Raw genomic sequence first — 72,089 nt, 5'->3', positions numbered from 1 at the left:
CTAAGGTGCCACAAGTACTCCTTTTCTTTTTGCGAATACAGACTAACACGGCTGTTACTCTGAAACCTGTCATGAAACATGAGTGTGCAGTCAAGAATGACACAGAGATATGTTGGCTTTGGGTCATAATGCACAGTTTCACCATAAAACTTGACATTTAGAGTGTTTTGTTTGATTCTATTGTCAAGGTGGAAAGTAGAAACTACTGATTTTGCTCGGATTTTGTCTCCACTGATACTTTTGGAAGTACTCCTCCACAATCTTAAGGTCAGATGTAAGGGTCACTTCAAGTTCTTTAAAGCCTAAGTTGTGAGTGGCAAGTTATCAGCATGTGCAAACTTGTATGCTATTGTTTCAGGCATATTGCTTGTGTACACACTGAAGATTGTCAGAGCGAGTACAGAGCCTTGTGGTAGCCCATTAGGGCTACCACATTATTCAAAGTAAATAGCTTGCTGGTTTGACCTCCCGAGGTGTACACAAATCCTCCAGCCGCTAAGTATGTGTTCAGCAGCTGGAAAATCTATACACAGTATGTTCAGCAGCTGGAAAATCTATGCACAGGGGATCGCTTTGGCCAGTTTCAGCAGCAGACCATCTTTCCAGACTGAGTCATATGCTGCTGACAGACCTATGAAAAGAGTACCGGTCTTGAGCCATAACCCCGCTACTCTCCACATCTCGACCCCAGAAGCATGTTTCTGAAGGTGAGTAAGCTAGAACACCTGAGGGGTGGTGGTAAGTACATGCCTTGGGTTGTGGCATGGCCCTGCACCCAAGCCAGCGTGCAGTATGGATGGGGGTAAGGAGTGTGTACCAGTCTTGAATTTCAATAGTCCTCCACCTCCATTCCAACAATGCATGGAATGCATCAGAAAATTCTGCCCAAATCCGTCCAGCATCTTCCCAATCACCTGTTCCACTGCATAAATATTTGTTGCACAATAAGGAGCAGGCACAAAACTGTCTTCCACCCAGTTTGGCAGGAGGGAGACTGCCATTGGCAAATATGTAAAACACACAGCAAAGTGGTCTCCCTGTAACAAACAGACCCCTGGGATACCGCCTCTGAAATGGTAGTGCTAACATCACATAACAGTGATGATATGGACACAGGTGCACGCTAGTAAACAGTGTTATACCATGTCCAGCACAACCTATGTGGACAACAGCATGGGTATAGGGAACATGTGCAAACGTATCTCGTCAAGTAATTGAGTATGTACGCCAGTGTAGACATAGCCTGAGTGTCATTCTCTAATAGTCTTTGAGCTTGTATTTGGATATTAGCTGCTTTTTGCTATTTTTGTGAATTATTGACATTTTCAAGTACTAGCTTCAGCATGCTTTGCCCCCAATGAAGAGTTTTTTACATTTTGACTGTTTCAGGACCTATATTATATATTTTCTCTTTCTTTTGGCCTATGCAGTTCCTATGCTCTTTGTGCATGTTGCTTTTATTTGAAAGTTATTCTTCCGGTATCACATTATAACCTATTTCTTGTGGGTTTGGGATTTTCTGGTAATGCACACAGATAGGCTTTATTGATAAAAGCAAATATCAAGAAAGAAAGCTACACTTTAAACTTGAACTTTTATTTGTCAACTCGAATTTCAAGTTTATTAAAGTGATCTGTTAGAGTTCCAGCTAAATGTACTTTGGACACACCAGGTCTCATGCAGAATTTGCTATCAGAAACATAAATGACATGTACTCATTTCCACCTATTTACCCTGCTAGATGCCAATAGTACAAGCCACATCTCTTTTCACTGATGGGAGTATTAAAAAAAAAAAAAAAAAAAAGCAGAGGAGTGTGTCTTCAACACCTCCCCTAGTATCTGCCAAGAAGGGTAACTTTATTTTTCAACTGGGATGCAATAAGAGCCCCATGCTGGCAAAGGCTGCCAGGAAATGTGATAAAATCAGTGCAACTCTTCACATGCCTAGACTTAAGCACACGCTTAATTTCCTTGCTGCAGTTGAACCTTGTAGGATAAAGCTCTACTGTTGTAAGCTCTTTGGGGCAAAGATTGTCCTTTTGTTAGGAGTATAGCACTATGGTGCCCTGACTTCTCATACAAATTATAATCCTTTCCAGTTTCTGTGTGCAAACAAGAGAATACTTAGCTGTTCATTCTGACTGGCTGTTGATCAGTTCTCTTTCAAGTCCTCATTTTAGTTCCTGCTCTGTCTTTCACAGACAATGCTCTGTAGTTCATTTATGTATAAGTTTTTTGCAAACTTTTAAATAAAGAAATGAAGAATAAAAACCTCAGATTACTTTAGGTTAACATAATTGTAACAACTCCTCTCACAGATACAGAAACCATAAAACTACTTACAAAGTATAACTAAAATGGTTAATACACCAGCAGTGTATCACAAACATAGGGAGGACTTTAAAAAAAATGTATGTGCAGACAGCCATCTACCTTCCTGTTTTGTGTAGGTAGGTAGAGGAATTGGTAATGTGTTGTCTGCTCCAGCAAGTTTAGAAAAGTTGTTATTTAGCTAATGTGACATTGTCATTTCCTTGGCAAGAGGTCCTAGTATACTCATTGTCGAAGCAGGACCACAAGATTGTAATCATAAAATTGGAACAAGACTAGATTAAGTTTGTGCAATGGTGACATGCTGTAAATTCTGAATCTACAGTACCAAACACTTCCAAAGAAATTTTACAATCACTTCATTTTTCTTCATTAAGGAAAATTAAGCTGTCATAAGATACAATGTTATGCAGTCTTTTACATTTAGTCATAACTCGCCATTTATCACATGTCACTGCTATGCTATTTCCCATCCTCATTATCCTTTTCTGTTCATGTCCACAGTTTAATTAGGGAGAGCTAGCTGAACACTGATTAATATGATCCCCAGCCACTGCCAAATGACAAACCCAACAGTTCCGTTCCTCTCCCTCTTCCTAACTGTGGGCTTCTCTTGCTCCTGTGGAAGTCAATGGGACCAGGATCAGACCATATGTGCACATGGAGAGTGGGGGAGATGGCCCTTTTGTTTCTTGCAGTGCTTTGTGATCCAAAGGCAGCAGCTTCACCAGAATAAATATCCCTGACTATCGCTTGGCCTTTCTTGTAAAGATCGCTCTAGCATATATCACAAGTGGCTATCCACCTTTTATCAAGTGGTGCCTCAGTTTTTAAAATGATAGAATAGCAATGAGTGATCAATTACACTGTAAAAAATGAAAAGATCAAAACGTGATACAGTTGTCTTGGGAGATATGGAATTCATTGGACACTGCAAAAGAGTACAGAACATGAAAGACTATGAATCTATGATTAGCACCAAAACTGTGAGGAAACTAGGTAATGGTACAAAGTAACCTACACATGTATGACTTGGAAAGCAGCAAAATAATATAATCTAAGTAGAGACCAAAGCTAACTTTGCAGTTACATGTTGATAAACCATAAAATACAGTATTCTGATGAACTGTATCACTCTATGAATCCATTGTGCTTGGTGGCCGATATTCTTAAGGACACTGAGGGGAGATGGACATACAGTTTCCCATGGCAGCTTTGCAAATCTCAGCCAGCATATATAATGTATGTGATGTGTTTGACATCTTGACTTCAGTGTCACCCAAGAGGGGCAGAAGACTTAGTAGTTAAGATATTTATTTGGACTTACAGTTGGGCCTTTTGTTACACTGAAAGGGCATTGAACTTTTGAGTGGTCTAGCTAGAGACCTAAGCTATGGAAGCTAGACCATCACTGAACCATGGATGTGGCCACCAGGGTGGCGCTAGAAGCAACATAGCACCCTGATAGCAGGAGGAGCTAGAGCAGCAAGAGCATCTGCTTATGCACCACCAACACCACCCAGCCAACCACCCACTAAACCCAACAGCTGAAAATAGACAAAGGGGATACATCTCTCATAAGACTTAAGCTATTGTGTGCCACAGGAAGAGAATAGGAGGGACCAGGACTTCACCCCCAGACAGAAAAGATTAGATGATTTTGTAACCAGCTCAGGGGCACAGTAGTGGTGGAGGGAACACTGTGCTACTGTGTAAGAAATCAGAACTCCATAATGAGTTCAGCAATTGAAAACCCAGCCACTTTCAGACCTATTTACAAACACATCTCATTGCTGTCTCCCTTGTCCATGGGGAAATGAAGGGGTAACTACAAAATGCAGAAGCAGTGTCAGTTAAGGAGGCATCCTGATAATCATTTTGTTGAGGTCAGTGCTTGATCTAAATAAGGGACTGAACTGCAGTGAAAGGGTAAATGAAGTGGAGTTTATTTTTATAAACTTCATAATCAAATAATTTAATAGCTGTTTTAGCAATATTATGAATTAATATTCATGGAGGATAGGTTCAACAATGACTATTGTCTAAGATGGTCAGACGCAATCCCATGCTCCAGCTGTCCCTAAATCTCTGACTGCCAGAAGCTGGGACTGGACAACAGAGGATGGATTACTCAATAATTACCCTATTTTGTTCATTCCTTCTGAAGCATCTGGCACCAGCCACTTTTGGAAGACAGGATAGTAGGTTAGCCGGACCATTAGTCTGACCAGTATGCCCATTCTTATGTTCTAATGAAAATACGTTTTACTTAGAGCCTTCTTACCTATAGAAACCTTTCCTTTCCCTTCAGACTGTAATTCCAAATGCATTTCAGTCAGTAAAACCAAATTTAATCCACATTCAAAGCACATGTACAAATATAATTCATATATTCTCTCTCATGATTTACTCTATCTACAGTAGTACAAAACATTTTTAATGGTTCCCCTAAAAAATAAACAGGAAGGCAGTTTTAAAGAGCAATTTGAAAGTTTTCATAGCCTTCTTTTTACAGATTGGATGTTTAAAAATCAATCAAATTTTAGCCTCCAGTGATTCATATGCATACTGGTTACTTCTTCAAAACACATCTATCTCCATTCACCATAAAGTGAAAAAAATTACACTTTAAACCACGTCTTCCAGCAAGCCTGCTCTATCATTTATGACATCTGATTCCGCATCCTGGAAAATTAGAGTGTAATGTCAGAAAGCATTTTGTTGATAGTTGAAGAAAAGATTAAGTGTGGCTGGCACTCACATAAAAATGTCAGTCCTAAATAGTACAGCTGTACTCTTCTATTGGGATAATATTGTGTATTACTCTGCAGAAAAAAGAAAATATAATGCCTTGGAGGAATGAATTCCTGCCTACATTAAAGCCACAATTACTAGAATAGGCATCAAAAACTTTTGATTTCATGCACAGATTGTTCTTTAGTTTAAGAGGACTTGCAATGACCAGTAGAATAAAGCACTGTTCTGTTATGTAGAGACCTGTCTCAGTGTCGATATACCTTACACTATATGTGCACTAAATATTGTGTGATCTTGTGTTGAAGACTATATGCTGGGTTGACATCTTGCTGAAATAAAGGTGGATGACAATGTGGCAGGATAGCATTTTGACTTTTAAGCATGTTATGGAAAATTATTGAAAGAGAGGACAAATAAGGAGTCAAAGAAACGATGTAAAATTTATTTTGAACCAAAGGATCAGTTGACTGAGATTTTCACAGCTTCAGGTAAGGTTTTTAGAAACAGACCAGGATAGTGCTAGGATTAGAGGAAGTGTGTCTTATACAGACGATCACGTATCATTTTGGAAGTCAGTTGTGAGAGGCAAAGTTGCCAGCCCTTTCTGGTATTGTGTTTCTATGCAACACTTGAACTTCCATAAGCAAGCTTGTGGGATGCTTACAAAGGAGAAGCAAGCTTATAAGAGTACAAAGACCATTAACCAGTGTCACCACCCCAACAAACATTACTATCTTCTACTGGGATACTATTTTCCAATAAGACTGCAATATGATCTGAAAACTTTATAGGGATAGTAGTATGACTTACATATAATGGTCAAACTTTGCCTCCTTTCAGCCTTGCATTCTGAGTGAGTTGTGGATTTGGGATTCCCCAATATCAGGCACACATTTCAAAGTCTAGTTTTAATCACGATTTTATCAGCTGCCAGTAGGTTGCTATCATGCTCCCTTTGAACTCAGTAAAATCAAGAGATTATCCCATCATGGACTCCATACCAGTTCTGAAACAGGTTAATGCCTCTTGAAAACCTTCAACAGAACACAGACAAAAAGAGAAAAATAAGCAAGTTGATTTGCCTACAGATTTTTTTTGTGTGCCTACACATTTATTTTATTATGGAGGTGTGGTACCAGTGCCAGGGTTAAAGCTTTTGTTATATGAAGTGCGACTTGATCCTACTAAACTCAGCAATAGTGGGAGGCTCAGGATATGAAAAACCAATAAAACAAAATTAACCTTCCTTCTGTTCTGATTGTTAAGCATTTATCAGCTGTAAGCACACATTCTCAGCCATCTTTCCCTGCTTTTATGCACCCTCATTAGTCATGTCAATTTGGCAAATCTCTCCTTTTCACATGCAGAGATGAAAGATAACTGAAATGCTATACAGGTACTCAAGGGTGACCTTCCCTTGTACCAGTCAAACAGTGTACCTTGTACCTTGCAAACAGTGAAGGCACTTCTCCCTCTGCAACCTGCTTCTCCTTTCAGAACACTGGTTAGACACAAAAAGAGAAAAGGAGGACCTGTGGCACCTTAGAGACTAACAAATTTATTTGAGCATAAGCTTTCCTGAGCTACAGCTCACTGCCTCCGATGAAGTGAGCTGTAGCGCACGAAAGCTTATGCTCAAATAAATTTATTAGTCTCTAAGGTGCTACAAGTCCTCCTTTTCTTTTTGCGGATACAGACTAACACAGCTGCTACTCTGAAACCTGGTTAGACACAGTTACTGAAAATACTCTCCACCCAGTTTTCTTAGCTCAGTTTAACTCCTGCTTTTTTTTCTTTTCTTTTCCAAGTTACAACTAGAAAAACAAACAAATAAATAAAATCAATAGCAGCCAGTCCTGCTGTCTTCCCACATCAGCATTACTTAATGCCAATTATTTCCCATATTCCTTCCACAAGCAACAGCTTTGTACAGCTGACTAATTCACAAATTCTAGTGATACCTCCCCCCCCCCCCCCCGCTGTCTACCTACTACCTTTGAAGCAGAAGATGAATAAAAAACCCCACCTACAACACAACAACCAAACAATCCACAGATTTTGTACCCATTTTCATTGCTGCCTTTGGATACAGTTAATTTAGTACACTAACCTTGACTATAGTTCACAGAATTTGTAGTAAACAATTCTACCTATCTTTTCCTAATGCTATTGAAAGCAATATAGTGTGCCTCAGCAATGATAGTACCTTGATTGAAGTAAACACTTTTATATGAGTTACTACTGTATTGATTCAGCCAATCTGGGCCGGGGGCGGGGGGAGGGGTGAGAGCCCTATCCCCATCCCCATCCCCTTTCTTTTCTATACAGGACAGAGTCTGTGGGGAATCTAAAAATTTGGCCTGGAAATAAAAGACATTAGTTCTTCAGGCTTTTTATATTTTTGCATAGGACCTGTTCATTCTAGCATTGTATTAACATATTGAATAAATGGTCATTTATAAAGAAACAGTTCCAGTGCAGAAAACATATTTTTCTTCTCATTTCTTTATTGAAGATGCAGTCTACAAAGGACGAAAAGTCATATTTACCTATATGTTCATACATTAGATCTTGGTATGAACTAGAGAACAGAATTTACCCCAAATGTCTAACCCTTATATTTGATTTTTTTAAAATGAATTGTATTTTCAATGTATTTTTATTTCAGTCACTATTGGAAAAAACCCTGCCAGCTAACTTTAAAACTGCAATCATTCATTAATCCCTGTAAAAAGGGAAGTCTCCTTTTTTAACAATTAGATCTTGTTAATTTGACCAAACTGATTCTTTGCTGACATGGCTATTTATAGTTACCACATCACTATAGGACAAAACTGGAGCTTTATTTTAAATATGGTAAACTTTAAGAATCAGTGTTTTTGGTCCACCACTTTTCCCCTTAGCTGCTTGAAACTATGTCCATAGGTTAATGAAGGTAGACTGTAGAACACAGAGCCAGCTGATAACATGTAGGTGTTTTTTCCAACCCTATTTCTTCAAAAGATGTTGAAGTTGGAAGTGTGCTCAAAAAATTTAATTACAAAAATTCTTTGATTTTTGATTTTCAGGTAAGATTTTGGCTGCACTAAATATCCATAATTGTAGATATGAAACTTTTTACTTCAAAAAACTGGACCACAAGACTTACAATTTGTAGCTACTCTATTTAAAGAGATCCTATTTTTTCATATGCCATAACATTGGGGTTGCTGGCAAGTACCATGCAAAAGTGGGAAGTTAAAAGGCCAGAGTAATACTCAGTTGTATCCTTCCTTTTTAAGACTCTTAATTTCATGGCTCTGTGTATAATTTAAAGGTCTTTGAAGAATGAAATTGCTGCCACAGTATATTAAAGAAATATGTTGTGTTCACACACCAGAATGTATAATTTAAACAAATGTTACTTGATACGTTACCTATGTTAGAGATTTAGGATCAATTCTAATATTTCCCCCTACAAAGAACAATCTTTACCCCTTTTTTTCAATGGCACAACCAATTCCAGCATAATATTTTCACAAGAACAATTAGTCTGTGAAAACTTTTTGGTTTCATTAGGATTAGGGTGCTAACAATAGCTGACTTCAGGGGACACATTTTTAGAACATAGACCTTCCCTTGCATCTACAAAAGCACATGTGGAAATCCTACACGTATGGACAGAAACTAGGTAAGTGTTTGGGCAAGTGCTGGTTTGTATATGGATTTATCTGATTTCTTTTATTTTGAAATGTGATGCTTGCATATGCAAGTGTGTCTGCTCACAGAAATAAATCCTGCCATGGACTCTGTTGAGAGTCCCCTGGAAGGAAAACTGTTCTACAGAACAAGGAGGTTGGGAACAGGAATTATTGGCCTCAAGAAGGACAATTCTCTCCTGCATTAATTATAGGGCATGGAAATCAGCTCTGCAGGGCTCCTTGCATTTCAGCACATAGAAGACAGGTAAGGGTGGAGGAGAGATGGAAAATATGCTGCTTTGCATGTTATTTATATGTAGTGTCTAGAAGTCCCTAATCAAGCATCAGACATAACAGAAAATGGTCCTGTACCAAATTGCTTATTAGTAAGATTGTAGCATGGATCTTAGTTTGCCACTCCACTCACAGGCTGGGGCCTCATTAGTTCTGCTATGGCTTCTGCAGCCTCATTGCTGAAATGGTGGCTGCAGAACGGTTCCACAGCCATGCTGCAGCTTGGAATCGAGAAGATTCCTTCCCATTTCTCCCTATTTCAGCAATGGGATGGTCAAACTGCAACATTCCTCCACATAACATAAATCAGGAAGCAAAGCAAAGAAAGAACAGGCTTAGACAGTTGTTTTAATCAATGCATTTTTTTAAGTTTACATGAGCAGTGCACAGGGACTGTATCTGAAGTGCCTCAGTCCACAAGAAATCAGAATTTCAATCAGATTCACACAGCTTTTGAGAACAAAGGACATGAAAAGGGAAAGGAAATTTGGACTACATTAGACACAACACTTCCCTCCTCACATTTGAAATAGAATGTACTGATAGATGCACAAAATGTGAAATTCAATTCATTATTTTTGATTTTGAGTCTTTGTAAAATACCATTTTCTGATAACACACTTCACAGAAAGTGGATGACAATAGCAACAATCAAGGTAAACCAAACATGAATATGTAATTTGGTTATATTTATTGGAGTTACTGACTTTCCTTTAAACTTTACTTTAAGGCCAATGTTGTTTATTTTATATTATTCTGAAAAATAACTGGCGATTGATGTAAAGCAGTGGTTCTCAAACTTTTGTACTGGTGACCCCTTTCACAATGCAAGCCTTTGAGTGTGACCCTCCCTTATAAATTAAAAGGCACTTTTTATATATATTTAACACCATTATAAATGCTGGAGGCAAAGTGGGGTTTGGGGTGGAGGCCGACAGCTCATGACCCCCCATGTAATAGCCTCGTGACTCCTTCTGGGACCCTGACCCCCAGTTTGAGAACCCCTGAAAAGATCATCAGAACCCCTAAACTGCCACAGTGCATGCTGGAAAAGTTTGTTGTAGAACCAAGCAATTTAAATAGGTACTCAGATACTAAAGTAAGGCAGCGTGGGGGCTAAGGGTATTGAAGTGGAATAGACAGACATCCTTAAGTAACAAAGATAAACCACCCTTTTATTTTGTTCATTTTTCTCATCCATTTCATAATAATCACAGGAAACAATGAATCTTTCTTTTTCTTATGTCAGAAAATTCAGAAAGAAATCCTTATCCTTTCCCCATTACCAGTGAGCTGATTTTTTTATCTCAAAGATCAGGATTCTTTCTGTGATTGACCAAGAAAACGCACAGTAATTCTTAATTTCCATAGGAGCTGAATGCAATGAGCTTTTCATCTTTTCCTTAAACTCAGGTTATTGCCCTCACTCATTTCCACATATGAGACTCAGGAAACTGTTTTTTAGGACTTGATCTTGCAGAACACTGAGTGGTATATGAAGAATGTAATGTTTTATTTGCTTGCATGGATATAACCTAAAGAAATCATTCAGAGAAGTAATTTATGGTAGAACAGAGTTTGCTAGATGTTATAAGAGAGCTGTTTGTGTACAACCTGGTAGCCTTACACTCTGACTCTAATCAACAAGGTGTTCAGGAATATGCAGTATGTTTTCTGGGGTTTATAGGACCAATAAAACATACTGCTTGTTGTACACTGCAAATGGCTTCTTTTGTGCAGATCTTTGTATCAGATCTTAACCCTGGTTTTAAGATTATCACCTAAAATGAACTGCGCTCCACCCTGCAACAAGCACATCTCTGGATCAAAGTCCTGTACACTCTGGTAAACAACTAGCAAATAGAGCAAGTTGAATTTTTTTGTTGGTTTAAAACATTTCAATGAAAAATGGCTTTTCATCAAAATGGAAATGTTCACCGGAAATGGCTGCTTTGTTACATAGTTTTCAATGTTTTTGTTTAAAAAATGAAAATCCCCAAAATGGAAAAAAAAATTAGTTGGTCAGGTGAAAATATTTATTGAAAGAAAAGCAACAGCCCCAACAAGTCCCAACTGACTGAAATGTTTTGCCATTTGATTCCTGAAAATGATGACAAAATTAATTTGAAAGTTTTCAATTTTTTGCCAAAAGATGTCACTGGTAAAAATCAGTGTTTCCTGACCAGCTCTACCAGCAAAACCAACTCCAACAGTGTCTTCTGGTGACTCAATATCATTAGAGTAGTTTGGAGGTACTGAGCATCGTTGTTACTACTCATCTGAGAATACTTTTAGTTGCAGCATGCCAAATCAGGTTTACTTTGTCTTACTTCTGTACAAAAATCCACCATAGTGCTGAATGGCCAAAATGGATGAATTGGGACAGAGTCAGAAGAAAAAGGTATTCAAGAGAAATCCCATACATTTAAACTAGTTTCTCATAAGCCATAGTAGTTCCATAAAAGTTACAGTAAGTCTTATGCCACAGGAGAGTGCCCAGCAAGATTTAGGCATTCTGCAATCTCTAGCCACTTCCACAACTTTGCAGGCCCTAATTTATCTACATGAATAATAACTCTCTGGTTTAACTTTTTAAGAAACCCCCATCTCAATTTGCTCTCGTATTTTAACAGAGGCTTCTTAGTTTTCTCCTTTCATTTCAGTTTCTTTTTCAGGACTCTAACAGAAACAGTTAAAGGCTCCCTCTCACCTTTCTTGTAGTTCTTAGTTATAGATGTATTTTGAGGCTATTTACTTTATAGTCCTATAAAACAAGTCAAACAATATTGTTAGTCATAAAGCACCAGTTTCAGGAATTATAAAAACCATGTCTTCTTCCTGAGTAGCATTCAAGATGTTCCAGAGAAAGGAAGAATTTTATTTAACCTTTAGGATCTGTTTTCTTCAGATGTTCACAAGCAAGATGGAACTACTATTTCCCCTCCTTGTACATAATTATTACCCAATACTTTAAAATACTCAGAACAACAGGGAATTTCTAGAAGACTGTCACAAAAGTTTTTCTCCAATCTTTAAAAAGGGTAACATGGATAATTACAGACCTCTCATTCTGATAATCGATCCCAGGCAAGATAATGGAACCTCTGATATGGGATTCAATTAATAAAGAATTTTAAAAAGGTAGTATAATTAAAGCCAGTCAGGGTTTACAGAAAATAGATCCTGTCAAGCTCACTTGACATCTTTTTTTCATGAGATTACAAGTTTGGTTGATAATGGTAAGTGTTGATGTAAAGTATTAGACTTGGCATTTTGATTAAAAAATTAGGAAGATAAAAATAATGTGGCACGCATTAAAAGGATTAAAAACTAGCTAACTGATAGGTTTCAAAATGTAATTGTAAACAGGGAATCATCATCAAACAAGTGTGTTTCTAATAACGTCCCACAGGAATCAGTTCTTGCCATATGCTATTTAACATTTTTATTAATGACCAGGAAGAAAACATAAAATCACCACTGATAAAATTTGCAGGTGACACAAACTGGGGGAGTGGCAAATAATGAAGCGGACAGATCACTGATACAGAGTTATCTGGATCGCTCAGTAAGCTGGGCTCAAGCAAACAATATGTATTTGAATAGGGCTAAATATAATTGTATACATCTAAGAACAAAGAATGTAGGCCATACCTGAAGGATGGTGGTCTCTGTCCTGGGAAACAGTGACTCTGAAGAAGATATGGTGTTGTGGATAATCAACTGAACAGGAGCAATTAGGGTGATGCTGTGGGTACCAGGGCTAATGCAATCCTTGGATGCGTTAACAGAGTTGAGTAGGTGTAAGAGATTTTACCTGTATATTGGCACTGAGGCAACAGCTGCTGGAATACTGTGCCCAGTTCTGGTGTTCATAATTTGAGAAGAATGTTGATAAATTGAAGAAGATTCCAGAAAAGAGCCATGAGAATGATTAAAGGATTAGAAAACATGCCTAATACTGATAGACTCCAAGACCTCAATCTGTTTAGCTTAACAAAGAGAAGGTTAAGGAGTGACTTGCTTAAAATCTATACCTATATGGGGAACAAATATTTAATAATAGGTTTTTAAGTCTAGCAGAGAAAGATATAACATGATCCAATGGCTGAAAGTTGAAGCTAGACCAATCCAGATTAGAAATAAAATGTAAATTTTTAACAGTGAGAGTAATTAACCTGTGACCAGAGTCCTATGGGGAGCCAGCTGAGGTCACTCAACTAGGATGAACTGCAAAGAATGGGGCAGACAATTCCCAAAGTTGGTGGATATAAATAGTTAGATTTACCAAGCCAGCATAAAACAGCTTTGTAATTACATCACTGGTTATTTAGAAGTCAATAACACAGTTCCCTTAAAATAACCCAGCCTCAGGCCTCCACCTAGACACCCAAGTCAAATACAATGAGGATTAATGAAAATCTTAATCATATAAAAAAGTTCTAGCAATCCCAAAGGATCGGACACGTTACCTTCCAGGTTAATGAATATTCCAGATTTTACACAAATACACGCTTACAGCCAATTCTTTTTAACTAAAATTTATTTAAAAGAAAAGAGAGAGAATATGGTTAAAAGATAAGTGTACATACAAACATGAATTCAATTCTTGAGGTTCAGATTCATAGCATCACATAATCATTGGAACAAAGGTTGGGGTGGATTCTCCATCAGTGACAATTTTAAATTCAAGATTTGACGTTTTTCTAAAAGGAAATATTTTGGAGATAATCCAATCCAATATATATAACACAGGTCATAGACTATCACAATGGTCCCTTCTGGCCTTAGAATCTGACAAAATAAATAAATGTAACCCTATAAACTGTGTGTGATGCACTAAGATAGAATGACTATTCTCCCCATATGCATTACTTTTCTGGGACTACATATCTTATCTTTTATTGCTACCATATAGATTTGAAACAGTTTCTGAAATGCTTCTGGTTACTTCCAGAAACCTTTCCTCAGGAGTAGAAAAAGCATCAGTACACGGTGTACAGTAGGACTTACCACAACTCTCTTATAATGGGGCATGCTCGGGAACCAATAGCCATGGAAAATTATGACTAACCTGTAGGCTTTTCAGAATTGTCTTTATTCGTTCTTTAAACTCCCATGCACACCTTATTTATAATAAAATAATAATGGTAGTTTGTGGGAGTGCTTGGTAATGAATAAGGCCTGGACCCCAAAATGCATTCCTGAAATGGAGGGTTGGAGTGTCAGAGGGAAAAGCCACTCCCCCACAGTCACAAGACCTGTGACATCAAGTGTTTCAGGTGGACTGGGTCTAACTGTCAAACAATGCAACAACCATCGCAAATGTATTCTCTTATATGGTCTGGCAGGTCTACTGGGAAAAACCAATCTGAGACAAAAAAAAGATTTCACCCCTTGCCCCTTTAACAAAAAGGCACTGACCAATAGGGTAATTGACACAAAGAGGGAGGGTGGGGCTTTGAGAAAGTGATGTTTTCCTGAGATAGACAAACAGACTGGGGCACACTCTTTCTGGAAGGAAAATGGAGACCAGGCTAGATTCTAAGAGCTCCTGAGCTTCTTGAAACAATGTAAATTGGGTCTGTTTCTGTAACTCAAGCCAGGAAACTTAGCTTGAAGTGAAGCATAAGATTACAGTAGTCTAGATATGCCTGTTGGCTGTTTGTTTTCAAATAATTTTCCCTCATGTTTTGTTCCATTTGTTAAATAAGCCTACTTGCTTTAAGAAGGTTATTGATCACTGTATCACTAATCAAGCACTCCAAAGGGAAGAGACACCCATATCCTGTCAAACCTGCACAGTAATAAGCAGCTGTCATAGATGGGGTATTGCATCCAAATCGCAGTGTAAGAGTGTGAGAACTGTGAAATTCCAGCCCAGACAGGTGAGAACATGAGACCACCTGAGGGCATGCATTCAAAGACCAGAAAGGGGAATGAGGTGCAAGCAACTCCATAACCATGATATACTTAATTTTTAAAAAGCTGGATAGCCAAATAAAGATGGGGCTGTTTGTGTATAGAATCTCCAATGCTTAGAAACTTAAATATGTAATCATGGGTGAAAGTAACATAAAATACTTACTGGCTCTGGGGCCCCGGAAGGGGACGGGGCATCAGGCAGAAGGGGCAGGGCTGGGGTCAGCCTCCCTCAGCCAGCCCTTCCGTGCTGCCCGGCCTGCGCCGCCCAGGGCTCTGGCAGCAATTTAAAGGGCCCAGGACTCCACCCACTGCTGCGGTAGCAGCAGTGGACGAGAGCCCCAGGCCCTTTTTAAATCTCCTGGCCCCGGGGCATCTACCCCTTTGCCCCCTCTGCCTCATCAGCAGCCCTGCCAGTAGGGTGCCTATCAGCAGGGCCGCCAACAGTGGGGGCAAAAGGGGCAGAGATGTTAGGGTCCTTAACGTGCTGCCGCGGCAGCGCTTTAACATGGGCTGTGTATGGGCCGGTACTGGCAGCCACTTCTTACCGGTACACCGTGCTGGCCCGTACCAGCCCACTTTCACCTCTGTATGTAATAATGTGGCACAAAGCAACCATGTTGTCATTGTGATGACATGGGACAAAAGCAGAAGATCAGAGGTTCAGCCAGAGACATAGGAAGCTGCAGTTAGGAAATGAAAATAATTTACATTATGATCAAAGCTCCTTGTGATTGGAAAACCACCACCAGAAAAAATATGGAACTTACCCCCAAAGATCAATGGAAATCTGCTGTTCCAGTGTCTCAGACTTCAGCTCTGATCTTCCTGTCTTGTTTAATGCCATCAGGCTGTTTCCTATTGCGAATATCACTGAAACAGGAGCTGCCAGTGATTACACAGCTGCCCCAGCAATATTGGAAGAAATATTGAAATATATAGTCAGGAATTTTTAAATTCAGCTTTGTGCTTCGTAATTTCCGTGCTTAGGGTAACAATAAAAATAAAAAAATCTAACTCTCAGCGCTCCCATATGTAAGTTTCTAAACACTAATGTCTCCCTACCCTTTAACAGGATTTCTATGAGGTGTGACAGAGTGGGGTATATAGAAGAACCTCTTTTTCCACCTGAAGGGGAAAATGCCTTTGACTGGACTAGCTTCCCTAGAAGAGTTCTCCAAAGAGTCTCTGAATTCTACACTAGATTACTAATTCAAGGAAGTCCAGTAGCTATATAGCACATTCCCCAGCTGACATTATGTTTCCTATTTACTTTCACTGAAAAACTGAGGGAAAAGGACAGTGTCACTACTTTAAAACATTTGCAGAACTGGCTCTATGTACATTGATAGCATTCAGAGGGAGTTTCTGCCTTCTGTAGGGATAATTCTAATTTTTGTATTTTTATGTTGACAGGATGGGAGGGGAGACTTAGCCCTGGTCTACACTAGGACTTTAGGTCGAATTTAGCAGCATTAAATCGATGTAAACCTGCACCTGTCCACACAATGAAGCTCTTTATTTCGACTTAAAGGGCTCTTAAAATCGATTTCTTTACTCCACCCCTGACAAGTGGATTAGCGCTTAAATCGGCCCTGCCGGCTCGAATTTGGGGTACCGTGGACACAATTCGATGGCATTGGCCTCCGGGAGCTATCCCAGAGTGCTCCATTGTGACGGCTCTGGACAGCACTCTCAACTCAGATGCACCTGGCCAGGTAGACAGGAAAAGAACCACGAACTTTTGAATCTCATTTCCTGTTTGGCCAGCGTGGCAAGCTGCAGGTGATCATGCAGAGCTCATCAGCAGAGGTGACCATGATGGAGTCCCAGAATCGCAAAAGAGCTCCAGCATGGACCAAATGGGAGGTACGGGATCTGATCGCTGTTTGGGGAGAGGAATCCGTGCTATCAGAACTCCGTTCCAGTTTTCGAAATGCCAAAACCTTTGTCAAAATCTCCCAGGGCATGAAGGACAGAGGCCATAACAGGGACCCGAAGCAGTGCCGCATGAAACTGAAGGAGCTGAGGCAAGCCTACCAGAAAACCAGAGAGGCACGCGGCCGCTCCGGGTCAGAGCCCCAAACATGCCGCTTCTATGATGAGCTGCATGCCATTTTAGGGGGTTCAGCCACCACTACCCCAGCCGTGTTGTTTGACTCCTTCAATGGAGATGGAGGCAATACGGAAGCAGGTTTTGGGGACGAAGAAGAAGATGATGAGGAGGAGGTTGTAGATAGCTCACAGCAAGCAAGCGGAGAAACCGGTTTTCCCGACAGCCAGGAACTGTTTCTCACCCTGGACCTGGAGCCAGTTCCCCCCGAACCCACCCAAGGCTGCCTCCTGGACCCAGGCGGAGAAGGGACCTCCGGTGAGTGTACCTTTTAAAATACTATACATGGTTTAAAAGCAAGCATGTGAAAGGATTACTTTGCCCTGGCATTCGCGGCTCTCCTGGATGTACTCCCAAAGCCTTTGCAAAAGGTTTCTGGGCAGGGCAGCCTTATTGCGTCCTTCATGGTAGGACACTTTACCACTCCAGGCCAGTAACACGTACTCGGGAATCATTGTACAACAAAGCATTGCAGTGTATGTTTGCTGTCGTTCAAACAACATCCGTTCTTTATCTCTCTGTGTTATCCTCAGGAGAGTGAGATATAATTCATGGTCACCTGTGGTTGAAATAGAGTGCTTTTCTTCAGGGGACACTCAGAGGAGCCCATTCCTGCTGGGCTGTTTGCCTGTGGCTAAACAGAAATGTTCCCCGCTGTTAGCCACAGGGAGGGTTGAGGGGGTAGCCACGCGGTGGGGGGAGGCAAAATGCAACCTTGTAACGAAAGCACATGTGCTATGTATGTAATGTTAACAGCAAGGTTTACCCTGAAAGAGCGTAGCCACTGTTTTATAAAATGTGTCTTTTTAAATACCGCTGTCCCTTTTTTTTTCTCCACCAGCTGCATGTGTTTCAATGATCACAGGATCTTCTCCTTCCCAGAGGCTAGTGAAGCTTAGAAAGAAAAAAAAAACGCACTCGAGATGCTGTCCTCCCGCACTGACAGAGCACAGACGAATGCGTGGAGGCAAATAATGTCAGAGTGCAGGAAAGCACAAAATGACCGGGAGGAGAGGTGGCGGGCTGAAGAGAGTAAGTGGCGGGCTGAAGACAGGGCTGACGCTCAAATGTGGCGGTAGCGTGATGAGAGGAGGCAGGATTCAAAGCTGAGGCTGCTGGAGGACCAAACCAGTATGCTCCAGTGTATGGTTGAGCTGCAGCAAAGGCAGCTGGAGCACAGACTGCCACTATAGCCCCTCTGTAACCAACCGCCCTCCTCCCCAAGTTCCATAGCCTCCACACCCAGAAGCCCAAGAACGCGGTGGGGGGGCCACCGGCCAACCAGCCACTCCGCCACAGAGGATTGCCCAAAAAAAAAAGAAGGCTGGCATTCAATAAATTTTAAAGTTGTAAACTTTTAAAGTGCTGTGTGGCATTTTCCTTTCCTCCTCCACCACCCCTCCTGGGCTACCTTGGTAGTCATCCCCCTATTTGTGTGATGAATGAATAAAGAATGCATGAATGTGAAGCAACAATGACTTTATTGCCTCTGCAAGCGGTGATCGAAGGGAGGAGGGGAGGGTGGTTAGCTTACAGGGAAGCAGAGTGAACCAAGGGGTTTCATCAAGGAGAAACAAACAGAACTTTCACACCATAGCCTGGCCAGTCATGAAACTGGTTTTCAAAGCTTCTCTGATGTGTACCGCACCCTCCTGTGCTCTTCTAACTGCCCTGGTGTCTGGCTGTGCGTAACCACCAGCCAGACGATTTGCCTCAACCTCCCACCCCACCATAAACGTCTCCCCCTTACTCTCACAGATATTGTGGAGCACACAGCAAGCAGTAATAACAGTGGGAATATTGGTTTCGCTGAGGTCTAAGCGAGTCAGTAAACTGCGCCAGCGTGCCTTTAAACATCCAAATGCACATTCTACCACCATTCTGCACTTGCTCAGCCTGTAGTTGAACAGCTCCTGACTACTGTCCAGGCTGCCTGTGTATGGCTTCATAAGCCATGGCATTAAGGGGTAGGCTGGGTCCCCAAGGATACATATAGGCATTTCAACATCCCCAACAGTTATTTTCTGGTCTGGGAATAAAGTCCCTTCCTGCAGCTTTTGAAACAGACCAGAGTTCCTGAAGATGCGAGCGTCATGTACCTTTCCCGGCCATCCCATGTTGATGTTGGTGAAACGTCCCTTGTGATCCACCAGAGCTTGCAGCACTATTGAAAAGTCCCCCTTGCAGTTTATGTACTCGGCGGCTTGGTGCTCCGGTGCCAAGATAGGGATATGGGTTCTGTCTATGGCCCCACCACAGTTAGGGAATCCCATTGCAGCAAAGCCATCCACTATGACCTGCACATTTCCCAGGGTCACTACCCTTGATATCAGCGGATCTTTGATTGCGTGGGCTACTTGCATCACAGCAACCCCAACAGTAGATTTGCCCACTCCAAATTGATTCCCAACTGACCGGTAGCTGTCTGGCGTTGCAAGCTTCCACAGGGCTATCGCCACTCGCTTCTCAACTGTGAGGGCTGCCCTCATCTTGGTATTCATGCGCCTCAGGGCAGGGGAAAAAAAGTCACAAAGTTCCATGAAAGTGCCCTTACACATGCGAAAGTTTCGCAGCCACTGGGAATTGTCCCAGACCTGCAACACTATGCAGTCCCACCAGTCTGTGCTTGTTTCCCGATCCCAGAATCGGCGTTCCACAGCATGAACCTGCCCAATTAGCACCATGATGCATGCATTGGCAGGGCTCATGCTTTCAGAGAAATCTGTGTCCATGTCCTGATCACTCACGTGACCGCGCTGACGTCGCCTCCTCGCCCGGTATCGCTCTGCAAGGTTCTGGTGCTGCATATACTGCTGGATAATGCGTGTGGTGTTTAATGTGCTCCTAATTGCCAACGTGAGCTGAGCGGCCTCCATGCTTGCCTTGGTATGGCGTCCGCACAGAAAAAAGGCGCGGAACGATTGTCTGCCGTTGCTGTGATGGAGGGAGGGGCGATTGACGACACGGCTTACAGGGTTGGCTTCAGGGAGCTAAAATCAACAAAGGGGGTGGCTTTACATCAAGGAATATTTCAGGCAGGACTTCACGGAGGGTTCCAATAAGAAATGGTGCACTTAAGTTATTGTTCTTATCGGAACAAGGAGGTTAGCCTGGCCTCTGATTGATACATGGCTAGATTTACCTCACTGCACCTTCTCTGTGACTGACTGCAGTGTGACCTAGAGGAATGAGTCCCCTAGACAGGGGAGGGGGGGAAGCAAATGAGTACAAAACAAATCTGGTCAAACGATTGTCTGTCCTTGCTTTCACGGAGGGAGGGAGGGAAGGGGGGCCTGACGATATGTACCCAGAACCACCCGCGACAATGTTTTAGCCCCATCAGGCATTGGGATCTCAACCCAGAATTCCAATGGGCAGCGGAGACTGTGGGAACTGTGGGATAGCTATCCACAGTGCAACGCTCCGGAAGTCTACTCTAGCCTCAGTACTGTGGAAGCACTCCGCCGAGTTAATGCACTTAATGCACTTAGAGCATTTTCTGTGGGGACACACACACTTGAATATATAAAACCGATTTCTAAAAAAACGACTTCTATAAATTCGACCTAATTTCGTAGTGTAGACATACCCTTAGACATCTAATCCTAGAATTTATTTGACTGCATATCTGCTCTACACTCTCAAGCCTTTAAAAACAACTTCATATACTCTAAGCTTTTGAGAAAGAAATAGCTTGGGGGGCGGAAGGGGGGGAGAAAGATAAAAGCAGTGTTTGCCCCACCGTCATTATTCATGAAAAGTCAGTTGACACTGCTGCAGAGTGAGGTCATAAGTCCAAGTGCACCTTAGACCACCCCTGTACTTATTATTACTATTTATTATTTTATATTACTGTAGTACCTAGAGGCCCCAAACCTGATTGCCCACACTGTACAAACTAAGAGACAGGCCATGACCTGAAGGGCTTAGTATGTAAATAGGCAAAACAGATACAAGGTAAGAGTGGAAAGAGGGCAGTGAGAGATGTGCCAAGTCACACAGCAGGCAGAACTAGATGTAGAACCTAAGTCTCCTGACTTCCAGGGCAGTGCCCAAGGCACTAGACCACACTGCATCTCATATACCTGTATAAACATGCAATAATCTCAAATGAATTAAAATAAAGCAAAAATAAAGACTATAGAATAATCAGACCATTTTTGTTTCGGACAATTTTTCCACATATCTGTAGTTAGAAGAGAGCAGTTGTATTTTCCAGTGGATTATGTAGCACTGCGGTTGCACAATTTTCACATCTTCATTGTAGGCCAAACACCGATATAAATATGCATACAGCAATTTGTGTAAGAGACTTTAAAAGGGATTATTCCATGGTAAATATGTTACATTCGTTACTTAAGCATTTTGATGTATCATTTCTCTAGCTGAGTTTTATTTTATTAGATAAAGATGACAATATGATACATATCAGTGTAGAAAAGTATGCACATATCAAATGCTATTTACTCTTGCGAACACAAGCATGGCCATACCAGGTCAAGCCAATAATCCAGTATCCTGTCTCGGACAGTTGCTAGAGCCAGAGGGAATGAACAGAACAGGGCAATTTCAAGTGATCTGTGCCCTATAATCCAGTTCCAACTTCTGCCAGTTAGAGAAGCATGGGGCTGAATCCCTGACCATCTTGGATAATAGCCATTAATGGACCTATTCTTCATTAATTTATCTAATTCTTGTTTGACCCCAGTTATACTTTTGGCCTTCACAATAACCTATCACACCAAGTTCCACAAGTTGACTCTACATTTTGTGAAGAAGTACTTTCTTTCTTTTGTTTTAAATCTGCTGACTATTAATTTCATCAGGTGACCGTAAATAACATTTCCTTATTCACTTTATCCATACCATACATGATTTTTATAGACCTCTGTCATATCCCTGCCTTAATTATCTCTTTTCTAAATTGACCAATCCCAGTTTTTAAATCTCTCTTCGTATAAAAGCTGTTTCATATCCCTAGTCATATTCATTGCCCTTCTCTACACATTTTCAAATTCTAATATATCTTTTTTGAGTGACCAGAACTGCACACAGTATTTATATAGTGGTACTATGATATTTTCTGTATTATATTCTATCACTTTACTAATGGTTCCTAACATTGTTAGCTTTTTTTGACTGCCCTGCACATTGAGAAGATGTTTTCAGAGAAGTAACCACAGTGACTACAAGATCTTTCTTGAGTTCTAATAGCTAATTTAGACCCTATCATTTGTATGTATTGCTGTAATTAATTTCTCCCGTGTGTAGTACTTTGAACTATCAATATTGAATTTAATCTGCCATTTTGTCATCTGGACACCCAATTTAATAAGTTTCCTTTTTAACTCTTCACCATCCGCTTTGGACTTAACTATCTTGAGTAATTTTATATCATCTGCAAATGTTGCCACTTCACCATTCATTCCCTTTTCCAGATCATTTATGAACATGTTGAACAGCACCAGGCACAGGACAGATTCTTGGGGGGATCCCACTATTTCTCTCTCTCCATTGTGAAAACTGACCATTTTGTTCCTACTGTTCAAACTCCCTGTTCTGACCTACAGTATGAATGGTGTTTTTTAAAAGATAGCCAATTTTAGTTCAATTTACTAGTACAATACCCAACATGCTCAGCACTGAAGGTTTCCTTCAAGTGCATTCAATATCACAGTTTCAAAACTGGTAGTGACTGAACTGCTAACTAATGAATGGTATAGACTGGGTGGGGAGGAAATAGAAAGATTCTTATCTAAAGAAACATTTACGTCATAGTACAGCTACACACTAAGGATAACATTCCTGAAACTACAACTATTATCCTAGTTACCAATTTAGATAAAGGCTATCAACCCAAAAGGTGAGATAGAAATGGGTTATTGTTCAGAAATGAAAAGGTGAAAAACAAGACTTTTTTTTAAACCTGTCAGGCCTTCTGTAGTCATGAAAAACAGGCAGAAAAGGGCACAAACTCATTTTTCTTTCCCTTCACATGTCACTTCCCCTTTAAACACTAATAAAGTCAAATATAAAATTTCAGCTGATCCACTCTGTTTTGCAGAAGATAATACCTTCAATATTTATGAGAAATAAAAGTGAATGTATTATCCACTGTAAATGTTGCAAAGTAAAATGAACAAGTTTAATGTATAAATAGTTAGGAATGCTAAGTTAAAAATCTATATACTATGGGTAAAATCCTGGCTCCATTGGGAGTTTTGTCATTGACATCAAAGGAGCCAGGTTTTCATCCTATTGCCTAAAAATAGTGCTGGACAATTGTTCACAGCTATGTGCCCAAATGTTTACAGTTTGCTGGTAATATTTGTAACAGTTTATACAAGAGATATTGAATGTCTACATGAATGTTTATGTGTTTTGGGGTTTCATGACCAGAGATCAATGCAATAAATCCAATTTACAGGGCAATGAAATTCCATTCTTTTTACTGTGGGTAATTTAGCACGTCATGCATACTCTTGGCCTTTTTCACAGACAATTTCTAAACACAGAATTTAACTTTTATCTAGGAGCAAATAGAGGAACAGATGGATACTTAGATATCAAAGGGATAGGCATCTTATAAATACAACAAAATAGATAAATTTAACAGAGATAAATAGATATAAATAAAGAGTACTAGCAGCATGACCAAGGCATGAAAAAGTAAGACCTTATTCCTGATGCCATTTATTCTTTATGGGCCACTTCAAATGCACAAACTATCTGTCCAAACTTTCAAAATCAATGTTGCTGCATTTTAGATCTCAGTGTACCAAATGTGTGAAATCCTTACCAGACACAGAGGAATAATGTCTACAATTTGGTTTGTTGCTTAGTAACAAAGTAAGTATGCCACACAGGAATTCAGAGCTCATTGCACAGAAGAGGGATAGGACTCAGATCTGTTTAGCAAAGGTATTAATTAGAGGGACTGACAAAAGAGAGCAACTGTAATAGTGACAATTATAGAAGCAGGAGTCAGATTGGATCTGACTGTTCTATGTTATGCCACCAAGCATAAGAAGGAAAAAGAAGCAAGGTAGTAATTGCTATTTATATTTATGGGACAAATGTCATTCTTCCTTACTCTCAGATGCATGCGAAGCAAAACCAACAATGGCAAACTGTCAAGATTTGCAATAGAAATTTAGATTGTGTACCAGTGACACAAGGGACAGTGTCTACCATGCAGATAAAGATGCTAAACATGTGCACTACTGGTAAACTAGTCTATCAATGAGTACTATACAATTTTGCATATAAGGAGAAACACACACACATTAAGGCTGAAAGGGCAATGGACTACTAACAAATTAGTGTGCTAAAAGTTCTTTACAAATTCTGGTTGAAGAACGTTACTACACAGAAGCAGCTGTTTTTATAATTTAAAAAGAAAACTGGTTTTTTTTTCCACCACTGTAATTTCCATTTTCCATAAACCTCTAAACAGGAACAGGCTCAAAGTAAAAGAAACCACAGAATAGAAATATTCTGTTAATTATTTACCTTTCAATTTACAAAATGCAGCTATCAAAATCTCTAGGCATATACTTTCATTTTAAAACCACACAAGATAAAACATAGCTAAATTTACTTAAAAGTTAAGTCAAAGGCAAGTCAAAGAAGCTTCTTCAGACAGAACAAATACAACCCTGGATTTACCATACCCAACAAGCAAAAAGTTGGACTCAGTGGTCCTGATTCAGCAAAGTACTACAGCACAGTTAAGCATGTGCTTAAGTCCATCCTTATTCAGCAAAGTACTTAAGCATGTAATTAGCCTTCATGTTCTTCTTATTAAATGTTTTTCCTGAATAGGCAATGGGTTACTCACATACTTAATGGAAACCTTATGGCCTGTGCTGTACAGAGGTCAGACTAGATGTTCCCAGTGATTTCTGGCCTTGGAATCAATGAGTCTATGAACATATGTGCTTAAGTTCTTTGTCTATCATAGAGCTTAGTGCTAAGTATCCCACTTAGAATTAAAATCACCTCCAGAAGATTATTATCTCAAAACCCAGATTCCAACCTCAGAACACTGACAAGATACCCAAAGGAGCTATGTTTATTTTTTCCTCGTGAACAAATGATTTGTAGACAAACCTGTGCAGAACCAAGTTTTCATAGCAATATCTGAAGTTTCTTATGGATTTTCCCTACTATTTCTTACAAGTATATAGTGACAAATTTATACTGTCACTCTTGTAATGAAAACAATTTATGCCTGTGAAAATTACCTTTCAATTTTTTGAAAAGAGTGGAAAAAAATGGAGGAAAAATATCCTGTATAGTTTTGTATTTTTTCCAATCGAAGTTTCAAACAAGTAGCTATTTCCATGTACAAAGCCACTTACTGCCTAGGAAACTAATCTTGCAACAGTTAATACACATGGAGATACTTATCAACTTCTCCTTTTTAAAGAATGCCTAAATTACATCTGCAAAGTGTTTGTACACCTGTCCTTACACATGCAAACCCCCCTTTGAGCATGACAGTGGTGACTAGCATGCACAATAACTGTTTTGCATATGAAAATATCTAATCTATGTACTTATATGGCAATTTTCTCCGTAGAATCTGAGCACCTTCCTATCATTGTATTTGTTCAGATCTTCCTCCATCACTAGGCCATCCTTCCAAACCTATGGTTGAAACAGGAGTTTGAGGCCTGCACAGAGGTGCACACATAACTTTTGTTGGCAGTAGTTAAGCAGCCAGTTTTGAAAACTTGTCCCTAAATCCTGTTGTGCTGAGGTTTGTGCTCTAAGTTGTCCAAGGTAACAAAAGTACAGCTCAGTCTGTTACACAAAGTTGTCAGAACATCAGCCAAAGTTGAAGACAAATAGACTGGGACACAAGGAATTGTTTAAGTTAAAAAAAAAAACTGTGATAAGGGCTCTTTAAAGGTAAAGTTGCAAGTCAATGTGACAAGGGGAAGGTCACTCAATGGGAACAGGAAGACCCATGGACTGAAAGGAGCAAATTTTACCATCGTGTCACCCCTAAGGTCTTCTGGGACCTCAGAATCCACCATGAGACTGTTAGGCTTTGTTATCCTGATCCTGACCACACTAGGCCAAATACCGGGAATTAGTAATATCTCTACTGCCACTGGCTCCAACTAAACTGAACACCTCCTCCTCCTGGTGTTTCCTTTTCCTTTCCAATCTTTTTTTTTCCCCTCTATCCTCTTGTTCTGCCTCTGTCTAATAAGAGTCTGGCTTAGCCAGCCAATACAACTCCATCTTCTGTAAGCATGTGACTAGTGAAGCAGCAAGAAGTGTACCAGAGTCGGGCTACTTAGAACAAGTTTGCCAGGTCTCGGAGTTGCTTATGAGAAAGTGTTCTGTGCCTGTGTTCCCCAGCAGCAAGGTCGCAAGTAAGAGTCAGCACCAGAGACAGAAGCTGCATTTTCTAACTTTACCATTCTTTTCTTTCCCCTTTTGTGTGTGTTTTTCTTGTTTCATCATAAAGGAAAAGAGATCAGATTTTAACAGCAACCACAATAGCTCTAGATCATTTCAACTGACTTCGTTTCTTTACCACCTAAAAGACTGTCAAACAGGGAAATGTTCCTTTTAAAAACTTTCTGTGGCTAAAGGGAAAGAGAATAAGGAATATTGTTAAAATGAAAAAAACTTAATACAGTATATTTCAAATGCCATAAATGAATGAGGCTGGGGTCTCAGAGAAAAATAGTATGTGACCCTATAATTAAAAAGACTTTCTTAATTTATGCACATAAGGAGGCAGAATTAAGGTTGCATAGGAAACCTTAATTCTGGCATTTCTTAACTTTTAAGTGCTTGACTTTGCAATCTTAAAATATTCTTTTAATGTATATGTCATTTCCTAGATTTTTAAAAAAGCAAACTGAAAAACAGAAAGTGCATCCCATGGCACCATATTGACACCCACATGGCTCATCATCAGAGTTGGAACCTTTAGATCCACAGCAAAGACCTCTGCCACTTTAGCTAATGGAGTAATAGATAAAGGATGATAACCTTCCTCTGTTATGTGGACCAGCCACTGGAGGGGGATGAGACACACGTTTTGCCAGTGGATTTAATGGCTATTTGCTGACAGTAGAGGAATGTTGAGATTCAGGTATCTTGGGTTCCATTCCAGGTTATGGAGGGGAGCACCCCCTCGTGGTCATATACCCTTCTGTCCTGCCCCACCCGCCCCCAACCCTGATCCCATCTGTTCATGTACTTGCTAGCCTGTCTCTGTTCCAGTTCTGTCTTTCCCCACACTTGGCTTCTCAACACAGTCTCACCCCCAGCTAGTCCCATTCTCCACCCACTACTCCTGGGCTTTTCATCCCAGCCCCCCTGTCTTTATCAAGACAAGACAAGCCCAGTCTCCCCCTTGGGGCCCCAAATCTAAGACCAAATCTTCTCTCTACCCCAAGTCTCAGTCCTAATTTCCTTCTTTGGGTCCCTCATCCCAGTTCCTGCCCTAGAGTCCTGTCCATGTCTCCTTGCTCAGCCAAATCAAGTTTTTCCCCTTGTCCTCCCAAATTTCTCATCAAATCTCACTCTTCACCCCACACCCAATGACTCCAGGAACCAGTCTCCTTGCCCAGTCAGTCCCAGTATCCATACTACCATCAGCCACAATTCTGTGTCCAATCACCCCCAACTGCTCCCAGTCTCTAGCTCATAGTCTCACCTTTCAGGCTCCTTGTCCCAATCTATTTTCTCTGCCACCTGCATCCCAGTCTGGTTCTGGTTCCCTGTGCATTTGAGTCAGGCTGTTTTCTCAACTATGATGCCTGGGCACTATGAAGGGAGCGCTGAGAGCACAGGAAAGACAACCTCTGTGCTCCCAGTTCCTGTGTTCAGTCCTATAGTGGCCCACAATGCCAGGAGCACCAAGTGGAGGGAAAGTCCTACTTAGCCCATACTCAGTGTTCAGTATCTTCAGATAATTTAGCTGTCAAACTACAAGTATCTGCTGAGTATGTGCACACTAAGATTCTTCAATGGGTTTTAACTCTGCCAAATGTTGGCAGTTTTTCATGAGAACAGCAAAAAGTTTATCTAGGACACCAGGATGACCCACCTATCAAATTTCGAGTCCCTATTCCAAAGCACAGGGGCACAGAAGTTTCTCAATGAAATAGTTGTAATAAAATTTTTAACGTAGTCAGAACAATGTATTTTCCCCTCAATCTTGTTCTCAAAAATTGCTGATCTATCTATGCTGACACTTTCCAAAAAAAAAAAAAAAAAAAAATTCAGCCCGAGACAGACCCAGCATGGATAATTTCAACCCAGCTGCTTAAAGTTTCACAAAAGTAATAATTAACTGAAAACAGGTCTCATAATGAGACATACTGGGCAACCTCAACTGTAGGTGGTACTACCAGCTCCGCCTTTTAACATGTCCAACCCTGAAGCATGAAGAGTTTATGAAATACTTACCATTTGAAAATAACTGGGTTATCATTCATTCATATTCTGCAGGGAAGGTTGAGTGAACAAACTGACAGGCTCTGCTCTGTTAGGAGTCTGTGCCTGTCAAGGACGTATTGGCACAATTATTTTAAAAAATTGCCTTGGGAAGAGAGTTTTAGATACATGTCCTCAGGAGTTTTAAAAATCTAGAGAAATTCCTTCCTTGTTCCCTCAACTCCACGTGAGCTCCAGTACTTCCAGGCTCACAGAATTCTGCCTAAAGCAAGGAGCAATCAAAGGTCAGCCACCCTTGAGTTCTGAGGATATGCCATGTCAAGGTTAAATTTTTTAAACTATCTTTCTATGGTATATAATAAGTACTCTAACTCATGTATACTATGTAATTTTGTAATCTTGGCAATTAAGAGGTAGTTCTCTTAAGTCCATGTTATTGTAAAAACATGGCTGTATACGAGTACTTGAATTGTCCTGATCAGCATTTTTTTTCAACAAATTTTAATATCAAGTGACAACAAGCGTTTTTTAGCTTTTAAAAATGAGATTTTATGTGAAAGAAATACTGTATGCCAACTTTGTTTCTCATTCGATTATTTCATTGCAGATTCCCCTAACGTATACTGTGTGAAGTACTGCAGTTTGGAATTCCTCCCGCCCACTCTTGCACAGCGGTTTTTCCCCCACAGTTTAAAATAAGAGAGATGGTATTTTTGCCACTTTTGTTAAAGTAAATTAAACCTTACCAGAACTAAATTGCACACATTTATTTATTATATTCTGATCAGACCAAGAGAATGACAATAATCTGGCATATTGATATATTCAGCAGTAAAGTTAAACTGAGACATTCTTCAAAGTGACAGATTTAGCTGAAGACAGTTTTATTTTGAATATTTTGTTCCGAATTTCTGACATCTATGTTTATGAGTAAACAGCTCCATTAGTGAGAGAAAACGTATCGTTTAATCAAACTGGAGTACAATTTAATAGGTACCCAGAAGGCACCCAGACAAAAAATAGGGATGATGTGCAAGTCTACACTGCATAAAGGTAGGCCCACACTCTGGAAAGTTTCTGTGGGCACTGTAGTTTGTTATAGTTTAAGAATTTGAATTTATCCACCCTTTAGGTACTATCAGGTAAGTTTTATATGAGCAAAATTCCCTTTGAATTCAACTGTATTTTTTCAGTGATAAAAATACAATTGCACCCTCATTTAAAAAAAAAATCAGATCCCAAAATCCAAAGATGTGCATTCAATGGCACACTTAATTTGCACTAACAGTTTCTGTGATCATATTCCCCAAAAGATGCAATTTTGCACTCACATATGGCCAGTTCTGTATGTAATTGCCCCAGTTCAAGTGTAAATATATCATTAGTTTATACATTTGTACTAACTACATGTGAAAATTAGGAATACAATTGCATGACCATATATTACTCTCTGGTTTTTATTCCAGACAATCCCCACTACAAGATGCTTTTCTGACCAATACCCATGACATCTGATATGCAGGAAATACCATTCTGCAAAGTTATTGCCTGGGAATTGTATTGTTAATTGTAGAAATAAATACTGATTTCATAAGCCTGTTTAATTAATTTATGGAGGGGGGTCTAGTTTCACTGGGAGCTTTCCTGATGCATGATTTAATTGCCATAACATGAAACAATTAAGCTGTGGCTATTTTATTGTTTTACAATACCCTTTAAAGTGGATGATGATTGCTAGTAACAGATGGAAACTATGAAACAAACTGATGTGTGCAACATAAAAGAAATCTTTAGCAGCTCTACCAGTACTGAATTTTAACCACCGCTGATTAAAGCAATGTTGGTTTTCAGATGCAGGTTTTATGCCATCTCTTGTTATTTCTTGCTCACTTTTCAAGTACTATATTTCAGAGGTGCCTAGTTGAAAAGCAGCCATATAGGAAGATTTGTGATTTACATCTTTAAATTACCTGGCCCCCTTTACAGGCCAGTGTCACTTTGTAAAACGAGAGCAACGCTCCATCCAGTCTGTTCTAAATGACAAGGACCAAGACCCAGATCCAGTGGAAGTTAAAGCTATTTAACTAAGAATCTGAGACCAAATCCTGAGAATCTGAGACCAAATCCTGGACCACCAGCCAAAGTATCTCCAACAACCAGTGCATTCCCACTCAGTGGATGAAGAATGAATATCTGCTTAGTGTGGCTCCATCAAGCCTCCACTTCTCGCTCATAGATCAAAAACCCTTCTGCCTGGGGCACAGGTTTATTCTTCAAAGCAAAGCTCCACCACCTCCAGAGGATGGAAACCTCTGCATGGAATCCACAACATGTGTCCACCCTACCTGTCTATGATAGAATCCTTCTAGTTCCACTGTGTCAAGGTCCTCGGGGGTTCTGGAGAAGGAGGATTTTAAAATTAATAATCCAGACTCCCTATTACACCCAATATCTTTTGCTACTTGGCTGCAATTTGCCAAAATGTAGTATACTAAGTATCCTCTTCCTTTCTCACTTTCTTGGGGGAATTACGAGACTATAGGCTCAGGAACACATGCTTGGGGGGTTGCTTCCAGGTGATATATGGAGACAAAACAGCAAAGTTTCACTGGCCTCTCAGTTTAATAAATCTATTTCTTACAACCCTGACTGCTTGTTGTGCTTTAGTCCTAGTGGAACAATATTATAAAAGAGGATGGCGAGAATTCAGAATGCAACATGGTAAAAGGTTTTGATCAAGATATATTATTAAGGAAGGCACTTTAGCAACACTATAGTTAAGGATGTATTGTGTTTTCCACTGAAAGCAGGGTTTAAAGCCTTTAAATAGAAATGAACCTCACAGGCTGTATCTACACAGCTATTTTAACACATTAGCTAACACACGTTAAAATCCTAGTCCAGACAAGGCAAGTTTTAGCTTTAATATGCATCAGCTGGTCAAGGTAGGATCCCCCATTATGCCTCCCCCAGTAAGTAAAGGGATCTTAGAATCAGGTAAATAAGAATCAGGTCCTGGATCTTTCAGAGAAAACTTGAATTCTCTGAAATTGACCACTCGGCTGTGCTGCCTAGTTCCATTCCCAAGAACTGGGGCCGGGGGGAAGAGGGGAGGACGGGGTGGTATCTTAACACCACAGAAATCATGGCAAAACTCCTACTGCTTTCAAAGGGGCCAGGATTTCACCCTGTGTTTCCTGCCACACAGTCACCCACAATGCAGACTTCCTAGTCCTCAAAATGTCATTCAAACCTGAAACCTCAACTCTACATTAATAATTCTGTCAATAGAAATAACAATGTACATTTTTACAGTAGAAGTATGTCTGTAAGATATCTGTATGTATCTAAGGGCAGAGTCAATCCTTTGAATTGTAGTATAATTCTGAATAAACTGGGTATGTGGATTCTGAGTGACTGTAGATTTGAAATGAAAGGGAATTTGTCGTAGAGCTGATGAGTCTGTTAGCATATCTGAGTATCATGGTACTTATCCAGTAAGGTATGTCAATGGAGGTAGAGGTTAATGTTACCTTAACTGACTAGTTCCATTATTTGTTATTACTGCAATGACAGGAAATGCACTTACACAGCATTAACTGAACTCTAGTGAATTTTGATGTGAGGGAGGATGATTTTAATGATAAATATGTCATATAACATTTGTTTATGCTGATGAAACTAAAGATAAAAAAACACATGAATAAAAAAACCCCAGCCTTTTCTTAATATGCCTTTACTGTGATACATATGTTTATCAGAACATATCATTATGTGTGCAAGGACTGAAGTTCAAGGGACATTTAAATAGTTTAAAATGATACTTTAAGAGCATATGGTTTTAAAAAAGAAGGAATACTCATAGAAAATATATTTCTAGTTAGAAATATAAATTGACATAATAGCACTATGAAATTATTTCTCTAATGCTGAGAATTGCAGATGACTGGTACTGTAGTAATGACATTGCAATTTTTAGGGAAAAAAGTGGACTCAATTTGCCAGGTGAGTAAACAATTTATCCTATTATATTTGCATTTTGTAACAACACAGGATTTGCACTATTGTCATTAAGTGTAGAATTTGGCCCACAGAATGAGGTGGCTCTGTTCACTTGAATTCAAGCCAGCCTGGTGGAGAATCAGCCATCAATTTCATTTTGATATATTATAACTAAAGACATTGCTATTCAAAGATCTCAAGTTAAATACCAAAAGCCATATGTCCTCCATTTAGGCCTATCCTATACAGGTAAGTAACAAAGTGTGAATTTAAATTTATATGGTTATACTAGTATAATCCCATAAAAAAAAATATGTTACGGAAACAGTGACAGAGAAATCAACCATTACTGTGTGTGATGGCCTTCAGGAGTCAATAACCAGTATGACTGCCAGTGGTGAAAGCCAAAAGGAAGCCACTGGCATGAAGACTGAAGTGCTCAAAACCAAGACAAAAACCAAACCTGGTTTTTGGAATGTACGGACAATGTTCAAAACAGGGAAGCTCTCTCAGGTCACAGCAGAGATGGGACGCTACAGCTTACACATCCTGGGTGTTGGCGAGAGCAGATGGATGGGATCAGGAAGATTAACAGCTGCCTCGGGAGAAACCTTGCTGTTTTCTAGACAGGATGATGGACAACACCATGGAGGTGTTGCCATCTTTTTGAAGAAGGGAGTGGAACATTCCCTGCTTGAATGGAAATCCATCAGCAGCAGACCTAAGAGAGCCAGATTGAAAGGGAAACACAATATCACCACCCTGATTCAGTGCTATGCTCCGACAAATGACAGTGACGAAGTAGTAAAAGAAAAATTCAACCTTACATTACAGGCGGAGTTAGAGAGAGTACCACGCTATGACCTAATTATCATCCTGGGAAACCTGAATACCAAGGTCGGCAAGGACAACACAAACAACAGAGCAATGGGAAGAAATGGGTATGGCACCATGAATGAAAACAGAGAGAGGCTTGTTGATTTCTGTAATATGAATGACCTAGTCATCAGCAGAACCCTATTTGAAAATTGTGAAATTTACAAGCTGAAAAGGTGTTCTCCAAATGGCAGAGATAAGAACCAGATTGACCATATCATGATCAATGGCAAATGGTGACGCTCACTGACAAATGTGAAAAAGTGAGAAGAGGTGCAGATGTTGGCAGTGACCACCACCTTGTGACAACCTCCATCAAGCTAAAACTGAGAAGTGTGGGTCCACCAAACAAGGGACATAGACGTTATGATATTGACAAGCTAAAGTCCCTTGAAATACAGAAAGCTTTCATTCTGTAGTTAAAGAACAGATTTAAAGCACTTGCAGACCTTGATGAAGAGGAGGGGAATACAAATGAGGAGATCAACAAGAAGTGGGACAAAGCAACAGCAATTTATAAACAGAGCAGAGAAGCCTGTCTAGGCTGCAGGCAGAAGAGAAGGAAGGAGTGGATTACACCCAGCACATGGAATGCCACAGAAACCAGATAAGCCCTGAAGAAAAAAAAAAGTTTTAGATACAAAATCCCAGAAGCTAAAGGATAAATACCACGAGCAGTATAGCAAGGCACACCGGGAGGTCAAATGCCTTGTGAGAACAGACAAATGGCATTATATTGATAATATGGTAACACAAGCAGAGGATGCAGCTGCTTGTGGGGAACAAGGAACCATTCACAAAATGACGTGGTTTATCAGAGGTAAACGGCGGACACCAACAAACACTCATCAGGAACAAACAAGGACACCTACTAACAACTGAAAAAGAAAAAGAAATGCTCTGGACAGAGCATTTCGAAGAATTGCTGAACAGGAAGCCACCTAAAGAGGAAGCAAACATCCAGGAGGCAGAAGATCTTGATATCAACACAGACACCCCAACTAAGGAAGAGATCATTCAAACCATCAAATCCTTAAAAAATGGGAAAGCTCCTGGCAAGGATAACCTGAATGCAGAATTGTTCAAGGTAAGTCCTAAATTAGCAGCATCTATCCTGGCCCCTCTATTTACATCAGTCTGGGAAAGGGAAAAAGTGCCAGATGAGTGGACCAATGGGGTTATAGTGAAGATACCAAAGTGATTGTAATAACTGGCATGGTATCACACTTTTATTCGTGCCAAACAAAGTATTGTGTAAGATCATAGTCCAGCATATATCAGAGGCAGTTGATAGTGTTCTCGGAAAAGAGCAAGCAGGTTTTCGGAAAGGGCGTGGAAGCACAGACCAGATCTTCACTGTACGAAAAATAGAACAGTACTTAGAATGGCAACAGCAACTCTACATAAATTTCATAGACTTTGAGAAGGCTTTTGATAGCATTCACAGGACAAGCCTATGGCGCAGTCTGTGAGCATATGGAATTCCTTTCTGTATAATCAATGTCATCAAAAGCTTCTATTTCAACTTTACATGCAGTGTCGATCACAGTGAGCTCAGTTTTGAAGTCAAAACAGGAGTATGTCAGGGGTGTGTCATGTCTGCAATCCTCTTCAACATTGCCATCAACGAGGTAATGTGGCATAGAACAGAAGACATGCCAAGAGGCATTAAATTGACACTTCTTATCCCTTGAAGACCTGGACTTTGCAGATGATGTCACTCTATCACATACACAATGCCATGTACGGGGCGGGGGGGGGGGGGAGCGACTCACATTCAGCCAGCAAATTGGACTGAAAAAACCAACCACAATAAAACAGATATCATGACCTTTAATATTGCCTCACGAACACCAGTACGGCTAGAGGATTACGTTCTCACCAATGTAGAAACATTCACATACCTGGGCAGCACCATCAGCCAGGATGGTGGAACAAGCCAGGACATCCAAAACAAAATCAATAAAGCGAGGAATACCTTCAGGAGCTTAAATACAGTCTGGAAATCATCAAAATACAACATCAAAACCAAACTCAAGATTTATCAAAGCTGTGTACTTTCAACACAACTTTATAGTGCAGAATGCTGGGGAATGAGAAAGTATGACATGTCCAAATGGTCTTCATTCCATACAACCTGCCTCAGAAAAATCCTCCGTATCTTTTGGCCCAGAACAATCTCAAACCAAGATCTATTGACACAGGATAGCCAAGAGGATCTGAGCATCATCATTCCCAGGAGGCGTTGGAGATGACTCTGTCATGTGCTTCAGATGGAAACTGATTCCATCACCAGAGTGGTTTTTTTGTTCAAGTAAAGCTACTTTTAAATCTGTTACAGAATAGATAGAAATCACCTACTACAGGAGAGGCCCAACACTGAAAATAGCAGAACAGCACTGGCCATCATGTACAGCCCCCAGCTAAAACCTCTCCAGCACATCAATGATCTACAACCTATCCTGGAAAACGATCCCTCACTCTCACAGACCTTGGGAGGCAGGCCAGTCCTCACTTACAGACAGCCCCCGAACCTGAAGCAAATACTCACCAGCAACTACATACCACAGCACAGAAACACTAACCCAGGAACCAATCCCTGTAGCAAACCTCGTGGCCTACTCTGTCCCCATATCTACTCTAGTGACACCATCAGAGGACCCAACCACATCAGCCACACCATCAGAGGCTCATTCACCTGCATGCCTACTAATGTTATATATGCCATCATGTGCCAGCAATGCCCTTCTACCATGTACGTTGGCCAAACTGGACAGTCCCTTCGTAAAAGAATAAATGGACACAAATCGGACATCAGGAATGGTAACATACAAAAGCCAATAGGAGAACACTTCAATCTTCCTGGACATTCCATAACAGATTTGAAAGTAGCTATACTTGAACAAAAAACCTTCAGAAACAGACTTCAAAGAGAAACAGCAGAACTAAAATTTATTTGCAAATTTAATACCATTAATTTGGGCTTGAATAGGGACTGGGAGTGTCTGGCTCATTACAAAAACAGCTTTGCCTTTCCTGGAATTGACACCTCCTCATCTATTATTGGGACTGGACTACATCCACCCTGATCGAATTGGCCCGGTCAACACTGGTTCTCCACTTGTGAGAAAACTCCCTTCCCTTCATGTGTCATTACTAATGCCTGCATTTGTAATTTTCACTCCATGCATCTGAAGAAGTGGTGTTTTACCCATGAAAGCTTATGCCCAAATAAATCTGTTAGTCTTTAAGGCTCCACCAGACTCCTTGTTGTTTTTGTGGATACAGACTAACAAAGCTACTCCCTAATACTTGCCAGATATAGACTGGAGGATAAGTGCTAGTAATAATAATAGGGCTCAGATTTTCCTGGCTGGGATAGCTGATGGATTCCTTCACCAAGTAGTTGCTGAACCAACAAGACGGGATACCAATTTATATTTGGTTTTGGTGAGCAGCGGGATCTCATAGAAAAAATGGTTGTAGGGGACAACCTTGGTTTCGAGCGATCATGAGTGAATTCAGTTCAAACTAAATGGAAGGACAAACAAAAATATACCTGTGACTAGGGTTTTTGATTTCAAAAGGGCTAACTTTAAAAAAAAAAATTAAGGAAATTAGTTAGGGAAGTGGGTTGGACTGAAGAACTTGTGGATCTAAAGGTGGAGCAGGAATTACTTCAAGTCAAAGTTGCAGAAAGTATCAGAAGCCTGCATCTCAAGAAAAGGGGAAAAATTCATAGGCAGGAGTTGTAGACCAACCTCGATGAGCAAGCATCTCAGAGAGGTGATTAAGGAAAAGCAGAAAGCCTACAAAGAGTGGAAGATGGGAGGGATCAGCAAGGAAAGCTACCTTTTTTTGAGGTCAGAACATGTAGAGATAAAGTAAGAAAGGCCATAAGCCATATAGAGTTGGACCTTGCAAAGGGAATTAAAACTAATAGTAAAAAGGTTCTATAGCCATATAAAGAAGAAGAAAACAAAGAAAGAAGAAGTGGGACCACTAAACACTGAGGATCGAGTGGAGGTTAGGGATAATCTAGGCTTGGCCCAATCTCTAAACAAATACTTTGCCTCAGTCTTTAATGAGGCTAATGAGGAGCTTAGGGATAATGGTAGGATGAGAAATGGAAATGAGGATATGGAGTAGATATTACCACATCCAAGGCAGAAGCCAAACTTGAACAGTTTAATGGGACTAAATCGGTGGCGCCCAGATAGTTCCTTTAGTATTCTTGGATGAAGATTGTCACATGAAATTGCAAGACCATTAGAAAGAATTTTTAATGAATCTGTAAACTCAGGGGTTGTACTGTATGACTGGAGAATTGCTAACATAGTTCCTATTTTTAAGAAAGGAAAAAAAAAAGTGATCCGCGTAATTTCAGGCCTGTTAGTGTGATATCTGTAGTATGCAAGATCTTGGGAAAAAAATTTAAAGGAGAAAGTAGTTAAGGACATTGAGGTTAATGGTAATTGGGACAAAATACAACACGGGTTTACAAAAAATAGATGATGCCAAACTAACCTGATCTCATTCTTTGAGAAGGTAACAGACTTTTTAGACAAAGGAAATGCAATGGACCTAATTTACCTCGATTTCAATAAGGCCTCTGATATGGTTCCACATGGGGAATTATTAGCTAAATTGGAAAAGATGGGGATCAATATGAAAACTGAAAGGTGAATAAGGAACTGGTTAAAGGGGAGACTATGAGTCATATTGAAAGGTGAACTGTCAGGCTGGAGGGAGGTTACTCAGGGATCGGTTTTGGGACCAATCGTATTTAATCTTTTTATTACTGACCTTGGCACAAAAAGTAGGAATGTGCCAATAAAGTTTGCAGATGACACAAAGCTGGGAGGTATTGCCAATACAGAGAAGGACCAGGATATCATGCAGGAAGATCTGGATGACCTTGTAAACTGGAGTAATATTAATAGGATGAAATTTAATAGTGAGAAGTGCAAGGTCATGCATTTAGGGATTAACAACAAGAATTTATGATATAAGCTGGGGACGCATCAGTTGGAAGTAACAGAGAAAGAGAAGGACCTCTGAGTATTGGTTGATCACATTGGCAGCTCATAGTCATCCTGTGATGTGGCCGTGAAAAAAGGTAATGCGGTCTTGGGATGCATCAGGTGAGCTATTTCCAGTAGAGGTAAGGAGGTGTTCGTACCGTTATACTGGTGAGATCTCATCTAGAATACTGTGTGCAGTTCTGAAGCATTTAAGAAGGATGAATTCAAACTGGAACAGATACAGAGAAGGGCTACTAGAATGAACTGAGGAATGGAAAACCTGTCTTATGAAAGAAGACTCAAAGAGCTTGGCTTGTTTAGCCTAACCAAAAGAAGGCTGAGGGGAGATATGATTGCTCTCTAGAAATATATCAGAGGGATAAATACCAGAGAGAGAGAAGAAGAATTTAAGCTCAGTACCAATGTGGACACAAGAACAAATGGATATAAACTGGCCATCAGGAAGTTTAGACTTGAAATTAGATGAAGATTTCTAACCATCAGAGGAGTGAAGTTCTGGAACAGCCTTCCAAGGGGAGCAATGAGGACAAAAGACATATCTGGCTTCAAGACTAAGCTTGATAAGTTTATGAAGGGGATGGTATGGGATAGCCTAATTTTGGCAATTAATTGATCTTTGACTATTAGTGGTAAATATGCCAAATGGCCTGTGATGGGATGTTAGATGGGGGTGGGATAGGGTGACCAGATGTCCTGATAAAATTGGAACTGTCCCAATTTTTGGTTCTTTGTCCTGCGTCCCGACCGATGCACGGTCAGGATGCCATTTGTCCCTATATTGTGGCTTTGGCTGCTCCGGCATGTTTTTTTTCTTCTTTTTTTTGCTTCCCCCATGTGTCCTGATATTTTGTCTGTCTCATCTGGTCACCCTAGGGTGGGATCTGAGTTACTACAGAGAATTCTTTCCTGGGTCTCTGGCTGGTGAGTCTTCCCCACATGCTCAGGGTTTAGCTGATCGCCATATTTGAGGTCGGGAAGGAATTTTCCTCCAGAGCAGGTTGGCAGAGGCCATGGGGGTTTTTATCATCTTCCTTTGCAGTGTGGGGCACAGGTCACTTGCTAGAGGATTCTCTGCACCTTGAAATCTTTAAACCACAATTTGAGGACTTCAGTAGCTCAGACATAAGTTAGGGGGTTGTTACAGGAGTGGGTGGGTGAGATTCTGTGGTCTGTGTTGTGCAGGAGGTCCGACTAGACAATAATAATGGTACCTTCTGACCTTAAAGTCTATGATTCTACGAAATGGTTAAAGGAATTCTGAATATATTAGATGGACATGTGCATTAGTTTGTACAATGATACATATTGGTAATAAAATTTACACTTTTATAGCACCTGCTATCCTAGGATCACAAAGCACTTTACAAACATTAATGATATTTATTTATCAATCTATATTTTACTACATTTGTAAAAAACAAAAACAAAAAACTAAGCTCTAGGGCATGTTGAAACAGAAAATGCAGTGTTTGACTAGACTCCCCCCCCAAAGTGTCTGGTTTCAACAGCAAATTTGGAGTTATCAGAAAACCAAAAACTTGAAAATGTTCAGTTTTTCGATGAAAAGTCAACATTTTCAGTGGGGAAAAAAATTCATTTTCCAACCAGCTATACTATAGGTGCCCACCCTGTGCTCTCTGCACCTATCCCATTAAGTAAAAGTCACAAAATAAACAAAGGACTGGCAATAAATATATCCACCTCAGTGCACTCCCTCCTCAATAGCTTTACAGAGGAGAGGGGAAAAATGGGTCTTGCAGCATGGCCAGAAGGTTGATGAATTTGGGATGAGGTGGGCCAAGATGGGGAGAGAGTGTCCCAAAACTGAGATACTCACACAAAGAATGTACTGACTTCAGCTTCCTCATCCTTTAGTCTCACACATTCCCATGAGGTAGGTAATCAGAGCTGGACAAATAATTCATGACTTCCAATACGTTCACATTTCAGTCTATTGTTATAAGTTTGTATGGTGCCTAGCAAATTGGGGTCCTGCTCTAATCTGGATAATATGCACTACCTCAAAGCAAATATACAAATAATTAATAATAATAATAATACAAAAATTTTAGCATTTTCTCCTGGTTATCCTTCTTGAAACACTGATTTTCATGAACTTCGGGACTATTTGACAGATATTTGCTGTGAACAAATTCAGACTCTGGATTATTCACAGACTGCTCTGAGTTTTCCTCTGAGTATTTGATATTCACAAATTAATTCTTTTCTCAAAAAGAAAAGGAGTACTTCCTGCTCTCACCTAAAACAAAATGTGTTACACAACAAAATCAATCATAAGAGAATCAAATAACATCAATAACAGAAGTGTAATTCTAATTAATTTAACCAAACTATATCTGAGTATTTTATCTTACATTTCCACTGCTCTGTATTATTCCCATTTTACAGATTAGGATTTTAAGTATGGAGAGATTAAGTTCCACACCAAGATTGCAAAGGAAATATTTGGTAAAATCAGGAACTGGACACATATTTTGATACCCAGTTCTATTTAATCATTCTTCCCACCAAAGGACAAACTGTCTCGAAAAATTAATTTAAACCCCCCCACCCCAAAAAAAAAGGAACTGAACACTTTAAACACAGAAAAATTTAAATGCAGGAGCTTAATCCAGTGGGGGGGGGGAGGGAAGAGCTGGCATCTGACTTCTTCAGCAATATGAATAAAGTTGAAGATAGAAGTATTATGGGGGGGAGAAAAAGAAAAACCAAATATTTTTATACTTCTTGTATATTTATATTTTTTCCCACTGCACTTATAAAATAATTTATAGGGATGAATTTATGAGACCTGGTCCTAGCAACATATTTATACCATCCAGGAGCTGATATGCCTTAACAAGATTAGGTATTGAGAGACTTTGGCCCCAATAATGGTCAACTGAAACAAAACAAAAAACAAAATCAAAACCCCCACACACCAATACAGTAGAAAACCTTATGCATTCGCTTATTCACCCTGATGTGGCTATGCACTTAAAACAATGCTTAACTTCAAGCATATATTTAATTATAAATTTATTTGATCTCTTCAGGGAAATGAATCACTTAACCCAGCACTCTTTACATCACAGGATGCTCACGCTTTCTGAAAATAAAGGATTACTCCTCTAAGAAAGATATAGCATGGGTACTTGCTGGCATTGATTTGATTTTTTTGCATTGTTTGCAGTGCAAACTTTTTTAAAATGAACTCTTTCTTCTGTTTATTTACTATTGTATTAAACTTCATGAGTCCTCTCTTCCTTGGCAACCCATCTGGCTCTCTTATTGTGACAAACAACAGTGATCAGCTTTTGGCTTTGTTGTTATCCATTCAGAAATGGAATTATTGGAAAGGAAAACAGAGTGGCCAGGATATTATTGTTTATATTACTGAAACATTTTTATGCGGTGAAGGGAAGAAAACACAAAAGAATTAAAGGCACTTCTAAAGCATATATAAATAAAAATGATATGCATAGGTAAATTAAGACTTGGGCCTATCTATTTTAACAGTGTCCTTGTCGTAATTATGGACAAAGTCTTCCAAATAGAACTGCATGGGCAGACCCTTGTACCAGCATGGAGTCTTACTGAAGTTCTTCTTCATGCAGGATCAGTACCACACACAATTACTGTGGCTCTGCGTTGCAGTCTTGTGGTTATATGTGCAACGGTGATAGCTGTGTGGCCAAACAGACATAGAAATGCTTACACGTTATTTCATATTTACCTCAGGCTTCCCATTTTGAAGTTTTGGCCTAATATGTGACCTAAAAAACCAAGTGTAACATTTTGTATTTTCAGTGCAGAGGAAAGTCAGAAAACAGTCTGTCACATTCCCTATATCCAATGCTACAGGAAGAAGATCATCAAATAATACCTCTACCAAGAATTAATGCTAAAAAATAATTCAGCCCATCAGTCAGCTTCCATGTCATGATTTGATTTTCCTGGCTATTAGGGAAAAAAACCCTGATTTTTTAAGAGTGCATTCTGGAATGATGCTAAACATACCTGTAAATATATGGGGTTTTTTTATCTTCAATCTAATAAAATTAATTGCACAGGAAGAGTTAAGATTAAATTAAAACCAACATATTTGGAACACTCACTATTTTTACTGGATGGCAAAGTGTTGCCAGCTGGCTAGACTGTATATTTTTAATTCTGAATGCAGAGTAAAAATCTCTATAGGACAGCCATTAATCTAGCCAAAGAATAAACTAACAATAGACCACTTCCTGGGTGGGGGAAGGTGGGGTGGGGGGGGAGAAAAAGTCAATTGAGAAAATGAGAAGAAACTGAGGAAACAGCTCAGCTACGGATTGAAAAAGGCTCTCCATTTTAGCAGGGGAACAGCACAACCAGTGGATGACATAGGAAACTGAAGAAAAACTGCCTGCTGTAAGCCAAACCTGGATGAATCTGCAAACATACATAACACACTAGAAAATTTTCAGAGTAGCAGCTGTGTTAGTCTGTATTCGCAAAAAGAAAAGGAGTACTAGTGGCACCTTAGAGACTAACAAATGACTGCCTCTCAATGGGTAAGGTAAGCACTGAAGATTCTGCAAGAGATGAATGACAAGTTTTTTAATAACAGCACTGTGATAAAGCAAATAGTATGAAACTCAAGGAAAGCAGCTCCATAATAGAGTGCTATGAAATCCAGACACACAGTTGTTCTTCTAACAGATAGTTACTCAGGAGGGAAGAAACAATCTTCCCACTGTAATGAAGTGTGCTGCATAGAGTGGGGAAAAAAACTAACTGGGTGAAAGAATGTCTATGCTTCTGAATTCTGTGGATCATAAAACCATTTGTGGTCTGCCAGGCTAGTCACGTAAGGAAGGTGGTCCTCAGTCAACACGGCTGCACTGGAAGAGTCCTGCAGGAAAAAGTTTACAGTAAAAATAAAACCCTTCAAAACAGCCCCATATCACACCAATAAGGCTGCCAGCCCTATGAAAAAAAAGTAAAGTGTTTTCTGAATGAATTAATCCAAATAGTTTCCAACTATAGGTTAAGTATTGTACAGAAACACAGAATCACATATATTAATGCCCTAAATCAGTGCTACTCAAAGTGGTGGTCTGCAGACCGGTGCTGGTCCGGGAGCCATTGGCTGCCGGTCTGCACGCACATTGGAAAAAAAATTGCCGGTCCCCCACATCAGATAGCTTGAGAAGTATTGCTTTAAATGACCTAAGGGATCATGTTGACAATCCCCTGCCAGAGAAAGAGTTCCATGAAATACAGTGTTGTGTACAGTCTAGTGCAAATAACTGTATTATCCTTCTCATTCTTCATGTTCAAAACTTTCTCCTCCTCTGTAGGCCAGGTTATCAAAAGAGCTCAGTATCCAGCAGCTCCCATTGAGACACTTATGGCCAGACTTTTTCAAAAGTGCCTACCACTTTTAGTGACATCAATGGCACTTAGCAGTACCTCCCAGGATCATACCCCAGGTCAGCAGAATGAATCCAATTACCTGCCATTTACTAGTACCTACAAAATACCAATGTGACTCACTCATCTACCTGGCTCTGTGAAAAACAGCAAGCAAGGTAACAGACTTGGAAATGAATTATTGTAAAACCAATCTTCAATAAATTTGCCTCAAAGTTTCTCTATGTGTAGCTTCAGTGGTTGAGGTCAATTAAGGCACCCTAGCAAAACTAATGCCTTGAGGCTGCAGGGTATTTTCAGGCAAAAGCCTTTAACTCTGGACTTGATTTTCCCCATGGACTTTCCAGAGCCTTAGTTTGTTAAACTGTAGGGCATGGTGAAAAGCTCTCATTTTTATTCATGTTTTTTGCTGGAGAAGGTAAGCTGATTGAGGGGTATTAGTGTTCATTCTAGAGCAGAGGAATATTTACAGTCTTACAATTTAGTAAAGCAGAATATGGCCACACCCCAGGATAAATTATAATAATTATCATAATAGGAAACAATAAGTAAATAGAGAGTTATATTTACTTCAACCGCAGTGCCAGTGAAAACCCTAATGATCAAGAGAATCTGCTGGAGACTAAAACAATCCCTTTGTGTATCCATGCTACCCCTAGCTCTTTGTGGAGCCACCAAGGCAACCTCCATCAGCCAGTGCCCTACTGGGAGGGCCACTGTGCGAAGAGACTGTGTGGAAATTAATAGACTCAGGCTGTATTAGATTTTGGGTTGGCTGATATACAAGCCCTTAACTCCTCTCACTAGCCTCTTCCACCTCCTTCTCACACAAAGATTGCGGACGCCATGAAGAGGCTTCCTGCTTGCATCTTGGGGGAAGAAATAAGTCACGTGCAGAGTGGAATATGTCTGGATCAAATTGTGAACTTAATTTTGTATTTCAACTAGAGTTACTCAAAACAAACAAACAATTTTGTCCCAAATTGGGATGAAAAGTTGACATTTAAAAATGAAGTATTCCAGAATATTTTGTTTTGACCTTATTGAAATGCTTGATGTTGATCAGGTCAAAAATAATAGTCAAAGCATTTTGACATTTCCTGTTGAAAATTTTGACAAAATCAATATGTTCCTGAAAAATGTTTATGTTTCTTCACATCAGCATTTTCCAATGGAAAAATGAAGGAATGAGATCAGTCACGGGGGGGATGCATTTTAGGATTTTTGTTATTCTGCAAAGATCTGTAACTCTGTACTGTTAAAAAGCAGCAAGGTATGGTTAAGAAAGGTGAGGGTTAAGCTAGAGGTCAGAGCACTGATAGCCTTGGTAGAAATTTCAGGATGTGTGTGTAAGTTACTGGGCGCTTGAAAGTCTGGAACACTATTTTTGGGGACAAGGACAGCTGGATTGCACAGTCCCATCTCCCAAAGAAGGGCTCAGACAAGAGGTATGTGCCTGGGACCCAGAAACTGACTAGATTCTACCCAGAACCAGGAGAGTTAGAAGCATGTGGGGCCCAGCAAATGAGGTCAACTTACAACAGATTGGTAACAGTTCAGAAGGAGACTGGGCCAGGATGTAACAGTGCTCATTGAGGAAAACATGATAATAGATGCAGACAGTAGTGATGAGCACAGAAAAGATAGATCACAAACTAAGCTGATATTGTGATAAATTCAGTGGTGAAAGAATGTGGTGGTCATATTGGCACAGCTGAAAATTTGGTCCAACAACTGTCACTCTGTTCACTTTAGTGGATATATGCTGATTTACACCACCTAAGATCCCTTATCTCTAGACTTCAGAAATGTAACCAGATTTCCTTATGAGAATCCTATGTGGAACAGTTAACAGTGTGGTTTGGAAAAGAATACTGTAGAATTAATACACAACTGCTTGAATGATTGTTCACCTTAGGAAGAAAATATCCATTGCTTATGTACAAGATGAGAGAATAAAAAGTAATGCAATGGAAAAAAAGATAGGGTGAAAAATCAGAAAATAAATTAAACATGAGCATGAATTGTGCTGCTGCTGCAATAATGGCAATTACTAGCTTTGGGGCATATAAAGAACAGAGATAATCAATCAATGTAGGGTTATGACAGTAATTAGTGTTCTTTATACAGTATTGGTGCAACCGCATCTGGAGTACTGTATGCAGTCTCTGGGTTCTCCATATACTGGTAAGCTAGAAAGTATCCAAAGAAAGGCAAAATACTTTAAATGCAAAATGACTGGGAAATTTGACCCATGAAGAGGGGTTGAAAGAACTGAATTTTAACAGCTTGGAGAAAAGATGACTAAGAAAAGAAGGTATTTGATAGCAGTACCTGTGAAGAATTAACAAAAAGAAAGTGGGCAAGGAGGGTATTTTCAATGGTCAGTGCAGGTACAGATAGTGGTAATAGCCTAAAGTTGAGAAAGGAAAAGAAAGCAATTTATAAACACAGAAATCAATTGGAGAACAGAAAAACCTGCTACGAGAGGTTATAGGATTGCTACGGTTAGAAGTATTCAGAGCAATAGTAGACAGGAAATTAATAGAGATTCTATACAAATCTACCAATATTATTCTGCAGTGGCACAGGGGGAAGAGCTAAATGAACCATGAAGTCATCTCAACCTAAATATCTACAAATGTCATTGGGGCTATCCCTAATATTTATTTACCTCTAGAGTTGCCAGAGAGGTAGATCAGAAAGAGACTGCCCTCTTGGCCCTGTAGAAGGAGAACAGGTTACCCTCTGAGCTGTTGGCTGAGTCTGCACATAGAGCCTCAAAGAATCAGATACATAATGCTAGCCTTGAAAATTGTATAAAACCTGAGAATGAGATAATGGCAGGTGTATCTTCTCTTTTGGTGTCCTTTTCCTCAATATATTTTACTTCTTTCTTCCCTGTCTCTTGCTCTCACAGAACTCATACAGAAGATGGAGTGGCACCAATACAACCTACAATGGCTCATGTAACATTAAAACAATAGGCAAAACTAACAAGAATCAAAAGAACAACATAATCATAAGGTTTTTCTGGTAAGACTCTGTTGGAGTTTTAATTCCTCACAGAAGTGGAGATAAAACTTTACACTCCTCTGAAGTTTGGGACATGTGATGGTCTTCAGACCCAGAAATAGACAGCTGTGGAATCATACCCTTCTACACATGAATGAAGTGTTCATCCCAGATAGCTACTTTATTGCAAGTACTTGCATGGAATTAAATTTGGTACCAAGTGACAGGCACCACAGCTGCAGGGGGATGGATTGATACTTTGAGATTCAATACCGAAATCAACAGCAAGGTAGCCATATGCATTTGTGACAAGGTTGGGGGGACCCTGTCCAGTGCAGGACAAGTGTGACCCATCCCTTTAGGTTGTAGGGGCAGGTCGTAAGTAACTCACATTTATGTCTCTGTAGCCAAAGTCAATATGCTCACCCCTATTAGTGGAGCAATAAGGCCTAATGGCCTAAGTCAATAGATTTGCCCCAGTCAGCCAGGCAGTAAGACCTAGTAGCCAAAGTCAATGGCTTTGCCTCTGTTAGCAGGGCAGTAGGGCCTAGTGGCCAAAGTCCATGGATGCACTCCTGTCCACAGAGCTATAAGGCCTAGCAGCCAAAATCAATAGATCTGCCCCTGCAAGCAGGGCAATAAGGCCTAGTGGCCTCAGTCAATGAAGGCGGCTGCCACACACAAAATGGGGGAAGGTTGCAGCCCAGGTAGGGGGGCCCCAGCCCAGGGTCCTGGGAGCGGCAAGAGCATGTGCCGTTGAGTCAGCAGAGGATCCGACCAAAACACACTGACCCAAAGTTCTGATTCGCTAACCGGGCTACTATCTAATTCCCCTGAGCTGCTTCCTACTCTGGTTCGCGCTGCTGCAGTCCGGGCATTTCTGCTGTCTCCAGGTTCCCTTGTCTGCACTGTCCCCGGCAACTCTGGACTCTAAGAGGCTTCCGTGGGTATCCTGGCGTTTGCCTGGGTTGCAGTATCTCCAGCTCCTACAGCCTCAGGCTTTGGCTGCTCCTCAGTGACATGCATCCTTCCTCTTTGGTGGTCAGCTCCAACTGAGCTGAGTTGCTCCCTTTTATACTAGTGCACTTGAAGCATGCCCAATAGAGTTGAGGGGGTGTGGTTTCCTCAGTCCACAATGAAGGGTTAATCCTTCCCCATTCAGTGCAGGATGAGTGTGCCCCATTACAGCATCCTACAATTCCTTGCTCTCCTAGAGTCAATGGGAGTTTTGGCTGAGTAAGAAGCTCTGGCCTAGTGCAATGTGGAAGAGTTATTATTGATACTTGGTGACATTTAATCCAATTCCACAGTTGTCTTATCCCAGTGGATTGGAATCTCATACTATGAAAACCTCATTGCTAAGAGATCTTAGCTTTCACATTTCCGGATGTTTTCAGTTTGAATTTGTAATAATATTTAATTAATATAACGATTTTGCATTTTGGGTAGAATTTCCATAATGCAAAGGGCAGACAAAAATCCCTTACATATCACTTCTCTCTAAATAGCCATTAGGAGTACATAAGGTCTGCAGCAGGCCCTCTGAACTAGGGTGAAATTCACCCTTTAAGAATTCATTTTAAGCACGCGCTGTCTCCTGAAAAGACACTGACAATTCTGTACTCTAAGCACTGAAGAAAGCTCTAATGACATTTTATTTTATAGTTAAAGTTGCACATATTTACATCTAGTGAAGGCAAATGTAATATGCTGTTAGGAATCAAACTAGCAGGCATCTTATAAACACATCCATGAATTTTCGCTTTGGTTCACTTTCTGCCTTTGGGTGTCTTTGTGTGAACAAAATAACTTTAAAGTCATTCTTGCATGTATATTTCACAGGCTGTTCCTAATGCATCCTTCTTCTGCTCACTGATTCTGTAGTTACAAGCTGATTAGTGTGGGTGGTGGGCTCATTCAGATATTGTGGGGGAGAGAAAACAATGATTTGCTACCCAACAAACTGATTAATTTTGCATTTTAAAAGGGAAGCACTCCTCCGGTAAATAAGAAGTTGAGGTGTATGCAAAAATGCTTTCAGGCATTAGTATAGCATCCTCTCCAACCTGGCAAGACTACTTACTACCATTCATGGGTTTATTCATGGCATTTTCAGCTAATATGGATGCAAGACTACATCCAGAAGGGCAGTTAAATTTCTTTTAAAAAAAATAACTATTACAAATTACAGATAACTGTAACTAAAAATGTAACACATTACATATTACTAGCAATGGGCTTGTGGTATCCACAATAAGTGAGACAATATTAGAGTATTTTCTATTTCACGTTTTTGCCCTCCCTAATTTATACATTTTTTTTTTTAAAAGTGACACCTTAACCAATGCACCAAGATGTGAACATGCTTAAACTGAGTAGATTTGCAGATGATTTTCCCCTGGACCCGGGTAAGTATCAACAGGTCCAAACAGCCAGTTAAGGGCTAAAGAGTACCTCCTTGTGGAGGGCCTTATTTATTAATGGAAAAGCCAATGCAGAACATAAACAAAACTTTCCAACATCCCAGTGGGGCGACTAGGTCATTCTAAGTCCATGTCCCCCATCTGAGTCCAGAGTTCACCTCTATCCAAGGTCTTCCTTCAGAGTTCTCTTGGTTCCACTCTTTGTCCCTGGCGTTAGGCCTCTTGTCCCTAGTGGAGTAATGTCCTTCTCTGGAGAAGTCTGTCCTCTGCAACTCTTCTCCAGGGACAGCAGGTGATCTTTTCCAGGCCAGGTTTCTAACCAGTGTCTGGGGGATGACAGGTAAAGCCTCCTCTATAGGAGGCTTCCCTTTCCAGGAGCTCCTTTTAAAAGCTGCTTATTGTACTAGGCTCCCCAGATCTTGCCTTCTAGGCTCTCTGTTCAGCCCTCTGGGTCAGTCTTATCTTAGGAGCTCCCTTCCATAGGAGCCTCCTGTCTCTCTTTGGAGTTTCTCTATTAGGTCCAATGCTTGTTTATTAATCAGCAACCTAAGGAAGTCAATCAACACCACATGGGGCCTTCATAAGGCAATCACGAGCAGACTGGGCCCTAGCTCCCCATAAAGAGCAGCTGCCTCACAACACTTCCCATCCTCCGCTTTCTGTTTTGTTACTCCACTCATGGTATGACATCTAAAAGTTAGCTTGTGAATGCTTTGGGCAGGAACTAGGTCTTTTTTTGTCTTCTATGAAGCATGTAACTCATACATCATTAGATACTGTGAAACACAATAAATAAATAAATTAAATAAAAGTAATAAATATTAGCCATGTGCCAACACCAAACCCCTAGATCTGGGCACCAATCAATTTTAGGGAAGTTCAGATCTGATCCAAAATTCATTACACGGTTCCAAATCTACATGTAACTGATTACATTTACGATAAAATTTACCCCAGTACCGAAGGCCTACTACAAATGCTGCCCCCTCTTCTGTGCTGATGTCTGGAACAGCAGAATCAGCGTGGATGTAAGGGTTTAGAGAGGCTGTGCTGTGGAAGCATATGCATTTGTGCAATGCAGAGCTCTCTGGATGTCAGTGCATAGAGGGAAGGTAGAAAAAGCCAGTATGATAATGAGTAGCCACTGCTGCACGGATCCTCCGAGCCTACACCTACACACAGAGGGGGCATGTTAGGATTTGGGGGTTACTATAGCTGGTGGCTCTTGCAATAGTTACCTATGGCTACTCCACAGCCTGGAGGAGGATTTCTTCCTTCTAGGGTCCCACAAAGTTACCAGCTGCTTAGCCAAAATCTTGATTCCAAACACACCTGAACTTTGGGAAAGTTCAGAAATGGATCCAAACAGGACCCCATCAGGTGTCAATTAGTGCTAATTGTGTTAGTTTGCTTGTAACGTGGAGGCATGGCCACTCAGAACTAAATGCAGATCATCGTCTTATTTTTATATTGGCCACCAAACATCCAATGGATCAACTTGGGCCAGATTCAAGCTGGGAACTCAGAAGTAAAAGACTCCATATCCCACCACCAGTTGCTGGAGCAAACTAGTCATTTAGAATTCTTATGAATAAAGCTAATTGAAAATTCCATACATGTGATGTTTCTGAACATCTTTGTGCTGTCAGCAAAATTTATTATCAATTTACTATTTGAACCATATCACAAGAGAGGAAAAGCTCATCATGGATTTTAATTATTGCAGGAAGGGAAAATATTCTATTACCGCTCATGCATGCTGACAAAAGTTCTAAACTACGCTAAACTGCACTTCACTTACATTTATGGACATATTAGCTCCTTTTCCCTGTCAGTTCTGTTTGCCTGGCTTTGAATAATATCAGATTTCTACATTCTGTATTCGGAAGGTGTCAGCGCTGTGCACACAGCTGAACAGGTGACATGAGTTGTTTAATTATTGAAAAATATAAATGTGAAAGAAATAAGAAAGGAGATAGCAGAATGGAAGCCTGAAGGAGAGATAAAACCACCAATTTAAAGCAGGCTCACCATTGCACAAACTCTTTATACTGTGTCGCTTCATTTTTGCTAAGGCAATTTTGCTGCAATCTGCAAGATCTTTAAATAAATAATCTGGGGAAAAATATTATTCAGCGGCCACAGGGATAAGAGAACACTGAAACAGTCATTTAATGATGTTGTTTTGTTACACTTAACAGCAGACTAAAACAGAACAAGGCAACTAATTACTTTGGCAGAGTATAGTTACTCCTGTACTATATCAATGGAAGCTAAAGCTGAAATAAAACAGTTCTTATTAAAACTAAATAGCAATAGGTATAACATATCTGTACAGATTCAGGTTTGTAAATATATTTATAGGGAAATGTATACCAGCTTACCTAACCAAAAGTTTTTAAAGGAGCTGAAATACCCTCTAATCCATTTGCTGGAACATAATATCCTATATTCAAATAAATGTGAAAAACAAAACATTTTCAAAACTATTATTTGTTCTTTATTCGTAACTGGTTTTCCTCATCTCCTGCCAGTCTGGAAATATCATTATATACAGGACCCAGATAGGGCCAGCTGAAAAATTTTAATCCAGATGTGAACTTTTCCAAAGTAAATTGCATGCTTGGATGCATGGTTTTAACTCCAGATCCTCTCTGTAGAACTGCATAGGTGTATACCATGTGATACAGTCATTCTGGAGGTAACATGGACCCTCCCCCAGAAGACCCACCTGGTTGGTTTACAGCCATACACTGATTTGCAAGCATGTACATTAATGTGATGAGAACATGAATCCATATTGCACTGTCTGTTCCATTCATGTGAATAGGACTGAAATATATAAGAATCCTATAGTCTGGTATTGAGTAACACAATACAGCCTAAGAAAAGAAGCCTAATGTTCTATGTGGCAGCAATATAATAGATTTAATCTCTAGTTCATAGAAAAGTCTTGTGCTAGAGCAACTGGCATCTGAATGTCAACATCTAAAAAACAGCATATTACTGTATCCATGGCTACAGCAAAAGTAAGATAAACAAATATGATTGTGAAAGGTTCCAACAAAACATACTTAATGTTGAGTAGCTCAGGCTAGAGGAAAACCTTTTGTTGGAAAATAAAATTTGCCTTTATTTATTTCAGTACTTAACCTGATTTTGAGAGGAGAGGGGTGATGGCAGCCCAGGCTTGCATGTGTATTTTGGATAAGGGTGGTCTTTTGAAGGATTTATTTAAAAAACTATATGTCTGAAGATCCAAGCATTTAAGGCTAAAGATGAATACTCAGATTGTGCATCTAAAAATCTATGCAAGGATTTTTTAGAGATGTGATTTTATAATCTTCAGCAACACACTAATGACATATTTTTAAAGAAAAATTTAAACTAAGGTTCTGTAGCCTAACATGTTCTTAGTAAATATTACAGTAATGCACAACTGTTTGTGTCAGTAAATTCAGAAACTGACAGTATATACCTGGGGGTTGGCAAATGTTAAATGGTTTCATTACCACTTGAATGCTCTTTAACAGTTTCAACGTTGTGCTAATATGTCTGGCAGGCTGGAAGGCTTTTTCACTTTTAAGTACTAGATCCCCTCTGGAGGAAGACTCACCAGACTGCAGCAGCCAGCTGTGGTGGGAGCCTGCAGGAAGAGTCAGAAAAGGGATAGGAACACGAACACCCAGAGATGCCCCAAATTTTCGGGTGCCCTACGCAGCTGCGTATGCTGCATATGCCTAAGGACAGCCCTGAGAGGGGGGTCGGGTATGGAATCTGTCTGAAAATCTGTCTCTTCTGCAAAACAAGGACAGAAACAGATAACTCCCAGGCCAAACGGCACACAAAGACAGCCAGCTCATTCAAACAAGCTGAGATGAGGCAGAGCAACCACTACACTAATACTATAGCCATTTAAATTCTATCCCTGGTATCACCCCAAGATAACACACTTAAATAACTCAAGTCTTGGAGTGCCAGCTTTCCTATTTAAGGTCCCCAAATGGTATCAAGGAAGTGAAATTTAAATCTCACATTTACAGCTTATCCGTCCTTTTTCCATCACTAAAGAAATCAAGGAACCCCATCCTCCACCATGATTCCCACCTATTCTCAGACCTCCAATAGGAGATTCAACCCTTTTGGCTGCCACAGAGTGGCCATAGAAAGGGTGCAGCAGCAGCTGCCACAACTGAGTGTATTAGAAAGGATTTCCAGGGCAGGTTGCAGATGTCATGTAAAAGTGAAAACAAAGACAACACAAACCAGAAAACCACCTCCAAAACCTCCACAGAAACTAAAAACATAAAGAGACCACCAAAAGACCCTGCCCTCCTCAAACCCTAGCTGTCTCCAACACACAGAAAGTAACTCTTCTTCCTATCAATTTTCTCAATAACCCCACAGAGTTCCTCATTCCCAATCCCTCTCCTGCTTTGTCCACCTAACAATTCCTTGCCCAAACCCCATGAGATCCTCACCCATGTTGGACAGGTACCACCAATCGACCAGGCTGATGGAAATAGGGCAAGAAGAAGCAAAACCCATAAAAGAGGGGTCTACCGTAAAAGTAAGATCATAACTTTTCCTACTACAAGCAAAAAGCAACCCAAAATTAAAATCATATCTCCCTGCCATATCACTCTTTCTTCCAACCTAACCACCGCCAGTTCTAGAACATAAACCTGCCTAATCCACAGCATACATAGATCCCTCAAAAATACAGATCAGTTCTGCAAAGAAGAACGTCTTGAGCTATGCAGAATCAGCAAAGTCTTCTGTCAGACACTAATAACAATGCTACTTGAGGAAGGTTAGATTCAGACACACACTGGAAAGCAGGCACCAGATTAGTAGGATGAATTGTACTATTGTTGGCAACATTTTACGTTATAGAACAGAGATATCTTGCAACTAATTGTATGATAACAGACTGTGTTTACCATAGTAAATCCTACAAACTGCATGGTAATCGCAGGTTTCTGCAAGTGAAGCAGCACGTTCAGCCCCTTTGTGTGCTAACTGGAATACACACATGATGGTATAGATTGACTGACACCATATACAGATATGCTAATGAGATGTGTGGGAGCCCAGATTTGAAGCTATCCACAGGGCCCTCAGAGATCTTGGCATGGTACTAAGGAGACAAGTGTATTCAAAATTGATGACATTTTGATATTAGTTTCCTTCTAAAAGGACATTAATAAATGGAGACCTTTTCTAGCTCTGTCTTGGAATGTCAGTATAATGCTTAAGGGACTCACTAAATTCTCCTTGCCATTGAACTTTTAACCTTTATTGATCTAAAATTCTCATCCGGAGGGAAGAAAAACCCCTAAAAAACTTTTCTTCTTTCCATAAGAGAACCTTTCAAGGAGAATTTGAGATGCAGAGGCATAAATTATTGATCTGACTCTCTTTTAAAATGGAGGAAAATGCTGTATACAATAGCTGCATCCTGATTGCTTTTTATTTCCCCCCCTCAATGCATCTCAAATTACCATATCAATCACAATTCAGCTAGTGATTCCTAGTCAGGAACCTTAGGCAGCCTGCAGAAAGAGGCTGCCTTGCCTTTCTGAGATGCCAAGAATCTTAAAATTTATTTTAAAAGAACTATAAAGCATCTGGCTGTTACACTTACCAGAGTGCCCAAGGTTGTGAGGCACCTCACCACCACCTGCCCTTAGTGTGAGGAACCCTTGTCTGTGCCTGACAGGGTCTAGCTCCCCAATTCCACTGGCCACAGGCAACACAAGACTCCCCTCTAGGCCTACACAGGCCCTGCTCTCTCTCTCGCTCCAGGTTAGCAATAGGCACACTCCAGCCCTCAATGCCTCTGAGCATCTCCCTGGACTGTCCATCCCTTAGTCCACTGGACACTGTCAGCATTCACAGATTTGGTGCTCCTGAAGAAACAGTACACCCCAGTTTACCAATTCTACCTCAGATCACTGCTACGCTTAACACACAGCACTTAGATATGTTCATAGTGAAATCAAAGTTTATTTAACAAAGCATAACACTTCATGTAGTAGCAAGCAGAAGTACAGTACACCCTCGCTATAACACCCTTCATAATAACGAACCTTCAGCTACAATGAACTCTGGGCCAGAGGAGCTGTCAGACCCCTGCAGCTGCGGAGCTAGAGGATCTGTCAGCCACCCCCTTTCTCTCCCCCTAACTCCCCAGTGGCAGGGCTCTTGCTGTAACAAACCCCTGGCTTTAACAAACAAACGGCTTGGATCCCAACAGGTTCATTATAGTGAGGGTGTACTGTATTGGAAACAAATGAAAACATATAAAACAAAATCATAACATGCATTCTAGTGCCTACATTTAATTGACAGGCTACTCTCATATGTTGTAGAGTATTGCTCACCCCAAAATCTTCGCAGCACTTGACAGCCACAGACTTTCATAAGACCAGTATGCTCTCAGCTTGCCTCCCAGGTGAAGAATTCACTGTGTTTCTTTGCCTCCTATGATATACCAATCCCATCCTTTCTCTTTATTCACACCTCTGCTGTTTGTTTCAACACGCAGATTTCCTTTCTTGTAGATTTTGTCATTTTTTCTTTTGCCTGTGGCTCAGTACAAATAGGCATATGCTGGGAGGCATATAATACGCAAATAATCCCACAGGGAGATGGGTGTCAGGTACCTCCTGCCCGAAAGGAACTTGTCTGAGGTATGCCACCTCCTGGTGACCTGCCTTAACTCCAAGACCTTAAGAACATAATTTTTAATATAGATACATAACTCCTTAAATATCTGTACACAAATATTGCAATGATTATGACCACCAGTGGGCTATAGACTATTGGTAGAAATCTCACATGCCACCCTTTGGTGAACTATTATGCATATACCTGACCTGGGGATCCCTGTATAACCTTATGCACCTCTATGTCCTCTGTCAGTTGGCACCAAGAGGTCCCTAGATCAGACTGGCTCATTGGCTTAGAGGCAAGCACACTGCACTGTCTGCTGGGAGGAAGCTTTGTCTTAAGATCAGTATTGGAACTCATTCTCCTTGTACTGTATGTCAAAACCTGGACCCTGGGGAGGCTTCAAGCAGCAGTTGTTCTTCTAACCTTTGCCCTGTCCTCAGCTAGACAATTCACTGAGTAGCAATAATGGAAATACCAGAAGGGACTGCAATTCTTGTTCTTCTGGCTGGCTCATGTTGCCTTCAGTGGGTCTGTTTGTGGCTATGCAAATTGAGGAAACAAGGATAAATGTTGATTACCACACTTAACTAAATGAGAAAAAAGTGTGCACACAATTTGCATGGAATCAGATTCTGATTCCCTTACTCATGTTGACTAGTACTAAGGAGTGAAGTACTGTATATGAATATTATATTATTATTATTTATAGCAGCTCGGCACCCCAGTCAAGGACCAGGACCCTACCAAGTTAGGTGGTTTACAAATGCAAAACAAGACGACAGGCCCTTCTCCAAAGAGCTTTACTTAAGTAAACATGAGAAAGAACAGTAGCTTCTGGCCCACTGACTGGCTCATCCTAAAGTGCCTAGAAACCCTGTTGCAAAAATGGACATAAAAGGAAAAAAAGAGGACACAGTTCAGATACTTAAGAAATAATCTCCTTCCTGCCATCTAGATTTGTTTTTATCAATTTCAAAGCACAGCAACAAGCAGAAGGTCACAGTTTCACTCAGTTTAAAATATAACACCATTACATTTACTAATAATGGGACAGATCCTGAGGGTGAGGAAATACAAATAAGGAAAAGGGGATCATACCTCTACTGATATGCACTAGGCCTAGTGGCATCAGTGTAACACATTATAAAAGTTGTATCCTGGCCTGTGTGCCCTAGGATATGCATCTCTTGGGAGACACCAGGATGATGACCACTGGCAATGATGATCTGATGATGAGATAATGATTAACATTTTGGGTCCTTTTGCAAGGGATGGTGTGAGTATATGGATGCTCAGAAGCACGTTTTGTATTATCTCTAGCTACTTGGCTGGGTTGGAGTGTCTGTGATTTTACTAATTGTGTTAATAAAACTATTACAAATACAGATGGTTTTCCTAAGAAGGAGTGTTGTTACCATGCACATCAGGGTTCCCAGCTGAACAGTAATTGGGACAAGAACCTACCAGAATGTTAATGTGGAATTCTAAAGTAATCAATATAATTAATACACAGTCAATAGATCAGGGCACACTAAAAGATCTGTTTGTTTCTCTAGCTATGAGGGGTTAGGATGACAGTGGTGAGAAATTATAACGTCTTAAATACGTTTTCAGCTGCTGGGTTATTAGATATGTTAATTATCATTCAAAGGGGGGGTGAGAGGAATAGTTATTTTTAAAATCTGTCAAGGAGCACTGTAATGGGGTCTACAAAACCCATAATTAGCATAGACAGAGGTGGGAGGAGAGTCTCTCCTATTTACAATCAAGCTTGAGCACAACCCCATGCAGTTGCTAGAGCTGCCAATCATGAAGGCAGGCACCCATAGCTTCAACCAACAGAGGAAACAAGGCCTGCTATAAAAGGAGGGTACAGAGAAGGAAAGGGAGGCAGAAGGGGCTGGAATAGTAAGGTGGTGACAGCCCTGCACCAGGCTGCCTCCAAAAAAACGCCCTTACGCCTGAAACAGACGGCAAGCCCAAGAAGTGAAGGGCAACAGGTTTCATTGGAGGTGGGGGTCCAAGAACTGACCTGAATGAGAGTACACTAAAGAGGGCCAGTCAGGAGAAGCTGAAGCTCCTTGAGAGACCACCCCAAGAGGCAGCGACAAACATCTATAGCAAAGCCTAGGTGCTCCATATTACTGAAGGAGTGTGGAAAGAAAAGGAAAAAGATCAATGAAAATAAATACTTATTACTTGTATTACAATAACTTCTAGAAGCTCTAGACTGAAATTGGGATCCCCTTGCACTACGTGCTGTACCAAGATGTAGGGGGAGATTTTCAAAGCCCAAAAGGGAAGTAATGTGTCCAACTCCCATTTAATATCAGTGGGTAGTACAAACATGTTTTTGGTTAAATTAGCTGGACACACAGTATTGCTTGTCACCTGTCTATATATGTCATGTTCCCACTTTAGTAAATTGAATGGATAAATTAGGGATATATGTGTGTGACCGCTTGGAAAAATATCAAGAGATGCAGTCCATGGGATAATTTATATAAAAAGTCAGACAAGCAGAGTAATATTAAGTTAAGGTGAGCTTTTTACACTGACTCTCTCCTTTTGTCTCCCATTCTGACATTTATTCTAGAATTTCTTCTACAAAAGGAAACTATATCCACTTCCTTGCTCCAGCCTGCATCATTATAATCTGATGCAAAGCCTGCATCCCTCTCAATTGTTTTGAGGGACTCTACAGCAACATTTTCCACTGACCTTTTCTAAATCTCCTGAGATTGTCTGGTATGTCATGTCAGAGATGTCATGTAAATACAGTATGTCAAGAAAAATCAGGAGACCTTTCTCAGATTATTTTGTAGTACACCATTAGAAATCCAATACATGGTGCCCCGCTGATTGTATAATAAAAGTGATGGTAGCATATATCATTACAGCTGGATTTGATTCAAATTGGCATTTTGTGTGCCATTGCACTGGAATAGATGGATGGCTCAACACAGAATGAGACTATCTCCCCAATGGGACCTTTCCTGTTCTTTTTCTCTTTATTATGGATGGTCATGACTGTTTTTAGTTAAAATCCAATGGGAGCTAGGAAAGGTTTTATTTCTTCTTGACCTTTAGTGGCTCATACAGTACTCTACATCCCCTTATTACACAATAAAAGTATTGGCTCTCTATATAAGATTGTACTCAGAAACTGAAGATGATACATTAACTTATTGTCAAGGCAAAAGAAAATTCCAAGCTATTATCAATGCCTACATACTTCTGGAAGCTGCAATCAAGAAAGACTCTAAACTGTATACATGTGAGAATTAAGCAAACAACTATTCTTTGCTCAGAACTTTTGTTTGATGTAGAAATAAAAGAAAAATACATACTGTACGCAGGAAATGTGTGTAGTATGTTGGTCTGGTAATTAAACATGTTGTACACAAATTGATGAATATTTAATAATGCTGAGACTAGTATCTTCCTGTTTGACTTGATACAAAGAATTCTGGCATGTCATATTCATGAGAAGGTATGTATGAAATTCAACTTCTTTGGATTGTAAAGACAGTGGAGCTTCTCTGGTTTGGAGGAATTGCTTTGCTCTTCCCCATTTGAGATGGGAAGATGGCTATATATGAAGAAGAAATTTAGTAACCCTAATACATATGAGGAGCCTACCAAACTCAAACTGACTGTATTGTGTTAGACAGTGATACAGATTAGTAATCTTCACTAGTTGTGTTAAAGAACATTGCTCATAAACATACTTGTTATAGAATTGGTAGGCATAGAATTCTTCACAGTATAATTCTCTTGTTGGTTCATTCCATTAATCATAAATTCTTTGATTTGAAAGTCAAGACCTAGCAAGATTGTTCTTTTGTCAAGCTGAAACAGTATTGCAAAGTCTGAATATGCCTTAATTGGGATGAGACGCACACTTCACCTGAAGTACTCAGCCACAAAGGTGCTAACAGTGTTCTCCATATTAAATGGTAAGAGTTTTTCAGTTTAAAAACATATTGGAGATATTTATTGCCTGGGTACTATACAGGGAGCTTGCAACAAATACAGATATGCAATTCAAACCACTTTAAAAATGAATAAAATATATTAAAAAGGTAAATGTATAAATATAAAGATAGATGACTTAGAGGGAAAGAACTCACTGCTTCCCCCTTTAGGACAAACAGGAAAATGTAATGAATGGCAGACCTCATGTACATAAATTATAATTTTACTTACACATAGTTTGTTCTGATTGTATGACTGATAATATATTTTGCTGATGTAACTGTATTAATGAAGAGTAAATGCAAGATGTACCCTGTAGAAAGTTGGTCAGCCTGAGCTGATAGGTTGTGGCTCTGGCTAGGTAAGAAACCCAAATTCAAGAAGGGGTCATGAGGCACTTGTCCAAGAAACTAGGAGCTCTGCCAGAAAATATAAATGACTTTATGGGACCTGTCTAGGTCAGAAACAGAGTTGGTCTTGCAGAACCAGACAAGCAAAGAGGCATGGCACTGACTTTGCTGAGCTGGACCAGACAGTAGCAGGACTTATTGATGTGGGCTTCACCAGACTGGAGCAGAAAGGTGGAGGAGAGCCACACCCTAAGGCTAACTTGATCAACAGTGAGTATATCTGGATTTGTGAGTCAGGTTTTATATGGGGGAATTGTTCTGTGCATAAGAGTTCCTGGCCAAAGCAAACCAGACAATTACTAACTGAGGCTGTGGGGTCAGCCATATCCCTAATATAGAGTTGGGTTTTTCTAATTTTTTTAAAAATAAATATACAGTTGTGTTTTTCCCAAATACAAGTATTTGTGGTTTCATATGCCCAAAGTTTCCTAAGTGATAACAGGTAGAGAAGAAATACCTGTAAAGTGAGCACAGAATTTAAAATTTTACTTTCCTAAAACCAAAGAGAAAGTAAAGTTTCTGGCAGAGGCTTGAACCATATGTTTTATTTGTTTTAAATAGTGTCCCCAGCCATATTATTGAACCCAACACTGATTACTGCCACTGCCACTGGGAAGAGGAGATACAGCATCATAAAATGGTGAGTCCTAATGGCAAGTTTGTAGGGCCAGCTAAAATTGCATTTTTATTCCCCCCCCAAAAAAAATGTTTTCTTAGTGGCATAAAATCTTGTTACATCTGAACTTCTTGCTGAACGAACTTTAACATCTGACTTTAATGTCATAAAATAAACTAATGTAAGATTTATGTCCCTGTAACCCCTTCTGCCAAAACAGATTGCTATATTTAAAGGGGAGGAACCAAATCTGAGGAGATAATAGTGTGGCTACGAAGAGTCTTTATTAATATGGCAGTATTACAGTGATTATCTATTGCCTAGGACCCAGCAGATTACATTGGCAAGGTTCTGGTCTTCAACTTGTTCTCACTGTATGAGACTCATTCACAGACTAAGCAGTTAAAAGATTTCATGGAAGCATATTAAAATGTATATCATAGTATACTTTGCTTTCAGCACTCTTTATAAATTCTCACTTGAGTTATTGCAAATTACGAAGTCATATTTATGGGCCCTCATCCTGTATGTTAGAAGATGGGCTGAAGATGGGGCAGAGTGAAGACTCGTGTTAGGAATGAGGATGGTGTTGGAATGCTTATTAACTGAAACATTCCTAGTTATTTTTAGGCTTTAATTCTGAACTCTAATTTCACATTAATGAAGCTTCACCACAGGGAATTTTTAATTTCTCTCTCTTAGGTACTTATAGAGCCCACCTTGCCATAGTGTCTGAGAGACTCAATCTTTAATGTAGTTCTCTTTACACCACGGCTGAGACGTAGGGAATTACTACTATCTCCATTTTACATTTGCGACCTGAGACATAGAGAGTATGTGACTTGACGAGGCTACACAGGAAGCCTGTGACAAGCGGGAAATTGAACCCAAATCTCCTAAGTGCTAGTGTAACCCACACACCTTCTGGGTGTGGTGTTCTGTCCCATCTAGTGGCACCAAGACCACTTAAAAGAGAGAGAGAAAATTAGTCTACTCTACAGTCTTAGCTAACAGCCAATTGGCTTTTAGCTCATGTGGTAGAGGCTCATGCACTAAGCACCAGAGGTCCCCAGTTCAATCCCGCCCGACAATGAGCAGGGTCTGTCTGTTACACTAGGGTAGCACACTAACTACTGTACCAACCTTCCTCTCTGTTTGTATTATAATAGCTCCTAGAGGCCCCAATGAAGAACGACGCTTGATTGTGTTATGCCTACACCCAGCAAGAGCCAGTCCCTGCCGCAAAGAACTTAAGTTCCAAATAGACAAGATAAATAGAAGGTGGTGAAAGGAAGTATTATCATCCAGATTTACAAAAGGAAAACTGAAGCACAAATTAAGTGACTTCCTCCAGGTCACATATGAAGTCTGTGGCAGAGCTGAGAATCAGTCCCACGTCTTTTGAATCCTAAACCAGTGCCTTCCACAAGACAATCCTTGACTGTTGTCACACCTACAGGGCAAGCTGCATCTTAAACCCCTTTTAGTGCCTTTCAAGCATAGGCATCAACTCCATGGGTGCTCCAGGGCAATAAAAGCCAGAGCTGGAGCACCCATGGTGAAAAAATGGTGGTGGCTGAGCACCCACCAGCAGCCCTCCTGTCAGCTCCTTCACTTCTCCACAGTGTTTGCTGCCTGCCTGCAGGCGCCACTGATCAGCGCCTTCACTTCCCACCCCACGCCTCCTGTCTGCCACGATCAGCTGTTTCACGGCATACAGGAGGCTTTGGGAAGGAGGGGGAGGAGCGAAGGTGTGGCACATTGGGGGGAGGGGCAGAACGGGGCAGAAAAAGGCAGGATGGGGTGGGGTGGGGCAGAAAGAGGCAGAGCAGGGGCAGAAAGAGGCTGGGAAGGGGAGGGGCCTTGGAGGAAGGAGTGGAGTAGGGGCAAGGCCTGAGGTACAACTGTGGGTAGAGCCCCCGCCGGAACATTAGAAAATCGGTGCCTGTGCATTCCAAGTACACACAACACATGACAGGTCTGGCTTCGTGCATGTCACATTGGGTGGAATGATGTGGTCCAGCCACTCTCAGAGAGGATCTCTGGGCCGTGCCCCTCCATGCCTGTGGTTTCAGGTTTTAATGATGCAGGTTGAACATTGTTTTCTCCCCAAAGATAGAAAGCACATAGAGTAAACAGTAAAAGCAATAAAAGCCCTGCACATATTGGGATTACTTACACCTTGGTAAATTTCAGAGTAACAGCCGTGTTAGTCTGTATTCGCAAAAAGAAAAGGAGTACTTGTGGCACCTTAGAGACTAACAAATGACTGCCGCTCAATGGGTAAGGTAAGCACTGAAGTGAGCTGTAGCTCACGAAAGCTTATGCTCAAATAAATTGGTTAGTCTCTAAGGTGCCACAAGTCCTCCTTTTCTTTTCACCTTGGTAAGTGCCCCTCAGCACAGCTAAATCTATCTCTGGCAGGGAGAAATAGACTGTCCCTGTTGCAGTTTCTATGTGTGTGTGTATGTGTGTGTTTACAGCCCATCAGTTTTTCAATGACACCCTGGTCAGTGTTTAGTATTTCACCCTTTTCTAGGTTTTTGGGGGTTAGAGTCACCTTTGATCCCACGCTTTAGCCTTAGGGAGAGTAAACCAGTCTAGCCTGGGTAGAGTCAGACAGGTAGTGTCTTCTCCAATAAACAGCTTTTCTGTTGTTTCCTCCAGGATGCTTATGTGGGTCATTGTTTCACTTCTGTTGGTTTCGCCCTTCTCCTTTGATGTAAGTCCTGGCAGTCAGGCAGATAAATACCAAATATTAAGGAGTGGATCTAATAATCAAAGTGTAAAACTACTGCATGTGGCTCCCTGGAACTTAATAAGTTTTAAGTATTCATTGCAGACAGAAGTGTTCAATCTTAGCCTTGGTGACAATTTAAAATAACTTCTTGTGTGTTCCAGGAATAAATCTCTTCCCTTTTGTCAGTGTCAGAGTTGCTCATTCTGGTCTGAATCTGCCACTCTTGCACATGATAAGCAATATCTTAAAATCCGTGGGTCTACTCACAGCATAACAAGTAAAAGGGACAGACTCAGGCCCTCCATAATTAAAGTCTTAATAAATGTCCCAAAAATAAAGTGATTTCTATTAAATTTGAGATAGTGTTAAACATTTGATGGAATTTCACCAAATATTGGTGATAATGCTATCTGTATTTTTCCATTTTAATGGAAAGTTAGATCATGAAGCTGTTTTTCTCTAACAGCTGTTCCTAAACTTTGAAAATGTCCACATATGTACAAGATATATTGACTTTTTTCTTTTCAGTTCAACTGGATATTACATAAGCTATTTAAGAGTCAATGTTCAAATATACATAAATTATGGTAGAAACATTTTCCTTATCAAATGAATCTTGATTGTCAACAAAAATGGTTACCTGGGAGACTTTTAAAATTCATTTTAATATCACTATTATAGTTGGCTTTAATTCTGGAGTCATTATTGGGTGCACCATTGCACTGAAAGTTTTGTGGTTCTTAAAAAAACCCCAAAAACCTACATTTCTCTAAGTGACTTGTATTTTAAATACCATTATTCTGGAACCAGCAATATATTTTGCAAGCTATTCAAAGTGTTCAAAAAATGTGGTGCCCTGACAGATTAATAATAAAACATTAGAAATAGCAGGCCAGACTATCAACTGGGGTAAACTGCTAGAGCTACATTGAGTTCCTTTTCAGAGGTAAGTTAGAAGTCATTTATTCCCCTCCCCACCGCCCCTGTTACCGGAATGCTTTATAAAAGCCGTTTCATGAAGTTCTTCAAAACTGCCAAATGATTAATACAAAGAGTGTAGGTCTCTGAACCTTAAAAGAGTTGGTGGCTGTTCTTTCTGGCCTAGAGTTTCTGTATTTTTAACTAAAAATCTCTTTAGATGTCAAGGCATCTGTTACCTACTAACTTAGTGGCCTTATAAACCCAGATCTTTTATTCTTTTGATTTTTCTTCGAAGAGGGACTGCTGTGACAGCCATAAAAAAGAAACTTACTGCTGCTAAAGTGAAGTGTTCTAGGCAAATATATTTGGTTTCTATGTCCAAATGTTTCACTGACTTCCAGATAAAAATGTTCTCTCTCTACAAGTAAAGATAGATGTTTTATAACAGCCCTGCAAACTCATTGTGGGATTTTACTGGCTCACACATCACCAGCTGTAAAGATTATGAAATCAGGAATCTGTTAATAATTTTGTTGATGATGCACAAGCTGGGAAAGGATCCAGGTCACTCTGCTACAACTACTAGAGAATCTGACGTGCTTACAAGAGTAAACACTAAGAAACTGTGTTTTTCTCAGTAAACTAAGTAGATGTGGCTGACTAGCTAAATGCAAAAGTGGAGCCAATCAGTTAAGTAAGAGGTTTCATTTTTACATAGTCACATTTCTGATTAGCGCTGCACTTTAAAGTTTTAGGTGTTACTTCTCTTTCTGTTGGTTACTTGATGTACATCAAATCCCCAGCATCTTATAAGGGGGTGCAGAAAGCATTGTAATTTTTGTGAGCCTACTCACGTACCTTGACACAATCAGAAACTGCATATTTCATTACTTCCCATTTTTCCTTCAACTTTGAGTTTTATACACTTTTAAATCCACTTATATCCATAGATATGTATGTTTCAGACCCAAGAAGTTCAAACTGGTATGTGAATTTTTGAACGCTTATCCAAACCAATCCCTGATTCATCCAGCTCTAGTACATTTTGAGATACCTACTTCATTATTTGGGACGAGAATCATTCAACACCCAAAGTAGATCCAGAATGTAAAATGCAGATCCACATTTCAAACACCCAAGGGTTCAGTGCATCATAAAAATAGTTGTCAGATGTGAAATTTGGATCTAAGTCTCTGTAAGGCGGTCGCGTCTCTCTCCCCATCCATCAGGGTGGGAGACCACGTCCCTTTGCTACACTTCTGGACCACTGCAGTTCAGGGGAAAATTAGCTCACAGTTAGTGTCCCAGGTCTGCAATCAGGCCGAGCAGCAGTAAGTCTATAGGCCCGGAGCCCTCAATCAGAGTGGGGTGAACACACAGTTAACGGCTCTGGCTTGTGGTCTGGGAGAGCAGCAACAAGTCTATCTGCCTGGGCCCTCAATCAGGGTGGGGCAGCAATCAGTTCAGGTAAGGGGCCAGCAGTCAGGCACAGCAACAGTAGGGTTTATTTGCCCAGGGCCCTCAATCACGGCAGGGCAGAACAACATAGCAGTCTAGGGGAGATTAGCTCTCTGATCTGAGAGTCAGCAAACCATCTGGCATCCGAGTTCAGACGGATGCCAGACCAATGCAGGCCTCCTGACCACAAAGTAGGGAGGCTGCCACCCCTGATGGGGGACGCAGGCCCTCCCACTCCACTGCATTCCAGCCCAGGGCCCTGGCAGTGGCGGAGAGGTCTGCCACTTGGTCAGTGGGGAAATCCAACCACGACATGCTGGCCAGCTTGCAATCAGTCACACAGCTGAACACTATTTGGCTTCCCTGGGTTCCTTCCTACACTCCCAGTCTGGTGGTACCTGGGTTTCGGGGTTGTCATCGGTCTTTCTCGGGTAAACAACAAGTGGCAGCCCCAACAGCTCCTCGGTGTCCCTGGTGTCTGGCAAGTCCAGCAGTCCTTCCGGGTCTCTGGCCCTGTAGCAGCATCCATAAGGTCCAGGCTCCAACAGCGGGGGAGAGACATCCTACTCCTCTGGCAGTTCTGCCCCAGCTCAGCTAGAGGGCCAGCCTTTCATAGTTCCTGTTCTGACCCCACCCCTCTGCTTCCAGCGGATGTATCCCGGTTCTGTCCACCAGGGGGCAGTCGCAGCTCTCTCCCTGTCCATCAGGGTGGGAGGCCATGCCCTCTCGCTACAGTCTGCATTCTGAACTGCTATCCCAAAATTATTGGGTGTTCAAATTCAGCATTTTGTTTTCACCTTATCTCTAGGGACACATGCACAGCTAAAAACCCAGCAATCTGATTGTTAAATGTTCTAGTTTTAAAGCCACAGAATAAAAGTTTAAAGACTATTGTTTCTTTGTTCTTCAGGTATTTCCCCCCTTCCCCCCCAACACACACACACACACACACACACACACACACTTCTGATTTTCTTTACTGATGTCCTTTACCATTTTTGGAATCTTATGTAAAATTAGATCCAGGCTTTTTATTTTAATATTTGTTGCATAATACTATTGCATTTACCGGATTCAGATGCTGAGGGTTCATATAGCCTGTAGAAAATATCTCCCAGAAGGTAGCAGTCAAATAGACAAGATCATTCAAGCATTTCAGGAAACTTTTGATGCATCTCATTTATCTTGCGCTCTGAACAAAACATTTTAGAAATATAGTGCTAATGTCAAAGGCCACATTTAGCATAATCATCTAACCAAATTTTCATATAATAAAACCTCCAAATCCCCACAAGGTCCAATTATTTCTATTGCTTATAGTATGAGCACAAGAGGCTGAATCACAACCCACTGAACACAGAAAATATTTTGGAGAAGTGACCTTGTCCTATAAAGCAGACATAGCACTGCTTGACAAGATAAACAAATACAATTGGGGCAGGATGGAGGGTTGGAGGGGATGTTGCAGAATTAATTGATGTATGATGGGGGGTGGGGGCAGGTGTGGACACAAGCAAGCACATAACTACTAAGCGATGGGGTACAGCAGAGGTAGAGCTGAGGGAATGAAGAATGAGTTGATGTGGATTTGTTCAAAGCATAGAATGAATTAGTTGACATGTTCTGGGCACTCTCCCAAACTAAGGAAGAGCAGTAGGAAGTCCCCATGCCATCAGACAATACTATATGCAAATTTATGTAAATATACATATAAGCAAATTTAAGATATACAGTTTTTGTCTCAGAAGGCTAACACATATAATATTCCAAGAAGATCTGATCATAGTTAGTCTTTCAGTGGTCAAAGGACACAGGATGTATAAGACTTCTGAGTAAGGGGAGGAAGAGATATGTTTAAAACTTTTGTTTTCCAAATTAGTAACACAGTTTGAGGACAAAGCTAGCTTAAATCCAAATAATTTTAAGTTTTATAGAATACATTTGACAATATGAGTATCAATCAATGGAAGGTAAGGTACCTCCAAATTTTTTCCTCTGAAAGGCCAATTCAGTTTGCTCCCTGTGCTAGTTTTAAATAAAAACACAAAGGTTTAATTGTCTCATTCAATGTTAATAAGCATTTTGTCAGCACCACCCTTTCAGTCATTTGCGGCCACCTCATCATTGTTTGTTCATAATAAAAAAAATAAATAAAAATCAAGAGTCCAGACCGGGGGTAGTCAATTATTTTTGTTGTTGTCAAGATCCAAATTTCTTGGTCCTTGCACTTTCCCTACATTTTTGATGCCATTATTGCTCAAGCACCTGCATGCCAATCCTCTGTATCTTGTATCCCACCTCCTCATCGCTTCCCCACCCCCATCCAAGTAATTACTTGTGTGCTACAGTGTAATTAGCTTGCTAAAAAAGAGTGAGGAGAAATCTCATGTTCATTCTAAAAGTTTGTATAGGAGTTTGAATCTTTCTAAAATGCATTATCCAAACCACAGTTCCTAGAATGAAGATTTTCCCTCTACGTGTGTTAAGTGTGTCTAATACATTTCTATTTTAAACAAAAACTTGCTCAATACCTATTGTTGGGTATATAACCAAATGCACTTCAGATTCCCGATTTCTACTCTGGTATTCACATCAGTTTCAAATGTTTTCTGATTGTATTTAGTTCATTAAAGAGCAATTTAAAAATAGGCATGCCAATAATTCCACTATAATTAGTTAAAGGATATTTAACTCCTTCAGTGCCAACACAGTGTCCTTTCAGAGACTGTACTGCTTTAATTATCACCACTGATTTGAATAAAGCGTGACTGAATAGAACCCACCAAAGAAACTAAAGAGAGTTGAGAGGCTGCTTTTCTACTCACACTATCTTTACCCTTCAATTTGCAACAAACAAATTCTTTTTTTCCCCTCATGTATCATTAGAAAAATTATTAGCTAAATTCTTATTCTGAATATATATTGTTGCAAAAAATGTATAGTGTGGCACACAGCTTGATATTTGCGATACTGGGTTGAGCTTACAATGCTGGCTGTTAGAAAACTCTACCTTTGATTTGTAAAAGAAGCAAATGTTATGAAAGTTATTGATGATGACAATTATAGAACATTTTCAAATAGACAACCAGAATATCATGTTTAAAGTCCTCTTTCTGACTAGTACTGCACTGGAACTGTTCAATTAGTGTGATGATATTTTTATATACTTATTTTTAGGTGTGATATCAGAACCATATATTCTCTGCTGGTAGAGCTGTGCCCACTCTGAATAGATCTTGAGAGAAAAAAATAATTGTCTCACGATATTCTTACATATCAGAGGGGTAGCCATGTTAGTCTGTATCCACAAAAACAACAAAGAGTCCGGTGGCAGCTTATGCCCAAATAAATCTGTTAGTCTTTAAGGTGCCACCGGACTCCTCGTTGTTTTTGATATTTTTACAGACAGTCAATGAGAGCTGATGTGTCATGTCACAGTGTGCCAGACTGTGAATTCAAGAACACAAGAATTTGCAACTCATCATCAAGAGATCTGTAATATTTTTCCTGCATGGTAGGCTTGAAAGAAGTGGGACACACCAGTTAAAACAGTAGCATCCTACAAGTTTTGGGACAGTTAGTTCAAATGTAATAGTTATAACTCCTCTAGTTTCCTAGGACTTCAAAACAACCAAGGATAAATGGTCCTAAAGAAGCCAGTGCAGGTGTTACACTGAGCCAAGTACATACTGAATTATCTCTTTTCATAGATTCCAAAGCCAGAAGGGCCTCTTGTATACTGGCCATAGTACTTACCCAAAATAATTCCTAGACAATATCTTTTAGAAAAGACATACAGCTTTGGGTATTTTGTCATTGTTGTGTGACTACTCATGCAATGATGTCATGATCAGAATAGCTCATAGTGATACACTTCAATATCAAGTTTCAGTTCTCACTGACGGAGCTCTCAGTAGCCAGGAACAAAAATAGTGGCAACCCTATGTCCTGAAATAGAGTTGATAAAGTAACCCTTAGAGCTGTGTGAAATTTGCAGAATGAAAACAAACTCAGGCAAAATATCTCTACCTGAATATTCCATTACAAGTATGGAATTTGTGCTATGTTCAACACATTTTTGGTAAGCAATGGATGTTCTATGGTTTTGGGTAGAAAGGATGTTAAACTTGGATATTTTGCATTGTTTCAATCCCAAATGCAGTTTCAAATTAATTTTACTTTAAACTTTTGAGTTTGCGTTTGTTGAATCCAAACCTTAAAGTGAACTCAAGCTTTTTGAACCCACTCAAATAGGAACCAAGACCAAAAAATACTTCACATAAATCCCTGTGAAATGAAGTTACTTCCTTTCAGATAGAAAGTCTGTCATTTCATCAATGGAAAATGATATGCACAGACCCAGTTATCTCAAGAGGAGGTTCACAAACCCTTCAATCCAAACACACTGGTTTAGAAAAAATAAATGTAGTAACTACAGAAAGACAGATTTTAAGTGATTACAAGTAATGAGGCATAAAAGTCAGAACTGGTTACAAAGAAAATAGAAGATAAAAACACAGACTGATATCTAATTTAGGAAGTTAAATGGACTCAAAGCAAAGGTTTTTCCCACCATATGCTCTTTACTGTCTGGAAGCCTCCAGAATCCCTCCCCCAGTTCAATTCTTCAAGCATTGTTGTTGCTGTGAGGAGCGATGAGGGGAAAGAGGTGATTCGGGAGCCTCTGTTTCTCATTCTTATACCCTTCTCCCCTCTTTGAGGATTACATCCAGCTGGAGTTCAGGCAACAATCAGTCCATTTACACAGAATAGCCCCAGCTGTTCCATTGCTAATATGTAAAAAGTTCTTGCTCACACCCTTCTTCCTGCTAAAGAATGGCCCCTTAACCAGGTGATGGACTATCATGGACTGTTTGATTATGCTGATACCTGGCCAGAACATCAGTGTGCCTTTTGGCTCAGAAAAACTGGTTTGGACCTGCTTTTCTAACTTTGGAACACGTCAACAGCAATGTTATACAGTAGAATCTTATAACTTTATATACATGTTGACACACATTTTACCAGGATAATAATATTCAGCAGATTATGCGTTTTCAACTGATACCTCACAAGGCATACTTTGTATAAATTTATCGCTTTTTTAAAAAAAGGACAACCATAAGTATACAGTCTGTTACACCCAGTTCACAAGTTCCCTGGAGGCATCTCTTTTCAATATCCAGTCCCTGTCACTTGACACTCACAGAAATTACAAAGTCAGCTGTCTCCAAAGAGACAGTACACACACACCAGCTTATTGGCTCACTGATGGCATGCTATTTAACTTACTGCACAGCACTGAAATGGTTTATGGTAAAACTAAGAATAAGTTTTATTAATAAAGAACAGATTTAAAGTGATACTAAAGCACGAGAAAAAGAGATATGGTTACAAACAAAGTAACAATCTACTTTCTAGTGTCTAAAACTTAACAGTTTACAGACCTGTTCTCAGGTAATTTCTCACCTACAATCTGTTCTCAGCATCTTCGAACCACATGGCTGAGGAAACCTCCTTTCACAGATTCCAAGTGTGCTGGCCTCTTTTGTCCCCTAAGTGATGGATATCTAAGGGGTTCATTCCCCTTCTTTTTATAGTCCTGTAAACCTTAGAAATATATTCTTTGGAAGTGTGTCCCTGCGATAATTTTTTTTCTCCCCTGGTTGGTGTGCAGATGCCATGCTGTCTTCCTCATCCTTGGGCCAATTTGCTTTTTTCAATTGTCTTAATCACTTTATGTACCTTAGATGTAAACATACTGTCATAAATATAAAGAGAAGGGTAACCACCTTTCTGTATACAGTGCTATAAAATCCCTCCTGGCCAAAGGCAAAGTCCTTTTACCTGTAAAGGGTTAAGAAGCTCAGGTAACCTGGCTGGCACCTGACCCAAAATGACCAATGAGGGGAAAAGATACTTTCAAATCTGGAGGCGGGGGAAAGACATTTGTCTGTCTGTGTGATACTTTTGCTGGGAACAG

This window comes from Eretmochelys imbricata, chromosome 5 (assembly GCF_965152235.1).
Source record: "Eretmochelys imbricata isolate rEreImb1 chromosome 5, rEreImb1.hap1, whole genome shotgun sequence".
Lineage (NCBI taxonomy): Eukaryota > Metazoa > Chordata > Testudines > Cheloniidae > Eretmochelys > Eretmochelys imbricata.
The sequence above is the reverse complement of the archived record's forward strand: the minus strand, read 5'-3'. Positions refer to the sequence as shown.